The sequence below is a fragment of the Cannabis sativa genome, chromosome 3 (assembly GCF_029168945.1).
Source record: "Cannabis sativa cultivar Pink pepper isolate KNU-18-1 chromosome 3, ASM2916894v1, whole genome shotgun sequence".
Taxonomy (NCBI): Eukaryota; Viridiplantae; Streptophyta; class Magnoliopsida; order Rosales; family Cannabaceae; genus Cannabis; species Cannabis sativa.
Window position 1 is genome coordinate 10,317,956 of NC_083603.1, and position 72,089 is coordinate 10,390,044.

Genomic DNA, 72,089 nt, shown 5'->3' on the forward strand with positions numbered 1-72,089 from the left:
ACCAAACTTCCCAACCAACAAATAGGGTTGCTAGCAAATAAGATGCTCAAATAAACATATTTCATGCATCAATTCCAATAATAAATCCTCAATTTCAGATTACATAAACACATAAAATTCATAGATCTATCTCAACAAAGTTCAAGCTCAAACACATGAACTTCAACCTAAACATACTCATAATTCCAATTGCAAACACACCAATTAAAATATATTTTCCACTAGAAAAATACCCTATACTCTTACTCCAAGATCAACAACATAAATTCCCACAAAATCATGCAATTCCATAAACAATTCACCGAGATTAAAACCCAACACCATGAACATGCAACTTCACAAACTCAACAATTCAAAACATGTTTTTCAACAAATAAAACTAGCAAGGATTTCAACAACAATTTCCGAATAAGCTCAGCTAGAAAATACCTCAATTCCAAGCTTAAAATCCTTCCAATTCCAAGCTTTAAAATCAAGCAATTCACTCCAAAAATCACAATTACACTTGAAATTCAAGAAATGGTTAGAGAGGGAGAGAGGGTCGGTTAGAGAGAGAGAGAGGCAAACCCAGAATTTTTAACTTCATTTTCTCAAAATTTCATTTCACATCCAATATTCACATAAGGGTGAAATTACAAAAATGCCATTAGGGCCAACACACACCTATTCACCCTCACAAGGGTGTTTTAGTCATTCCACACTCATTTATTTCCAAATAAATTTCAAATTTCATATTATCAAATAAAATGCCAAATAATTCAATTCAATTTGCATTTCGGGCCCGAACCCCGTTCGACCCGAAATACCTTGTTGTGACTATACCGCATCAACCTATCAGAACACACCTGAAAAGACAACACATGTATACTATATAATAATATAGTTCCATTAAGCACGTAATTAAATTAATTTCATCATTTTACCCTTCACGGGTCATAATTACTAAAACTTTAATAAGTGAGACAATTTAATCTTATTAAAATAAGAATTGATTATGGTAATCAATATAGAATATAGGTGTATGAAATAATTCAGAAAGGATATCCATTAAGAATGCAATGACATGCATAGTCATTGAATTCAAGAGATAGATATATGAATTATTATATGAGGATTTAAATTATGAGATAATTAAATTCAAACAATTTAATAAATTTAAAATAGAATATTATATTGATTATATCAATGGACTACAAGTAAGAATTCTGCAAAGATAATTCTATATTGTGAAAGAGTGCAATTCCAATTTATAGTAGAGTAATAATAGAATTAGTAAACTAAATTATTCTATTAATGAGATCGATAATAATAAAGTCTTTATTGGAGCTTCGAACTATAGGTTCATGGTTCCAAAATGACCTCTATACAACATTGTGCATGAGAAGGTTTAATTTGGTGAAGAAATTGAGAAATAATTAATTTTTACGAGAAAATAATTATTTAGGGCAAAATAGTAATTTTGTGAAAATTATAATTTTAAATAATTATATCAAGTGTGAATTGTAAATTAGTATTTAATTATTTAGTTTTATTTGATGAAACTATATTAATTAGTTAAATATAATATTATTCTTAAACAATATTAAAGAGAAGTATATATTTTTATGAAAATAATATTTATTTTAATCCTACTGAAATAAGAGATTAATAAGAATTAATCAATTATTATTTATTGGCAAAATAAATAATAAATTTTATTTGTAAAAATTGAAAAATTAATTTTGAACCTTAAAATATTACTCACACGTGGTGTAGGGTGACATATAAAGGTCCATGAGAATTTTTCTTGATTATTAAAATAAATTGAATTAAATTAAGAACTATCTTTTAATTGATTATATTAAATATATTATTAGATAATGTATTTAAAATTAAAATGATAATATTAAATAAAAGATTATAACGAATTTCTCTTAATCAGTATATGATATTTATATTTTAAATTTGAAATTTGATTTTGAATTTAAAATAAATATTATCTTTTATTTTAGAATAATTAGCAATTTTACCATGTTGCCCTTGATTTTGCCCAACATACGTGGACCAACCAAACAAGGATACGTTAATACAAATGTCTTAAAACTCAAATTAATAGATAAGTCTTCATAAAGAAAGGCATTATCCGGGATCTGCCTCCCGGAGAAGGCATACGAAGTCCTCTATACTCCCGGAGGCCAAGGTGGCATCGAAGCATCTCCGGGAGATGTCAGGCTTCCTCTGAACAGTCAACTCGCATTTAATGCCGCATGGGAGGAGGCGTGTTGGAACTGCCACACGCAATAAAGTCTGACGATACAACTCCCGATCTGCACCTACAAGGCTATGATCATTTAAGTCTAATGACGTCTACACTGTGAAGAATCACATCAGTCAAAAGGCAATAAGGACAATCCACATAAAATCCCTACAACACCTAGGTATTTGACCATGCATTACCCATGGTATATTCATTGGGAATACCCAACGTTATTGATAGTTACAGAAATACACGTACTATAATTCTAAGAATCACCCCACAAAAACACTATAAATACCCCCTCAAAGCTCATTAATGGGGGTCGAGAATTTTGGGTTGCATAAGTGCAAGAAGAGTAAATACTCACCAAAGAACATTCTCTGTATTAAATACAATCATAAATATATAGACTCGTCGACTAAGGCTCATTAACGCCCCAATCACGTAAAAATCCTTCTCCTAATTTCTTACAGCTCTTTAATTTCTTATTATTTTATTGGTTGCCAAAAACCTCGGTCAACATTTTGGTGCTTTCATTGAGAGCTGAAGAAAGCTTCTGTAAACACACAATACGTTACAACAATGGTGGAGACTCGCAGCACTCGTCAACCTCGCTCTCTAGAAGATGCTCAAGACCCGAATGAGGAAGACGTAGCCTCACGAGCAGCTGAGGGCTCCGAGGAAGAAGAAGGAATTCTTGACGATGATTACGAGGGAAACCTCGATGAGTACGCCTACGATGACGGTAGCTACTCGGAATTGGTGCTTCTAAGACAAAAGGCTGTCGATCATGAAGTTGAGATCACAGCCCAAAAAGCACGAAACCAAAAGATGCAAGAGGTAATGCTGGCCATGCAAAAAGCCATGGAGGCAGCTGGCATCCACGTGCATCCCAAAGCCATGTCTGCTGGACTTGGAAAGGAACCAGAGGAATCCTCGCCAAGTACCCAACGGCAAAAATCTAGGGAGCCAAGCCCTATAAGGTTTCCCGCTGAAGAGAACCAAAAGAAAAACCCTACTTCTACCCCCGGGAGAAAGAAAAAGGCGCAGGATCCGTGAAAGGTCCGCTCAGATTTCCCGAAAGGGAAAGGTCCGCAGAGGGGCAAACTCTAAAAAGGGAGTCTTGGCCCTCAGGATTGAGAGGACCGAAAAAGCGTTTCCGTGCACCAGGAGCCCGGAGGTAGAGGAAGAAGAGGACAGAAATGTCCTCCCGTCGATTTGAGAAATCAAATCAATGGGAATCAAGGTGACCTCCGGGATCACCTTGACCAAAAGAAATACGGGCTTGCGGTCTCCACGGGAACGTTAAACGAAGGAATCATGGCCAAACTCGCCATACTCCGAAAAGATATCGCCTGAGTCTCCCGGAGACAGAAAGGCGACGACTCTGACTCAGACTGTGAGGACCGGGAGCCGTAAGCCAAGCATATCCTGGAAGCAGAGCTCCCCAAGAACTTTAAGATGCCTGAAATGGCAGCTTATACCGGGAACTCCGATCCAAGCGACCATCTGTCACAGTTCAACCGAGTCATGACGGTCATGAGAGTCAGCAATGACACAAAATGTCTGTGTTTCCCGCTTACTATAAGCGGGTCCGCGGAGGAATGGTTCAAGAAACTGGAGCCAGGATCCGTGGGCTGTTGGAATAAGTTACAGACCAACTTCTGGAGACAGTTTGTCGCCGCAAGAAAGGTTAACCTAGAGGTCAGTGCCTTGACTAACATCAAGCAGCTGCCTACAGAGACCTTAAAGAACTATATAAAGAGGTTCCGAGAGGAAGCTTTGAAGACCAAGAAAGTTGATGACGGACAACAGCTTGCCCTTCTCCAGGCAGGCATCCGTACAGGGACTCCATTCTCGAACGAACTACAATAGGAATGAGCTGCAAACCTTCAGGACTTCCAGAAGAGAGTCCAAAAATACATCAATCTTGAAGAGGCCCAAATAGTGGCCTAAGGAGGACATTATCCCACCGGGATAGCAGGGTAAATGCCTGGAGCCTAGCCGTCGGGTAATGTCCCGACCGCAGCTCCACCAATGAGCACAATTCTCCGCTACTCCCGGATACAGCCAGGGACAGGCCTTGGCGCCCGCGTCGTCCCATTTCGAGAATCCCTCGGGGATAAATGGACAAGCTCCCTCGCACTCCGCTCCAACTGCCAGCCTGGCCAGTCCTTCCCAAGGCTCGAGGAGTAAAAGGTCCTCCAAAGGCAGCACCCGGACGGAGGAAAAGCGACAAAAAAGGGGGTACACTCCCCAGTACACCCAGTACACGGAGTTGACGGACTCCCAAGAGCGTGTGTACTTTGCTACTAGGCAAAATACACACTACGGGAGACCACCTCCTCTGTACAAGGATAGTTCCCGGAGGGACCCCAACAAGAGATGCGAGTATCATAACGACATTGGGGACAACACCAATGAATGCAAAAATCTCAAAGATGAGATCGAAAACCTAATCTGATTGGGACACCTCTACGAGTGGATCAAGAATCGGTTGCGTCACCTCAACCCAGGTCAGGCGACTGGAGCTTTGCCACAGGGAACACCAGGGGGTGCAACAGGAGTATTGGCTCCAGTTGCTCCCACCGGAGATGCCCAGCATATCGGAGGAACTACCCGCAAAGAATTGAAGCGATATGCAAGGGCCGTGAAACACAATTAGGTTTGGGAAGTTACTCAACTCCCAGCTCGAAGGCCCCGGCTGATGGATCAACCCATTACATTCACGGAAGAGGACGCTAAGGCGGTGCATTTTCCCCACCATGACCCGTTGGTTATAGAGACCCCCATCGCCAATAAAGTGGTGGCCAGAGTCCTAATCGATAATGGAAGTTCCGTGAATTTACTTTTCAAAGAGGCCTTTACCGCAATAGGCCTGACGGACCGAGACCTCTCACCAAGTGGTTCCCAACTCACAGGGTTCAACGGAACGACACTTATCCCCATGGGGAAAGTGAGACTTCCAGTCACCTTGTGCTCGGACACCCCCTAGAGCACGTTCAAGTACTGCACTTTCGTGGTGGTAGACTGCCCGATAGCATAAAACGCAATCCTCGGCCGACTGGCCTTGGTAGATTTCGGCGCAGTCACGTCCATTCGGCACTTGTGCTTAAAGTTCCCAACCCAGGAAGCTAGGATAGGGACGGTGAGAGGAAATCAGGGGGAGGCGAGGCAATGCTACAACGTTGCGACCCACCTACCCGTACTGATGGTCCGGGACACCATTGAGCCAGAAATGGCTGAAGAAGACGAGTTGGATCCCCGCGTGGGGTCCGAGAAAATTGTAGAACCGATGGAGGACGTTGAGAAGGTATCAGTGTGTGACCTCGACTCTAGCAAGGTACTCCGGCTAGGAAAAAGCCTAGACCCAGAGGAAAAAGAAAAAATAATAAAGACACTGAAGGGCACCATCGACATTTTTGCATCGTGCCAAGAGGACATGACTGGCATAAGTCCCCACGTCATCACCCACGTCCTCAACGTCAACCTGGACATGCCACCAATCCAACAAAAGCGACGACCCCTCGATTTAGTGAAGGCCGAGGCCTTAGAGAAAGAGGTGGATAAGCTTTTAACAAACGACATGATCCGTGACGTTTACTACCCGGAATGGCTAGCCAATCCGGTCGTGGTGCCGAAGCCTAATGGAACCTGGCGAGTTTGTATAGACTTCACTGATCTAAACAAGGCTTGTCAAAAGGACTGTTTCCCTCTGCCCAGGATCGATCAGATGGTAGACGCCACTTCCGAATTCAAGCTACTGTCCTTCATGGACCCGTACGCCGGGTACAACCAAATAAAGATGCACACGGCGGACCAAGAGTGCACTAGCTTCAGGACCGATAAGGGGGTATACTGCTACCTGGTCATGCCTTTCGGACTGAAGAACGCCAGTGCGACCTATCAAAGAATGGTCAACCGAATGTTCAAAGGCCTCTTGGGGCGAAACATGGAGGTGTACGTAGACGACATGCTAGTCAAGTCTAAAGCGTGCAATAGCCATGCAGACGACTTAGAAGAATGTTTTGAGGTAGTCCGGAGATACGGAATGAAGCTCAACCCAAAGAAATGCACCTTTGGGGTCAAATCAGGAAAGTTCCTGGGCTTCATCGTCAGCCAGAGAGGAATTGAGGCAAACCCTGAAAAAATTCAAGCTCTCCTGAGCATGCCATCCCCCAAGAAGCACAAAGACGTGCAGAGCCTAACTGGAAAGGTTGCGGCCCTGAGCCGTTTTGTCTCTCGGCCTACAGACAAGTGCATTCCCTTCTTCAACATTTTGAAGAAGTGCCAGAAGTTTGAATGGTCTGACGAGTGCGAGGAGGCATTCAAAAAACTGAAAGAGCACATGGCCAAGCCTCCAATCCTGTCAAAACCCGTCCTCGGAGAGGACCTGTTCCTGTATTTGGCCGTCTCCGAGCACGCGGTCAGCGCGGCCTTAGTCCGGGAAGAAGAGAAAACTCAACATCCCGTGTACTACGTTAGCAAGCGCATGATAGGGGCAGAGACGCGGTACCCCGTCATCGAAAAACTAGTTTTCTACCTCCTAATAGCCTCAAGAAAATTAAGGCCGTATTTTCAAGAGCACCCAATCCAGGTGTTGACCAATCACCCACTCCGGAAAGTCCTGCAAAAGCCAGAGGCGTCCGGAAGGCTCCTCAAATGGGTGATGGAGTTAAGTCAATTCGACTTACACTACATACCCCGCAACTCCATAAAGGGACAAGCGTTGGCGAACTTCATCACCGAATGTAATGAAGCTAAGGCAACCACGAACGCCCCGGTACCATCGGTCCCCACATGGAGAGTATTCGTGGACGGAGCCTCCAATGAAAACGGATCCGGAGCGGGGGTTACGATGATATCCCCAAGCAGACTTCGATTCCAGGCAGCCCTACGGTTCGACTTCTCAGCTTCAAACAACGAAGCCGAATATGAAGCCTTGATAGCAGGACTGAGATTAGCAAAGGCCGTGGGGGACAAAAGAGTAGAAGTCTACGGCGACTCCCAACTGGTCGTAAACCAGATATCGGGAGAGTATCAAACACGCGGCGAACAAATGGCCGCATATGTAACAATAGTCCGGGAATTGCTCCACGAGTTCACGGACTATAAAGTAGAAAGAATTCCCAGGGAACAGAACGCTCACGCGGACTGCCTGGCTAAGTTAGCTTCAGACAGTGAAATTGAAGGACTGGGGGTAGTACCCGTGGAACGCTTGGCAGAGTCAAGCATCAAAATAAAAGAGGCCATAGTAACGGTTGGGCAAGAAACCAACTGGATGGTCCCCATCATAGAATACATAACAAAAGGTGAGTTGCCCCAAGAAAGGGCACTGTCCAGAAAGGTCCAGTATCAGGCTCATCGTTATGTAATGATGGATAAAATTCTCTACCGAAGAGGACTCAGCATGCCTTATTTAAGGTGTGTATCGGACCCTGAAGCTAGGCAAATTATGCTAGAGGTCCACGAAGGGTTCTGTGGAGATCATACAGGAGGACCAAGTCTCTCAAAGAAAATATTGAGACAGGGATACTTCTGGCCAACAATGAAAAAAGAATGCATAGACTACGTCCAAAAATGTGATTCGTGCCAAAGATTCGCGAACATACTGAGAGCTCCTCCCAATGAGATTACCCTGATGACTATCCCCTGGCCCTTCGCGGTCTGAGGGATAGATCTTATTGCGTCCCTGCCAACAGGAAAGGGAGGAGTAAAGTATGCAATAGTAGCAGTAGACTACTTCACCAAATGGACGGAGGCTGAGCCCATGAAGACTATAACTGTTAAAAAAGCACTAGACTTTGTTATCAAAAACATAGTGTGTCGATATGGCTTGCCTCACAAAATAGTCTCTGACAATGGAAAGCAATTTGATTGCGAAGAGTTCACTAACTTCTGCAACCAACACGGAGTCGTAAAAAGCTTCTCCACGGTGGCAAGGCCGCAAACAAACGGACAAGCAGAAGCAGTTAATAAAATTCTAAAGGTCACCCTGAAGAAAAAGTTGCTGGCCTGCAAAAATAACTGGCCCGAAGAGTTGCCAAGAGTGTTATGGGCCTACCGGACAACCCCCAGAACCACAACCGTCCACTCGCCTTTCTCCATGGCGTACGGTTGTGAAGCGATGGTCCCGGTAGAAACGTTATTCCCGTCCCACAGGAGAACGACTTACGATCCGACTACAAACCAAGCTTTATTACAAGAAGCGCTGGATCAAGTTGAAGAACTCCGGGACGAGTCACAAATACGAATGGTAGCTTATCAAAAGAAGGTGACCAAATATTTTAACTCAAAGGTTAAAAACAGAAAATTCACTATTGGGGATATGGTCCTAAGAAAAGTCTTCCCAACCACCCAAGAACCCGGAGTGGGGGTACTTGGGCCAAATTGGGAGGGGCCATATGAAATCGAGGACGAAATTGACTCCGGAACTTATAAGCTAAAAAGGATGGATGGAACCATTGTACCAAGGGCCTGGAACGCCGATCACCTCCGAAAATATTACCAATAGTCCAAATGTATAACGTAGGCTTTGTTTAAAAGGTTTGTACCGTCTAAGTGTATGCAACCTCTGTATTTTAAATAAAACTGAGTGCCTTCAAAACTATGTTTTCATGCCACTCAGGGGGGTACTAAGGCATACCACACGGACAGACGAAAAAACAAGCCAAAAGTAAAATATCCTGACCCAAAGGGCAGGTCTTCCAAAAAGAGAAATTATGCATCAAAAAAAGATCATATGTATAAATATCCTGACCCTAAGGGCATGTCCAAAAGAAAGAATATGCATAAAAAAAAAAGATCATATATATAAAAATTCTACCCCTGAGGACAGGTCAAAAAAGAATATATATATATACAAAGGGTCCGGGGACAGGCCTTGATCATTGTCTCCCCTTAAAAAATAAAACAGCTATTAAAATAATGATTGTCTTAAACAAAAGCAAAATAGCTGTAAATAATAATAATAATAAAAAAAAAAGATAAGAAAAATTTTGGTTGAAATGGACTGGATTCAGAACGGCCTAATCAATGCGAGGAGGAAGGTGAGGACCAATGCGCGCCTCAAGCATGGCGTCAAGCTTCTTCTTCTTCTCCCACAATTTGGCAATCATCTCCGCAGGTTTTGGGTAGAAGTCAAGCTTGATACTTTGGCCATTTGTCGACCAAGCCATGTAGACGCCGTCATCGAAACTCTTGATGCAACGGCTGCAGGAGACAGGGGAGAGGAGCTCATCTTTCTTAGCCTTCTTCAAGGCTTGGTCTTTAAAGTCCTTGAGCTCCTTTAACTCCACGGCCAAGTTAGCCCTGGACTCCAAGTCCGCCTGGTGCAATTCCTCTAAGGACCTCACCTTGGCGGCCATCTCGTCTAAGGCCTCCTTGGCCTCTCGAAGCTCGCGTTTGGCCTTGGCAGTGTCCTCGCCCTCCGCCCTCAACGCTTCCCAATGCTTCGCCTCCAGCCTATCCCTCCGAAGGACCTCCTCTCGGATCATCGCCTCTGCCTGAGCTTCCCTTTGCTTAGCCTCTTCCTCAAACTTGGCCTTAGCAAGAGCCTCCTTCCGCTCAGTCTCCTCTTGGAACGCCCGCCTTTCAGCAGACAAGTCCTGCAGGATCTTCACGACCTCGTCTATGTCCCCAAATTCAGACAAAACGAAGCCATGATTAATTATGGTTTTGGAAAGGCGGCCGGCCTCTGCAGTAATCTGGAAAAGGAAGCAAAAGTGAGTGAAGGCCTTAAGTAAAATAATGAGGAAAGAAGTAAATCACAAAGTACTTACCGCGGCCAAGGCGTGGCTGAGGTCCTAAACTTGGAAGACGGAATTCAAGGATGCACAAGCAGCGTATCGCTTAGGCGCGCACCGAGTCAGCTGGGAGACGTACTCACCGGTCATCTCGGAGGTAAAAGGGTTCAAGGTGGGCCCGAGGAAACGGTTGAACCAGTCCGTCAGGGGGTCCAGGTTCAGATCCCATGGATTTCGGAAGTTCTCCTCGTTAAGAGAGTTTTGCACCTCCTCATGCAAAATCCTCCTCAAGGCCTCCACCTCAGCGTGCCCCCGGTTGTACTCGTCATGGGCATAATTATATTTGGCAATCCGAAGCTCTTGCCTCGCCTCATCTCCGGGGACTGGAGTCAGCACAATGCCATGAGGCACTGTAAACTCCTCTGCCTCGGGAGGGATCCCGGAATCATGACTCGGGGCTGGAGTGTCCACCCTCCACGACCGTTTAGAAGACTCCTTTGCTACCATCTTGCCTTTGCGCTTGCGCACGAGAGCAACCTCTTGCTCTTCTTCACTTTCTTCAACTTCCCCAGGAAGAGCCCATTGCTCTTCTTGACCTTCTTCAGCTTCCTCAAGAAGTACCTCCTCCTCATCCACTAAGTCAATAGTGTTCGGAGGGGCACTGGAAGAAGCCTTCCCGGGGGTAACCATCTGGGAAGAAGTAGGGGGAAGGGAAGCATCAGGACTGTGGGCTCCAGCAAGAGTGGCCAAGATCGCCTCCATGGGATCAGCTGCTGCAACAAGAGAAAGGAGTCAAGTATTAGAACATCTGTGAAAGTAGTGAGCACTTAAAAAGCAATCAAGCTAGTCCTACCCTGACTCTCTAATTCGGCCCTAGCAAAGTCCTGAATCTTCACACTGGCTGCATCATCTCCGAGATAGTTGTCCGAGGGACGAAACCAGCTAGAAGAAAGATAGGCCGAAGGATCCAAGGGAACGGGCACCGGAGGTCCCGAACCCATCCGAGACCAGCCTAAATAATCACCTAAGTTGGAGAAGTAATACTCCTTTACGTGATCCCCCCAACGAGCAGAGGGCATCCTAAACCTAAGGAGACGTTCATCGAACCCTATAGGCCTAAGGCTAGCATATTCATGAGCAGGAGGGATGTAATGTATCGTTAAAGGGGACTTACCAGAACCAGAAGTGCTGGCATCAAGAGCCCCCGTATTCGGCACCTGGACAGTAGGCCTTGGTCTGGGGGCCCTCCTCTCCACCGGACTTCCAATACGGAGGGGCCTCCCGGCAGCCGCCTGGGCCCTCCTCTCAACCGGGCTCCCAATACGAAGGGGCCTCCCAACAGCCGCCTGGGCCTTAGTGTAAGCCTTCTCCTGGGCCTTCCAGAAGAGGTACTCTCGGTACTTGTCTTCTGCCGTGGCAATGATCTCCTCCCGAAATGTCTTCAACGCGGCCGGAATCCTTACGTTTGGGCAGATAACCTTGGAAAGGTTGGATACCTCCACCAACTGATGCCCCAGGATCAGCTTGGCCTTCCGGCAATTCTCCGTCGTGACCAACCCCCCGACGTCAAGGTCCTTCTTGTCATATGTGGCAAAGGTCTTGGCCCGTTGGAGGAAGAGCTGAGTAGGCGCAGTCCGCTCATAAGGAGGGATCCTAACCCACTCCGTGAGAAGCTCCGGGTGTTCCACAGCCAGGAACCCAGAGGAGAAGAAGAAGCGGTGACAATACTCCTTGACATGTTTTTGCTGGTTGAAGGTGACTGGACCCTCATTCAAAGGGTGGGCCCGGAAGCCATAAAATATGTCCTTAAGTTTGTCCCCCTTCTTGGGGACAGAAACGAGTTCATAAAAATACAATATCTCTACCGGACTGGGAGAGCCCCAGACCCGGGCAGAGTAAAAAATAAACAAGCCTGAAAGCAGATGGTAAGCTTGTGGAATAAGTTGGTATGGCGCAAGGCCGACAAATACAAGGAAATTAATAAAATAATCCTGAAAGGGAAGCATAGCCCCGGTCATCAAATGCGTTTGGCTCCAAGCTCCGAAGCCTCCGTAATTGTGATTGGGCGTCTCCGCGTCGCGGGGCGGCCGGTGGTACATCCCGGAAGTCGCAGGCTTGATGCCGGCCACCACCACAATGTGCTCCAGCTGATGAGGGCAAGTTAGGGTAGAGTGAAGCTCGGCCGCTTCCCACCCCGTGGCATGAGGCTTAAACCCCTCCTGGGCAACGGGACCTCTCATCACCTCTTACAGGGTGGCCAGGCGCTTTCCTCCTTTCTTGGAAGATTTGGAACCGGATGTAGACATTGTGGTTCTAAAAAAGATTTAAAATTCAAGCAGTCAGGCCCCATACCAAACCCTAAGTCAAAAAAGGGAATGGGGGTCCCCTAACCGCTGGAAAGAGGCCCCCTCCGGACGGTTATCAACAAGAAAGCCTTAGAAGGTTTTCCTGGACAAAAGTCGGGTGCAAGAGTCTTAAAGATAGTGACATTACACATGAGCAAAGAAAGGAAAAGAAAAAGAAAGGGTAAAAATCGAGAAAGACAAAGTCTTCTCTGTACCCTTGAAGGTCATCACGTAAAGAACAGATGGGCCTTTGGAAAAATATAATGCGCAAAATAAGAGTGACTCGAACACCAAAAAAGAGGAATCTAACGTGTTACATAGAAACTTCAAACATTAAACCCAGAAAAAGCAGATGAACAGTAAAGCATGCCATGAACACAAACAATAAAGTAAGTGATGCGAAAAACTTACATAAAGTTTTAGAACTGGGTGGTGTTGTTGATCGACGGTGAAACGTTGACTGGCAATAGCGAAGGAAGGTTAGTAAGAAACCTATGGTGTTTTCTGGTTTTCTGGTTTGAGGGTTTCTTTCTCTCTGAAAAATTCGAAGAAATTTCGTGAAAGGCTGAAAGTAACCAAATGAAGGAAGAATGGTGGCTTTTATAGGCCAAAGTGCATGTGGAACAGGCGTGATAACCTACCAATCGTGCGGTTGGGAAGACACACGATTCGAATTCCCAAGATCCAACGGCTAGATTGGTTTGTCATCAAGGCGGTGGAAACGCTTGAGTGTCCGTCTGACACCCATTAATGCGCTGTATTAATTAATGGACATGAAACGAATTGACGCCTGCAAAAAGTGAATTGCTGCAGTAATGGTGATCATTAAATACACCTTCACGCGCCCGAAGCACGTGTCAGGAAACTGAGGAGCCAACCGGAGGCATCTGAACAAGCCTTGTTCATTTTTCAATTAAACAAGGCTTGGGGGGTAAATGTTGCCCCTGATTTTGCCCAATATACGTGGACCAACCAGACAAGGATACGTGGATACAAAGGTCTTAACACTCAAATTAATAGCTAAGTCTTTATAAAGAAAGGCATTATCCGGGATCTGCCTCTCGGAGAAGACATACGAAGTCCTCTATACTCTCGGAGGCCAAGGTGGCATCGAAGCATCTCCGAGAGATGTCAGGCTTCCTCTGAACAGTCAACTCGCATTTAATGTCGCATGGGAGGAGGCGTGTTGGAACTGCCACACGCAATAAAGTCTGACGACACAACCCCCGATCTGCACCTACAAGGCTATGATCACTTAAGTCTAATGACGGCTACACTGTGAAGAATCACATCAGTCAAAAGGCAATAAGGACAATCCACATTAAATCCCTACAGCACCTAGGGATTTGACCATGCATTACCCATGGTATATTCATTGGGAATACTCAACTTTATTGATAGTTACAGAAATACACGTACTATAATTCTGGGAATCACCCCACAAAAACACTATAAATACCCCCTCAAAGCTCATTAATGGGGGTCGAGAATTTTGGATTGCATAAGTGCAAGAAGAGTAAATACTCACCAAGAACATTCTCTGTATTAAATACACTCATAAATATACAGACTCGTGGACTAAGGCTCATTAACGCCCCAACCACGTAAAAATCCTTCTCCTAATTTCTTACAGCTCTTTAATTTCTTATTATTTTATTGGTTACCAAAAACCTCGGTCAACATACCCCCTAAACTTTCGACAATATTGATTCTGCCCCCTAAAATATATTGTTTGTTAAGAATCCCCCTTGAACTTTTACATTTACAGAAATTTAGTCTTTTTATTAGGTTTTGTTCTATTATTCTGTTTAAATAATAATGTGCCTTTGTAAATTAACAATTTTACTCCCTAAACTTTCACAACTATTAACTCGTACTCCCTTTAAATAAAAATGAGAAAAATTCAATATGTTTTTAGTAAATCTTAAAAATATTAATTTAGATCTTAAAAAAAATTATTTTGAATGATTAAAAAAATTAAAACATAAATTAAAATTTTAAAATTAATTAAGTGATAAAAATAATTATTTATTTTTTATTAAAAAATATAAAAGAACATATATTAAAAATTTAATTTTTGTAAGAACTAAGCTTTACATAAACAAGTTTGAGTAAAAAAAAAATTCCAAAAATTTAGATTTGTTTAAGTAAACATTTTTTTTTAGTTTAATTTTTAACTTTTTTTCAATTAATTTATATTTTTATTAATTTTTTAATTATTTTTCTTTATTTTTTAAGATATGAGTTTATAAATATAAATAAAATTTCAAAAAAAAATTAGTTTATTTCAATTATTTATTGAATTTTCAATAATTTTGATGTTATTTTTTAAGATACGTGTTTATAAATAAAATAAAATTTGAAAATATTTTTTTAGGAATAATTTAAGTTTTTAAGTAAATTAAATATATTTTTTTATATATTTTAATATTTTTATTAAGTTTTTTAATAATTTTTTATTAATTTTTTCAGAATTAATAGAATATTATAATTTTTAAAATTATTTTTTTAATAAAAGGAGAAAAACTTTGTATTGGTCAAAGTTTAGGGGTAAAAATACAAATTTTTAACGGTAAATGAAACAAAAATTAACAGAAGGGGCATAATAATGAACTTTGTTTGAGGCTAATGACTTCTCATACATATTAGAGAGTACTGCCATAAGAGTAGTCGATCGTGGTCTTTTCCTTTGCTATATTGAAAGCAATATTTTGCAAGAAAACATCAATTAAATAGCTTTGAGGGGCCTATCTATCAAGAAGATCCCACTCTTCATCTTTCATACCGTCTCGCTTCTTTTTTGAGAGAGGTTGATAAAGCTTTTTCTGATATAAGTAGTCTTTGATCTACATTTTCCAAAACCCAAAATCTGTACCATTTAATTTATCGAATTCACTTTTCCTTCGTCCGCGGCCATCACTCTCACTTAAATCTAGCTTTCGAATAGAATTTCCAACTGAGAATATCAATCTAATACCGATTGTTGGGAAAATTACGTAAATTTTTCTATAAATTAGATTAGAGAGAATAAAATAATAGCAGTAATAACACACAAAAAAATTTGATAACAAATTTTGGTGGTGTCTAAGTCTTCTGCAAATCTTTTACTGAAACTAAAGAACAAAAATACACAAAATATTTACAACACTTCTCACAACCCACACCTTAATTATACCTAAGATTTTTTCTCACAAAAATTATCTCAAATTTTTTCTTTCTCTAAGCTTTTAACTAAAGCCCTTAAAAAAATTTGGGTATATATAAATTGAACCTATGTGAGTTTATATAGGTTTTGAAAGAAATAAAATGGGTGGTGAAAATTATTCAATGATTAAGTACCTTCTATTGAAATTTACTTAACTTATAGCATTCTTTATTTTTAACTAATAAACTTTTAGCTAAAACTAGTTTGTCTTGTTTCCTTAACATAGGTCTGGGTCTTGGGAAAAGTCCGGGATGGAGGTCGGGTTCGAGGTCCAAGACTTGGGTCTGGGTTTGATTCTAGGTTTCGGGTTCAGGGCTGAAGTTTGGGTTCAGGTTTGAGGTCAAGTTCGAGGTTTGGGATTCAGGTTCGGGTTCGGGTTTGAATCCGAGTTCGGTCTAGGGTCCAGGGTTCGGATTTTGGACTAAGTCTTGTTCCCGAACTCTAGACGATTTTCAAATATTATAATACATGCTAATTAATATATAGATCTTTTGTTATATATTAAAAAAATAATTCGTATTGTATTAATATTTATGGTTGTAATAATTAATAAAATAAAAAATTTTATTCAAACATAATTTATTCTTTATCATTTAATGCAATACACCCTTATATGTTTTACCAAATAAGCCATTCGATGTGCTTTTTTTCTTTGGGTGAATATATTATATATAGATACTTTGCATTACTTAAGACAAGAGGAACTTGGTAGCTAGATACAGTCGGAGGTGCCCTTATGAAATTTATAGCTCCATATTTCAAACCATGCTTCTCACGTATTCATTCATTACATATGTCAGTATGCTCTTCATCTCCATAATTAATATGGTCTACTACGGTTCAGAAGTATTAATAACAATTTACAGTTTAAAAAAGAAGAAGAAGAAAAACAATTACGTAATAACTTTTAATCATAGCTGTTACTTCTAATTTGCAAGAGTCAACAGTATATATAAAAATATTAAATATTTTATATATATATATATATACATACATGGGCCGAATATATATTTTGGTGAGATACAATTTTTATAATTAAAGATAATAATTATTATTAGCTAAATTATGTATAATAATTAAGCTAACTTGACATTACTTTTTTCTTAAATATATTTAATTTGAATAGGTGCAGATATTATATTATAAGTTAATTATGATTTTTTTCTTTTGAACTTTAACATATATTAAATCATATTTTCTAAACATTTTTAGCCGTTAAAAATTTCCTCTTGAACTATTTAGATTGTTGGATTTAAGGACATTTATCCAGTTTCATTCAATTTTATTAATTTTATGATTTTTTATGTATTAAATCATGCTGACTTTAAATATTTAACAAATTATATTTCTTGAACTTTGACATGTACTAAATTGAACTTCTTGAATTTTCATTCATGTTAAACTTCCTTTACTAAAATTGGAAAAAAAAATTCTTAAATCTAATAATTTTAATAGTTTAGTAAATTTTTAATGACTTTAAAAATTTAAGAACATGTGAAAATTTAGTCAGTAAAAATGTTAGTATACACATATAATTTTGTGAGAAAAGATATATAAATTTAAGGTTAAAAAAAATAGACTAAAAATGGAAACACTCTACAAGAGTATATTAGTTAATAAATTAATGATACTTAAATATGAGACAAATGTGTTATATATTAAGCACGAGAAATAATATAATAAATTTAAATAAATATGGTTGAAATTTTCACATGTCAAATCCACAACTAAGACCACTACTTGTCCTGTACCCTAATTTAATGCTACGTTGTCTTATTTATTGGTCATTTTCTGACTCATGCAATGCAATATATATAAATGTATATACATTTATATATGACATATCCAGAAGAATAGGTAGTCTCATCAGTAGTAGTAACAGGCATGGTCTATTAATTAATTAATTATTATGGCAGCACTTTCATCAGCCACCGGAGACGACGATGGCCGGCGAGTGGGGTCGACGAGCAGCAGGCGAAGCTGGCAGTCCGGAGGTAGTTTCCGAGAGGTTTGGACGGCGGCTCCCGACGTGTTCAGCCGCAACGAGGCGGCAGAAGAGGAGGAGGAGAAGTTACGGTGGGCCGCGATACAGAGGATACCAACGTTTGAGAGGATGAGGAAAGGTGTGATGAAACAGGTTCTCGAGGATGGAAATATTGTTCATAGCGAAATTGATTTCACCAAACTTGGTGGTTTGGAGAAGAAGCATATTCTCGACACTGTGCTTAAGATTGTTGAAGAAGATAATGAGAAATTTCTAAAGAGACTTAGAGAAAGAACTGACAGGTCTCTATTTACATTCTTTTTTTTTTTTTAATTTTTTGAAAGACCAATATATTTTTGTTTATTTTACTTTTAATTTTTTTTAATATTATTATTATTTTTATTTTTGTAGAGCTGGAATTGAGATTCCCAAAATCGAAATTCGGTATGAAAATTTGAATATTGAAGGAGATGTGTATATTGGAAGCAGAGCACTTCCTACTCTGCTTTATTCTACCTTAAACACTCTAGAGGTATATAGATATTTTATTTATGTATTAATTTTATGAAAATAGTTTTTATTTTTATTATTATTTTTAATTAGATATACTAATTTCTGTGATTTGTTTGATTATGTGTGTGCTTTTTTCTTTTTCTTTTTTTGTTTGAGAGTGCAGAGTATTCTTGGATCTATTGGCTTATTTCCATCAAAGAAGACAAAAATTCAGATACTTAAAAATGTCAGTGGAAGAGTCAAACCTTCCAGGTATGGGTGTAAACGTATGTTAATTAAATAATAATAACAAATATTATAACAATATGAAAAAAGTCATAATTTCTTTAATTTTATCATTGAGAACTTTGTAATTTTTTAGGATGACACTACTTCTAGGCCCTCCAGCATCAGGGAAAACGACCTTATTGTTGGCTCTAGCAGGAAAGCTTGATCTAGATTTAAGGGTATGTCTTGATCATTTTTAATTTTTGTTATAGTAATTTTAGTTAATAATAATGGTAATGAGCTGAGTTGTTATTATGTATTATATAATTATAATCAGGTATCTGGAAAAGTTACATACTGTGGCCATGAAATGAATGAGTTTATTCCTCAAAGAACATGTGCTTACATTAGTCAACATGATCTTCACTATGGAGAGATGACAGTAAGAGAGACCTTAGATTTCTCAGGAAGATGTTTAGGTGTTGGGACAAAGTATGAAACGTTAGTAGAACTCTCAAGAAGAGAGAAAGAAGCTGGAATTAAACCAGACCCTGAGATTGATGCATTCATGAAGGCCACTGCCATATCAGGCCAAGAAACTAGTTTGGTTACAGATTATGTTCTCAAGGTTAGCTATATATATAAATATATATATCAAATAGTTTATGCATATCCATATGCACCACTACCATTATGCACTATATTGATAATTTGTAAATTTTTACATACGCCTCCATAAATTATGACTCCAAATTTTAATGGGTTAATTTTACAAATACACAAAAACAATAAAAAAATAACAAAAATACGGTTTTACGGAATTTTAAATATTTTTACGATTTTTTTTTTATTTTATTTACATAAAATACGGTATTTTTATGTTGAAATGTTGTTCATTTTTTGTTAATTTTTTGTTATATATATGTTATTTTTTGTTGTCTTTTTGTTGTTATTTTCATGTTACTTTTATGTTGTTTTCTTGTTGATTTTATGTTGTTTTCGTGTTATTTTTTGGAAAACTGTAAAAATGTAAAAAAAACATTCTTTGAACGTGAAAGTATAAATATTGTACAAAAAATGGTGTCTTATGTAATTATTTCAATTTTAATTCCCTGTAATATTTTTATAAAATTTCAATTAACATACTAGCAGGGCCGGTCCTGAAACGTAGTGGGCTATAAAAAAAAAATTATTTTTAGACCCTTATTTAGAAAAAAAAAATAGTATTTTTCAAAATCAGTAAAAAAAAAGGAAATTTTTTTTTGGCTCTTGAACTAAGTGGGCCTTAGGCATAGGCCTAGTCCGCCTATGCCCAGGACTGGCCCTGCATACTAGTAATTAGATCGAAATAAATTAATAAATATATGTAATAGAATAAATGAAATGAAATCAATATTTATAATTGTTTTAGATAGTTGGTTATGTTATTCTATATATATATATATATTCTTACAATGGATGGCCCTGGCAGATTCTTGGTTTGGATATGTGTGCTGACACTCTGGTTGGTGATCATATGAGAAGAGGTATTTCTGGTGGGCAGAAGAAGCGTCTAACAATAGGTACGTGTCTATGGTCTATTACTTGATTCCAATACAAATCTAATTACAAATAAGTGGACTAACCTATGATCTTAATTATAAATTTATTATAGTTTTTCCACTTCTATTTGATGTATTTCTCTTATTATGATGGTGCTATTGTGTTCCACACTTTTCGGGTAGAATTCGAAAGCAAATCAGTTTAAGTCTAAAGTAAATAAAATCATACCAGCTATATTTATATATAGGAAAATTTGTAAATTTATATACTTTACATTATTTTTTTTTTTCTGAATAATACTTTATATTATTTAATTATATTATATTTACAATTTATTATAAATTTAATTAAAGGAAATTTATAAATTTATATACTTTATATTATTTAATTATATTATGTCTACATAAAAATTTATTTACAATTTATTATACATTTTATTAACAATGAATTAAAAACATATTTTTCATTTTATATACAAATTATATATAAAAATAAATAATAAATATACATGTTTTATTTATAAATTTGTATTCTAAATTTAATAAACACACAATATCATAACAAATATTTTTGTAATATATATATCAGGTTAATAATTAATAAAAATTATCAATAATAATATAAACACAGTATTTATACATAATGTCACATTTAATTATAATTTCTTTTATTTTCTAAATACATTTTTGAATAATTAATAAGCATAAGTAATTTATTTAAAAAAAAAATTATTATGACCTTTTAATAAAAGAAAAAGTATTTATTCAAAAAATAAAATAAACATGAGTGTTTTATTTTTAAAACGGTTATAATATTTTAGTAAACAAATTATATTTATTTTATTGAAATATTATCATAATAAACATACTTGATTAATAATAGTATTATAAACAATAATAATACTAATCAAATATTTGATAATAATATTTATACATAAATAAAATTTGTATATATATATTTTTTAATTTCGTATTAAATTTTAATAAACATATTATTTTCGTAATATATCAAAATATAAATATTAACTTTTATATTTATATATTTAGCTTTATGCGTTTTTTTTAAAGAAAAATTAATTAAAAAATAAGCAACATGTTAAAGTCCTAAACATATATATTTATTTGTAAATATTCGTAAAATTATATAAAATTATATAATTATATTTTTTTTAACATTTTTTTTCTGTAATATTGTACACTTATTTATATATAAGTAAAAATTGCCCTCAAGAATTAGTACAGTAACATCTAAAAAAATATTTTGTATTCTTTGGTATTCATTACTATGTTAGAGTAACACAACTAAAGAACTTGAGAAATAGTTCACCTCATTCATTACAAATTAATTTTAAGATAAAAACTACTACAGCTTGATCATCATAGCCTAATAGCTCATTGAATAACTTGCAGGGGAAATGTTGGTTGGTCCAGCCAAAGTTCTTTTAATGGATGAGATTTCAACGGGTTTAGATAGTGCAACCACTTTTCAAATCTGCAACTACATGAGACAAATGGTTCATATCTCAGATGTAACAATGGTTGTCTCTCTCTTACAGCCAGCACCTGAGACATTTGAGCTTTTTGATGACATTATCTTAATTTCAGAAGGTCAGATTGTATACCAAGGTCCTAAAGATAATGTCCTTGAGTTTTTTGAGTACATGGGATTTAAATGCCCAGAGAGGAAAGGAGTTGCTGACTTTCTACAGGAAGTAACTTCTATGAAAGACCAAGAACAATATTGGTTAAACAAGGACCAACCTTATACATTCATTCCAGTTAATGACTTTGTAAAAGGCTTCAAATCTTTCCACATTGGACAACAACTTCAAGCTGACTTAAATGTTCCTTATGACAAGTCAAGAGTCCACCCTGCAGCATTGGTGAAAGAGAAATATGGTATTTCGACTATGGAACTGTTAAAAGCATGTTTTTCAAGGGAGTGGTTGCTGATGAAGCGTAATTCTTTTGTCTATGTTTTCAAGGGTACTCAAATAACAATCATGTCACTAATTGCCATGACTGTGTTCCTTAAGACAAAAATGCATGTGGGTAGTTTAGAAGATGGAAACAAGTTTTATGGTGCACTCTTTTTTGGGTTGATTAATGTGATGTTCAATGGCATGGCAGAAATGGCTTTCACCATATTCAAACTTCCTGTTTACTTTAAACAAAGGGATTTCTTGTTTTATCCTGCATGGGCATTTAGCTTACCTGTTTGTGTATTGAAGATCCCATTGTCCTTTATAGAATCAGGAATATGGGTTGTTCTAACATATTACACAATTGGCTTTGCTCCAGCTGCTAGCAGGTAATATCTATTATGGAGCTAAAAATCATAACTTTTTAATTATTCTAAAACCTGTGCATATATGTCTTATCTTCTCTTTCTTTCTTTCTTTTAATACAGATTTTTCAAACAATTCTTGGCTTACTTTTGCTTGCATCAAATGGCTCTGTCGCTCTTTCGTTTTATGGCGGCTATAGGAAGGACCTTAGTTCTTGCCACTATGGAGGGTACATTTATCATGTTGATGATTCTTGTGCTAGGAGGATTTGTTATTTCCAAAAGTAAGTTTTATTGTTAACAATTCTTTAGAATCCTTATTTAAATTCAGATGTGGCATGTTATTATAAACAAAACACTTACTATAAAAATTTTATGTTGTGTTATAGATGACATTCAGCCATGGCTGTTATGGGCCTACTATATTTCTCCCTTGATGTATGCACAGAATGCAATTTGCATGAATGAATTTCTTGATGAAAGATGGAGTACGGTAATATTTCTTATTAGACTAATGGTCTTCATTCATTAATTAGTTTACTGCAGTGAATTTTTCGTTAGTTTGGAAAATATCTCCTCTCATCATTGGAGTTCTAATGAGTTGCTTACCTATTGTAGCCAATTTCATCTCTACAACATAAACAATCCACAGTGGGAAAATTTCTCCTAGATGCCAGAGGATTCTTTACAGATGAATATTGGTTTTGGATTTCTATTGGGGCACTTATTGGATTTTCTTTTCTATTCAACATTGTATTTGTTGCAGCATTGGCCTTTTTAAATCGTAAGTTATCTCTTCTTATTTTTACTCAAAGTGCTTTGGTTGTGAAAACAATATATTATTTAAAGCTAACAAAGGCATTTCGTGTGGGGAATAAACCAGCTATTGGAGATTCAAAAGCTGTCATTGCAGATGAAGAAAGTGTCAATAAGAAAAAGAAAAAAGCCTTAGGACAACAAACATTTGAAGGTTAACTCTTGAGACTGTTTTATGTCTTCCTTTCATTATTTGTGACTGTATTTTTCACTAATCTCTAACTATGTGAGATATTTATAGGTCTTGAGATGCCAGAGAAAGGTTGTTCAGAAACCATTAGAACCACTTCTGTTCGTGCACAAAAGAGAGGAATGGTGTTGCCCTTTCAACCCTTATCACTTGCTTTTAGCCATGTGAATTACTATGTTGACATGCCTGCTGTAAGTTTTTCACCTTTGATTTTACTATTGTTTCCTCTACAAAACTCTTTTATTTGAAGCAATGATTGAAGGAAAAGTTTGGTTTTAAATTACAGGAAATGAAGCAACATGGAGTTGAAGAAGACCGCCTTCAACTGTTAAGAGATGTCAGCGGTGCTTTTAGGCCGGGAATATTGACAGCATTGGTTGGTGTCACTGGAGCTGGAAAGACAACCCTTTTAGATGTGTTGGCAGGAAGAAAGACAGGCGGTTACATAGAAGGAAACATTAACATCTCAGGCTATCCGAAGAAACAATCAACATTTACTCGAATCAGTGGTTATTGTGAGCAGAATGACATACATTCACCCTATGTGACTGTCTATGAATCTCTTATCTATTCAGCATGGCTTCGTCTTCCTCCAGATGTAAAGGCGAAAATAAGACATGTATGTCAAAGTGTCCTCTTGTAAAATCTCTTTCTCAGTTGTTATAATACAATATGTCTATATGTCATATCTTTTGTATGAAATATTTTGCAGATGTTTGTTGAAGAAGTGATGGAATTGGTTGAATTAACTCCTATTAGAGATGCTATAGTGGGGCTTCCAGGTGTAGATGGTCTTTCAACAGAACAAAGGAAAAGATTAACAATAGCTGTGGAGTTAGTTGCTAATCCATCCATAATCTTTATGGATGAACCAACATCTGGTCTCGATGCTCGAGCAGCTGCGATTGTCATGCGAACTGTGAGAAATACAGTTAATACAGGTAGAACTGTTGTGTGCACAATTCATCAGCCAAGTATAGATATCTTTGAATCTTTTGATGAGGTGAGATTGTATTTCAATTTTTTATTTTTGAACTTTATTCACCTTTTTTGCATATAATAATAATAATTCATGTTGTTGCAGTTAACACTAATGAAACTAGGTGGACAAGTGATTTATGCTGGATCTCTTGGCCGCCATTCTCACAAGCTCATAGAATACTTTGAAGTGAGTAAATTAAGATTTTTGCCTTCCGAACTTTTACATGTACCAAATTATGCCTCTTGAACTTTTTTGGTCGTTAAAATTTCTCCTTGAACTATTGAAATTGTTGGATTTAAGGACTTTTGTCTAATTTTAGCAAGAAAAGTCTAACATAGATGAAAGTTCAGGGAGTATGATTTGGCACATGTCAAAATACGAGGGGCGTGATTTGATAGATATTAAAGTTTGATAAGCATGATTTAGTACATAAATAATCACTAAATTGGTAAAATTGAATGAAAGTGGACAAAAGTCCTTAAATTCATAATCTCAATAGTTCAGGGAGAATTTTAACGGTCAGAAAAATTCAAGGACATAATTTAGTACATGTCAAAGTTTAGGGAGCAAAAATCTTAATTAGCCTATTATTATTGTCCATATATTAACTGCTGAAATTATTGGCTTAAAAGGAATAATAGACTAACATGTTAAGCTCACTACAGGACATTCCAGGAGTTCCAAAGATTAAGGATGGTAGTAATCCTGCAACATGGATGCTTGAGGTCACAAATCAACTAGTTGAGGCTCAACTTGAAGTTGATTTTGCTGAAATTTATATCAAGTCTTCTCTTTACCAGTAAGTTTAAAAAATTATCCTAACATATGATCTCTTTCTTTATGTCAATGATTCTAATTCTCAAACTTGATATTATTTCAGGAACAATGAAAAGCTTATCAAAGAACTTAGTACCCCATCACCTGAATCTAAGGACCTTTACTTTCCTACCAAATACTCTCAATCATTCTTTGTCCAATGCAAAGCTATTTTATGGAAACAACATTGGTCTTATTGGAGAAATCCACAATACAACGGCGTTCGGTTCTTCATGACCATAATCATGGGTATTTTGTTTGGTCTTATTTTCTGGGACAGGGGACAAAAGACGTAAGTGTTTATTACAAAACAAAAAATATAAAAAAGCACATATTTGTTTGAGCTAAATCTAATAACAATTATTGTGTTGTGTAATGACAGAGGTACATACCAAGATCTAATGACTCTTTTGGGAGCCTTGTTTACTTCTGTATTTTTCCTTGGAGCAAGCAATGCTTCTTCAGTGCAGCCTGTTGTGGACATTGAGAGAACAGTCTTCTACCGTGAAAGAGCAGCTGGAATGTATTCAGCATTACCTTATGCAATTTCCCAGGTAATAATAAGAATGAAATAAATTCATTTTTTTTTTCATTATTAAGGAACAAAAGAGATCACTTTGTGAATCTTGTAATTGATCAATACATGATGATGTTTATTTACAGGTGACTATAGAGATAATCTATTCAGCAATTCAAGCTATAGTTTATATGTTTATCCTATACTCAATGATTGGATTTGAGTGGAGAGCATATAAAGTATGGTGGTTCTTCTACTACATATTCATGTGCTTAGTCTACTTCACACTGTATGGAATGATGGCTGTGGCATTGACACCTGGTCACCAAATTGGTGCAATTTTCTTGTACTTCTTTTACAGCTTCTGGGTTTTGTTCTGTGGATTTCTTATTCCTAGAAAGGTTAGTTTTAGTAGTAGTAATCTTTAGTATGGTATGATTTACATCAATATATAATAAAATGCATTCACTTTAACTTGTATGGTAATATTTGTGGTGCAGCAAATCCCAATCTGGTGGAGATGGTACTATTGGGCTTCTCCTGTGTCTTGGACCATACATGGACTAGTATCCTCTCAATTGGGGGACATTGATAGTAATATGAAGATACTTGAGTTAGGTTTTAGTGTTCCAGTGAATGTTTTCATCAAGGAAAGGCTGGATTTTGACTATGATTTTCTTCCATTTGTTGCCATAGCCCATGTTGGTTGGGCTCTACTCTTTCTCTTTGTATATGCTTATGGAATTAAGTTTATCAATTTCCAAAAAAGATAAACCTACACTCATGTTAATAATATTAATTATTGTTTTAATAATTTAAGTAATGCTAGTTGTAAACAATGTAAAGTATAATGCCTAAAGCATATATCAGTACTAGTACATGTCTATTTGTAACTGAAACATTATTAATAATAATAATAAATGATTATATGTATGTAACTTCTCCATCTCCCTCTCTATCTCTTATATATATATATAATACAATTGTATCCTGAGAGCGTATGGATCTCTTTCTGTAGTGGAGTTCTCTTATTTTGAGTGTATTTTCTGCTTAAGAACTTCTCACCCTTTCTTGTTTGTGAGTACTAATCTCCCTTTTGTGCTTTCCTTTTCTTTCTATTTATTGGTTTTTCCTAACTGCTCATTTTCTTCTGAATGGCTTTCTCGTCGGGTGCTCCTACTCTTCCCCCTTTGTTAGCTAGCTTCTTTGACCCGTCCCTTTGTCTTCAGCTGATTGAAGAAGGAAAGGAGCCTTCCATTAACAAGGAAAAGTTTATTAGAGTTAGTTTCACATTGTTAATGTGTGGAGATAAATTGTCATATATAAGATGAATGGGCTACTGCTCCCATTGCCAATTAATTTTGAGATGGAACCTCATTTACTTTATTCCCAAATTCTAACAAACTCTGGTAAGATATCTAGGAAGCAAGTTTTTCTCTAAAGGTCTCCTAAAGAATATTCTGAAGTACTTACCATTCTTGGTCTTTGAAGGAACTTTAGGATTGAGATTTAATTTTGATTCATCTTGTTAAAAAGTTTTTCAAGGGAGACCTTGGATAATCCATAGGAAATTGTTGATTAATCAAAAATGGCTGGAAGATGGAATTTAGGATGTTGAAGAGTTTGATTTCTGTCTATTTTGGATTCAAGCTCATGGGCTTCCTGTTGGAAATTATTTTACTAGGATCTAGATTTACTAACAAGTATGTTGGATTAACAACCTAATATGAATTCTAAAACAATGAAAATAAACACATATAAAGTTAGAAAACCTTACAGTGGGTGCAGCGGAATAATATGACTTCTTCCGTTCAGATCTCTAGCCCTTGATTCCTTTCTGTAGCAGAGCATCACCAAGATCTGAACCTGGATCTTCTTTTCTCCTTCTTTGATGCAGAAATTCCATAGTCTTCCATACTATGATTGAGATACCACTTGATGTGTGTGGGCACTACTCATTCACTCAAGGGAATTCGAAAAACAGAGAAGAAAGAAAGAAAGAGAGAGAGTGGCGGTTTCATAGTGTTTGAGAGAATAAACTGTAAAGTGTGTATATCAAACCTGAAGCCTTTACCTTCTATTTATAGAATACCACATAGGGTTAAAGTTGAATTATTTGGCATTTAAAAAATTGAAAAATAAAATGAGAAATAGGGGCAAAGGTGGCCGGCCATGTGTTAAGGAAACACAAATCATTCCACTTTTCCAACTTTCCTATTTCATCATTTCTAGTTTCCCATTTTCTCAAAATTGCCAATTCTCTCTTTCAACTTCATAAATGTCAAATCTAATTATTTAATAACTATAAATAATTATTAAATAATATATTGTCATTTATTTTATTTATTAATAAAAACTAATCAAAGTTTCCCAATCAATAAATATACCCTTTAAACTCTCTATTTACTGTTTTACCCTTGCTTAGTGAAAATTCATAAAGTAGACATAGTCTAACTTTTAGAATTATAATTGATTAATTAAAATCAATTAACTGAGTCTTACAAGCAGTATGGCCTCAACTAGTATGGGGACCATGGGTCTATATAACCGAGCTTCCAATAAGTCGAACCGAATTTACCGAGTAAATTCCCTAACTTATTAATTCCTCATTGAATCCACACTTAGAACTTGGAATTGCACTCTCAGTCATATAGAAACGCTCTATATGTTCCACGATATAGACACGTCATTAGTTATCCATTGTTATAACCCTAATGTGATCAATGATCCTCTATATAGATGATTTACACTGTACAGGGATTAAATTACCGCAACACCCTACAATGTATTTTATCCTTAAAACACTTAACCCTGTATAAATGATATTTCACCTAAGTGAAATGAGATCTCCACCATTTATCTTCGTTTGGTTAAGCTCGAAGGAAATCATCCTTTACTTCTATTTGCCAAATAGAAGCTATAGATTCCATATTTATGTTAGCGCTCCCCCACTCAATTGTATTACCGTGTTCCCAAAATGTACGTATTACCCTGATACAAAACTGGGTTTAACTAACAAATCAAAGAACACGAGTAACACTCTTGAAATTGAGCCTAACCATATCAGGATTTCGATCATGTGATCTAGGATCAACAGTTGATATTGAATTGAATAGATATTTACGGTAAGTTTCAAAATCTAATTCAAAGTTCAATATCGGTCCATTCCAATGCATACTCCATGCATCCGATACTGGTAAACTTTGCCAATGTCCTGGAAAGGACATAACACTTTTCCAAGGTGTAAGAATACCTATCGCTGATTATACCATGTCAGTCTAAATCCAGTGTTCTGACAAATCAGGGAATCTACTTTTGAACATATAATAAAGATTATATTCCACTGTGCTGACAACACTATAATCTTTAACCAACTCATATGTTCTGGACTTAAAAAGAATTCATACATTATATACATATAATCATGAAATAAATCATGTGAACCATGCAACATAAAATGTTATTTCTGATCTTTATTAATAAGTAAATCTGATTATATGAAATGGGTTTTATTTAGGGCATAAAACCCAACACTTCCCTCTTCCTCCCTTAATCACTCTAATTTCTCCTTGGTTGCTGCTAAAGTAGGTGTGCTCAGAGACACAGACTCAACAAGAAATGGCCAGATGCAACGATAAGGCTTTTATGAGATTTGTAGTGGAGATAATGATTGTGAAACCAGTGATAGCTGGTTTCTTCTTGGATCATAAGTGTTTACCGAGATTTTTAAAAACCAATAAAATATAATAGGCTAAATAAATATAAAAAGATAATGAGGGAGACAAGAGTTTTTATCTGGTTCAAGAATTAACGACCTCTAATCCACGAGTTAATTTTATTATGACAAAGCTGGAAAACCTCTATGAATTTACACAAGATTTTGTCAAGTGTTTGAACCCTAGGAATTGTGTGAGCACTCAAGTAATGAGATTCTAACCCTTTGCATGAATGGTTCTCCTTATATTTATAGTGCTAGGGTTCTTGTATGTAAACATTGGCTACTAATAGGGTACATACAAATAATACATTAACTTCAAGCTTGTCTCATTAAGCTTGATCCATGAGGTATCGATCTTCTGCTGATGAGGATGCCACGTCAAACTATGTCTTACTTTTGTGGATAATAAAGACACAAATGCTTTATTTATATTTACTTTTTTTCCTTATCAAAAGATACAAATCCTAGACATGATCATGGAAATAAAAGCCTTGGTATTATGGAATTTGGAGATAAATTGTTGTGATACAAAGTTAGATATTCGAATATCCATTAATCATTCATCTGGAAGATTTGTTCGATGCCATCTGAAGATACTATGTGTTGGAGGTTCATCTCAGCTAGATGAGCCATTTGTCCAATATCCAAAATACTTGACTTTGCTGATGGATCCAATCCATTATCTTGGATGGGCAAGCGATTAGGCCAAAAATAGCTGAGCTAAAACCATCTTAGAATTACACGTATCCTCCATCCAGAATCACGGATAACATTTTCCCCCAATCCTTCAGAGCTTAAGGTGTTTCAACAGTTTGCATTCAACCTTCCAGGTGGCTAAGGATGTGTGGACATTAAAAAGGTGAAACCCTTTTTGAATTCTAAACAAATTTGTTTATGGTTGAAAACTTATTGCTTTTTGAAATGAAGCGACATGTGGCACTATTTCTTTGGCTCATGGGGATTACTTTCATTAATGGAGCGCATGCAAAACAAATTTGCAAAATGATGGTTGATCATATCAGTGATTATCCCGAGGAGAACATCATCATTTGAATATCTCAATTCCAAAAAACGCATTTAATGCAAATCTAACATCTCTTTTGGACCGTTGGATGTATTCTATGTTTTCCTAGATATTATCTTGGCCCTTGATCCGAGTTCACGTAGATCACCATCTTCTTTGTACAAATACAGTAAAAATTTCTCATTTACTATTTTTTCCTAGATTTTATTTTAAGTTTGAATTTTTAGAGAGAAAAAGAGCAGAAATCGCTTCTGGTGGATCAACCATTACTTTTATGAGAGTTTTAATCTTCTTCTTCAAATTCGTGAGAGAGAATACCCATGAGCACCACCCTTAGTCTTAATTATTGATTCTTCTACACCATCGAAACCACTGATCTTCAAGCGGAGATCAAGCACCCATTAACAAAGCTTTCTCCCTTCATACCAGGCTTGTGCGCATTAACGAATCTTTTTCATCAAAAATATTTCGGAGGCCATCGCATGATGTTTGTATTCCCTCTCCAAATCCTTATCTTTCTCTAAGTTCTTCATCAAGTAAGTAATTTTTGTATTTTCTAAAATTCTGGGTAGTATTAAAGTTTTATTTTTCTTTCTTGATGATTGCATGCTTACCCTAGGTAGATCAATAGGATTTAGGCCATATGAGAGACTTTGAACTTTTTGTTCAAATACGAATATTTTTTGTGCTTATTTCTTGTAGACATTGTTAGTTTCTGCTATCTTCTGCCTTTACCAGTGAACTGAAATAGCTAAAGTTTAGCACTAAGCATTGCTAAACTTAATTCTCCTGTCTAGAATCCTTATGGTTCTAGATGGCACATCTTGTAGCTTTTTCTCTCATTTTAGTGTTCCCAATCTGACCTTCCTGGAACAACAATTTTCGAGAATTTAATTTTCAGATGTAGGGTCTAATGGGGACCTCTCCAAGCAGTGTTAGGGGAGGACTCTCCAAGCAGTGTTAGGGGAGGACTCTCCCATACCCTTGCTATCTTCTTTAGTGTGGGTATCTAACCACTTGGCCTTTTCTTTTTGCTCTTTTCTATTTTCCACCATGGCTGAAGCTATTCAAATTAATAAAGTAAAAGTTTTGAAGCAAGTAAAAGTTACAACTCTAGTAGTGGTGTATAATTCATCTCCTTGGGAGATGGATCACTATAGGAACAAATTCAAGAATTACGGAGCACTCTAGGTGTACAAAGATTGCCAGAGCCTCATGAATATTCTAGGTTTGTTTTAGAACAGACTCTCTAATTTGGGGGAATCCCCATGCAACTGTACGAACAACTTTGTCTTTTGAAACTGGGCCCATATTGAGATGGGAGCACAACTTCTGCTTAGGAGCTATTTTGCGCACTTCTGTGTGGAAGTGGGCATGGTTGTGTTCTAATTTATTCCCCAAGTGTACAAGTTGTTGGTAGGATGGTTCGTGCTCTCTCTCTCTCTCTCTCTCTCTCTCTCTCTCTCTCTCTCTCTCTCTCTCTCTCTCTCTCTCTCTCTCTCTCTCTCTCTCTCTTCAATCTTAGCCAATTCAGAGTATTTTAGCTTGGAAATACATAAAACTTGAAGGATTTAGCTCAAGGTAAGCTTGTTCTTATTTTTATCTTTGAAATTTCAAGTTTTTGAACTAGGTGTTCATGAAAGTTTAAGTTTCTATTGCTGTTAGTTTTGAGTTGTGTTGTGGTTAGATTTTGAGGTTATTTATGAGTTGTTTTAGCTGATTATAAGTTGGTTTTATGGTTGTTGTTGAGTTTGAACAAAGTTGGAGCTTTTAAGCTCAAACTTTGCTCATTAATGGTGGATTGTGATTCAGGGGATTTTTCTTACAATTTCAGGTTGGGTTTTGTTCTTTATGTCATAATTAGGTATTTTAGAGAATTTGGTATCATTTGGGGTAGTTTGGACTTAGTTTTCGAAATTGGGTCTTTTCTGCAAAGAAAAGTAGTTCACCATTTTTCTAAAAATGATGAACCAGTTTTTCTAGCAGGACCCTAGAATACGGTAAACCATTTTGGGGTTTTGGTGCACCAGAATTTTCAAATTCTAGGGCTTAGTTTTTCACATTTTATCGATATTTAGGGTAGTGCCACACTAACTATTGATAGAGAAACTTTTAGTTTTGAGTTTTAAGTCCTCAAAAAGTGATTTAGCGTATCACTTATCAGTTTTATGTATGTTGTGACTTAGGGGCCTGTAAATCGTCGAGCACTAGTTTCTACTCAGGTTGATCGGCACAGCTGAATTTGAAATCAAGGTAAGATTAGTATAATAATTGTATATATGAATACATGTTTAGTGTGCATGTTAATTACCAGAGCTGTAAATTCGTGCTTGCACGACCCGTTTTGGAAAAGCCCGAAAAATATGGGTCGTGCCGTGCTAGCCCGTATAGAATTATGGGTCGTGCCGTGCTGGCCCATATTTCCATATGTCAAGCCCAGCCCCGCCCATGGGCACGAAAAAATCGTGATGGGCCCGGGCCCAAATCGTGCTTTAAACGGGCTTTGTTAGACTGACCAATATATGTACTGTATATTTATAATATTACCATTTTTTTAAAAGTACACATATAAATAAACTTTAGTGAAAATTATTTTTTAAAATAAAAATATGCATATAATTATCAAAATATAAAATTATGAAGTACAAAATTAAAAATCATATTTATTTGTGTGTCGTATTTTTTGAGCTTTTATATTCGTGCTTGCTTGTCGTGCTTTCGAGCTTGTGGTGCCGTGTCGTGCTTAAGCCTATTTTTTTCGTGCCGTGTCGTGCTAATTTGTAGCATCGTGTCGTGTCGTGCTCAAGCCCATATTTTTTCGTGTCAGATCGTGCTCGTGCCTCTCAGACTCGTGTCGGTTTCGTGTCGTGTGAAAAAGTCCGGTCCATATTTACAGCACTATTAGTTACCATTAGAATAACATATCAGGATATCGGTGAGGTGTAGATAGAGTTGTACTGAAATACCAACAAATTAATGTCAGGCATATCAGTAGCCATTAGATTAGCATATTCGGATATTGGTGAAGTGTACATAGTGTTACACTAAGATATCAATAGATATATGCTAGGCTTTTTCATACAAACATTCCAGACTCAGTACGCATGGGACGTGAGATAGAATTGCAATTGGGTGTATGAGCACCTAGTTATAATCTTGTTTATGTTTATCACAACACCAATTTGATGGAAATGTTTATGCATTGCTCAACCATTTTTTCAACTCAGCAGTTGGAGCAATTTGCAACAATTCTTTGGTGCATTTGGAGTGAACAAAATAAAGAGAGGCATGGTACTAGACCAAAACCAGCTGATGCCCTCCTCTATTTTGCTTACTCATACCTGGAAGAGTTCCATTGTGCTAGAAAAGATTTAAAACAGAGTGTTGCGTGTAGGAGTCCAGCCAATACATCTGCTGCTGAAGAAGCATCATGGATGAATCCTCCTTCTGGTCATCTGAAGCTAAATACTGATGCAACAATTGACATAAGGAAACAAGTTTCTGGCTTTGGGGTAGTCGTTCGGAACAGTTTGGGGGATATTGTGGCAGCTACATCTATTCCCTTCAAAGGCTGCTTTAAACCAGAAATCATGGAAGCATTGGCTTTAATGCACAGCTTGCAATAATTACATGATCTTAAACTACCTGTTCACCTAATCGAGACAGATTCGCTTTTGGTAGTTAAAGGATTGCATTCATTACAACAACATGTTTCCGATTTCCATTGTCTTTTGAATAATATTTCACTTTTAGTATCCAAGTTCCCTGGAACACAAATCTCACATGTCTTTAGATCTGTTAATACTGCTGCCCATTTATTGGCGCACAGTTTGCTTTTCGGTGGAAACTAATTGTTCATGGCTAGAGAAAATGCCTCTACCGTTAATGCTTATTGTATTTTAACTTTCCAGTTAATTTAATATAATAGCATTTTATTATCTCAATAAAAAAAATATTATAATAATAAAATTAATGATAAAGTCATCTTTTTGTACTTTTAGGTACATAGTTGCTGCTGGATATAAAGCTCTGCATGACCAGCCAGTTAGAGTGCATTGGGACAAGATTGTTTGGAATCGGTTCAATATCCCTAAGCATAGTTTTATTGCGTGGTTGGTAATGCTTGGGAAGTTGAAAACGAAGGAAAGGCTAATGAGATTTGGAGTAATAGAAGAAGACTTATGCCTACTGTGCAAGGACAGCAGTGAAACCATTGAGCACATGTTCTATAGCTGCACTTTCTCGACAAACTGCCTGTTCAAAATTAAAGAATGGCTGTGTTGGGAGGTCACGGCTGTGTCACTGAAAAACCATTTGCAGGTGGTTGTCCAAGGCTAGGTGCAATGGCTTTAAAAAGAAGGTATATACTGCTGTTGTCATTGCTTTGATCTACTTGATTTGGTGCACCTGAAACAATATTTTGTGGAATGGAGAGATAGGAAATTGTGATAAAGTTGTGTGCAAAGTTAAAGATGTGATTAAGAATAGAATGACTTGTATTTGGCCTAAAATGTTAAATAAATTAACAATTAACCCAAGATCTATTTGTATATAACATAGAACACAATAGTAGTATATGATAATTGAGTATGTGTACCTGATTGATCCATAGCAATTATCTCTGATTGATCCACAGCAGTTACTCCAATTTGATAGTGCAATACTATCAACTAAGTCTTCCTCCCTAGATCTCTAAATCGAAGCGCTTATTTTCTCTGATTATCAAAAGGTATACAATTGTGATGAGACAATATGTATTTATAGAGTTAGGGAGGGGACTTAGCTACAAAACCCTAGTTGGGCTGGGCCTGCTCATCAAAGGCTTCAGTCAACTAGAAAAGCCCACACTTCTGCTTCACCTAGACTTTACACACAGATGCTAAGCCCATTAACAATTGATCACCAACAACATGGGCTAACACAGCAAAGAACTATCCAATCAACCCAAGTTTTAATAAAACCAATAAAATTTAATGTAAGCCCAAATAAAAGTCTAACATTCTCCCACTTGGGCTACATTGATTTTAATACATATATATTATATATCAAAATAATTTTGTTTGAAAACGACTCATGGGTTGAACAACAAGAAAACATTTGTGGCCACTTTAAAAACTGATAGTTCTCTGATAGCATCTCAACATACCGGTCCAATTTAACCTTTGATAATGAACTATGACAGTCATATTGTTTTTAGCTCAACAAAAGACATTCATAATCACAAATACCAAAGTATTAAATCGACATGGTCAATAAGTCTAGTAGTGTGGTAAGGAATTATTTTCAACATGTGATCAATTTAAAATAACATAATATCCTTATCAGTCCTCAATTTCACTGATACCGTGATGCTTAATAAATAAGCCAGTGAAATTAAACATACACCACTTAAAATAAGTAAGTGTCACTAAACTTGCTTAAAGAATTAAGCCAACAACATATCATTGTTATTTAGTAAATATACTTAAAATACAATGATCACAACAAGATATGAACTACATGCTTTCAATTCAATTATTCTCGAGAATATAACAAAGCCTAACTGAAAGCATAAACATCCAATAATCAAAAAATATTGGCCCACAAAGTAGTTCATAACATCAACAAGTAAATTACATATAAATGTAATCTCAAAAGATAAAGCAAGAAACTCCCACTAACCCAAAGGAGCAAAAGATTATAAAATGCCTATATCAAAAACATGTTTATCAAACAATATGGCACTTAATCCTTTGGTTAGAGGATCTGCAAACATCAACTTGGTCTTTCAATATTCTATCACAATGTCTCCTTTCTTAACCAAGTCTTTAATAGTGAGATACTTTATTTCCTTATATTTAGAAGCACTACTAATCTCATTATTCTTTGAAAAGAAAACAACAATACTATTATCACAATAGATTAGTATAGGAGAGGAAATAGAATCAACTAGCCGTATCTCTAAAATCAAATTCTTTAACCATAAAGCTTACAAAGATGCCCCATAACATGCAACAAATTTAACATACATAGTAGATGATACGATTAAAGTCTATTTAACACTTTTTCAAGAAATAGCAGCACCAACAAAAGTGAAAATATAGCCAGAAGTTGACTTTAAATCATCTACATAACCACCAAAATCTGAATCTGAATAACCAACAACTTAAAGATTGTTGACATGCTTATACACAAGCATAAAACTCTTCGTTCTATGCAAATATCTCAAAACTTTATTAGCTGCAACCCAATGATCATGGCCAGGATCAGATAAATATCTCCTAAGAACATCGACCATGAAAGCAATATCAGGTCTAGTGCAAACCTAAGCATACATCAAACTCCCTACTGCACTTGCATATGGGATATTCTTCATTGCTTCTCTTTTTAAGTCGTTCTTAGGACAATGTTGCTTAGTAAATTTGTCCCTTTCAAAATAGGAACGAAACCAGCTTTACACAAATCCATGTTGAACCTTTTGAGCACACGATTATTGTAAGCTTCTTGAGGTAAGCCAAGAAATTTTCAATTCTTATCATGATAAATCTCAATCTCCAAAACTAAAGATGCCTCTCCAAGATCTTTCATATCAAAATTGGTAGATAGAAAACTTTTGGTCTCATTTAGTAATGACAAATCACTGCTGGCAAGTAAAATATCATCTACATAAAGAACAAGAAAAAATATGATGACTCCCACTGATCTTCATATAAATACACTAGTCAAACTTGTTCTCGATGAAACCCAACAGTGACACAACCTTATCAAACTTCAAGTACCACTGGTGAGATGCCTGTTTGAGACCATAAATGGATCATTTCAATTTGCAAAATAAATTGTCATTTCCATTTTCCTCGAACCCTTCAGATTGAGACATAAAAAATTTGCTCACTCAATTCTCCATTCAGAACAATAGTTTTAACATCCATTTGATGCAACTCTAAATCAAAATGCGGAACTAAGGCCATAATAATTCTGAATGAATCTTTAGTAGAAACAAGTGAGAAAGTTTCAGTGTAATCAATACCTTCTCTTTGAGTAAAGCCTTTAGCCACTAAACGCGCTTTAAACCTTTCAATCTGTCCCTTTTTATCCCTTTTAGTTCTTAAAAAATCCATTTGCAACCTATTGGTTTGAAACCATCAGGTAATAAAACTAGCTCCCATACACCATTTTTCTTCATGGAGTCGATCTCATCATCCGTAGCTGCTAACCATTTTGAAGATTGTGGACTATTAAGTGCTTCACTAAAAGTGACAGGATCCACAAAATGATCAATATCATATTCTCCTTCTCCAAGATAAACAAAATTATCATGACACTTTGTTGACTTCTTTTGTCTCTGAGATCTTCTTAGAGGAGGTACTTCTGGAATAACTTCTCTTTGTTGATCATTGTTTTGAATAACATCTTCCACAACTGGAATTTCTTCAATAACAGGATTCTCATTAACAATAGGAGCTTCATCATTAATAGGCCCTTCATCAATAATAGGGCCTTCATCATCTTCGATATCGGGAGAATTGTATTCATCAACAATGGGAGCATTACCAACTGGAGTAGGATGAAGACTACTATTATCATCTCTTGAAAATGACATAGGAATAAAAATTCTTCTAGAGGACTCCCCCATTTCAAGAGATGTTGAAGGAATTTTCTCAGCAACATCAAATTCCAGAAATTTAGCAGTCTGAGATTCAACAATTCGCGTACCACGAGTAGGACAGTAAAAGCGATAGCCTTTTGAGCGCATTGGATAACCAATGAAATAACAGCGATTTGTTCTCGGATCTAACTTTTTCAAATTAGGATCATAAATCTTTACTTCAGCTGGACAACCCCATACACGAAGATGATTTAGACTAGGCTTCCGCCCAGTCCACAACTCAAAAGGGGTCTGGGAACAGATTTACTGGGAACATGATTTAAAATATAAGTTGCAGTCATAATTGCGTCACCCCATAAAAATTCTGGAAGATTTGTTCTACTCATCATGTTTCTCACCATATCCATGAGAGTGCGATTTCTCCTTTCAGCAACGCCATTTTTCTCAGTGAACTTGACATATTGTATTGAGAAACTACACAATTTTCTGGAAAATATTCAGCAAAAGGCCTCATGTGTTGTTTAGATTCTGTATAACGACCATAATATTCTCCTCCACGATCAGAATGAACAACTTTGATGACTCTTCTCATTTCAAAAAATTTTGAATTTATCAAGGGCGTCAGATTTTTCTTTAATTAAATAGGTGAATCCATAACGAGAAAAATCATTGATAAAAGTGATAAATACTTGTTTCTGCACAACGTGGTAGAATAAGGTCCACTAATGTCAGTGTGGATAATCTCTTATAAAGAGTGACTATAGATAGCAGTCTGCTTTCTTATTTTAGTCAATTTTTCACCAGTACAATCAGCACAAGTATCACAACCAGAAACATCAACAGGAGAAAGAATTTTAGCTAGAAGTAATCGATCAATTCTTTCTTTAGAAATATGACCCGATTTATGGTGCCAGAATAATAAGGATGTTATCTTAATATAAGATTTCTTACCCACAATATTCACAGCATTGAAAAAGGAAGCTAAGGAAGTCAATGATAATTTGAAAAGAATATCAGAGTAAAAACAGTTTCCAATTATTCGGAGTCAAACATAATGTTAACACTATAATTGGCAAAAGGAAAAGAAAATTATTGTTTAACTAAAAGCGGAAGCGAAACTGAATTACTTTAAAAGTAGGAATCAATAAAGTACTGTTCAAAACAATCTGAACACTAAACTGTAATTCAAGAATTAATGTGCTAACATAAATAACGTCAACTCCAATATAAGTGTCCACTGTAAGCATTGACTCCCTCTCACTTGACTTTCTGAGATCCCTTAGCCCCTGGTTGTGGTTGCTTCTTTTCATATTTTCTTTATCCTTTGTTGGGCTTGAGTTGAGAAACAAAGTGAGAAGATTCATTCTTCTCATTCTATTAGCTTGCTTGTTTCAGCTATATACTGAGAAATAAGGTTATTAACACTCCATATTTTACTATAAGTGTTTAGGTTGTCTTGGTAAAGCTAAAAGAAGTAAGAAGTTCATGAAGAACTTGAAGAATGGTGTAAAAGTCAGGAAGAAGAATATTATGATCTTTCAACTCGGACTGAAGAATAATAATTTTCAAAATAAAATCTAGCACTCCTTTGATTTATCAAACTGAATGGTTGTCATTTTATCCATAAGATGTCCAACTTCAGCGTTTTCACCAGTGTCATATAGTTTTTCTACAGCATTGAAAAACTCTTTGGCATTTGTGGTGTTTGGCAAACCACCAAAAGATGTTCAGGAATTGATCTTTTCATAGTAAGAAGACTAAGACGACTTGATTTTTCCCATAGTGCATGATGAGTTCTCTGGGCAGTTGTACTGGAGTCAGTAAGATCAGCAGGTTTTTCTTCTCGAAGGCATAAGTCCAAATCTATTATGCCTAAAGTAATTTTCACATCTCGTTTCCATGTCTTAAAGTTGGAAGCATTCAGAATTCAGATAAAAACGTTATTGTTGTTCGCAGAAAGGAGACCGAAAAATCCAAAAAAATTAAAACTTGAATAAGCAATATGAGCAATGTATTAGAAAATATTGTAGAATCAACTGGTCATTATAAACTCCCCTTTGGGGTGAGAATATAACACACACATGATTTACCTTCAAGAAGTTAACAACAAAGAAAAAATACATATCCTTTAAGAATTTTATTACCTTTGGACAAATAAATTTCTTAAAAATATGTATTAATTCAAGCAAAAAATAATAATAAATTTATATATTTAAATTATTACCTTTGGGCAAATAATTAAAATATATACATTTAATATTAACTCACTTCATGGAATGTGAACTAATATATGTAAATACTACCTTTGGGCAAGTAATTACACATATAGTCAACCAAAAATATAATATTTTCTTCAACATGTGAAATTTGGTGATAAAACAATCATTGAAAATTAATAATTTTCAACCAAATTTCCAAAAGAGATATATAATTGCTTTTATTATATTGATAATAAAAAAAAAAATAAAGTGTCCACCATAACACATTATTTTTATATCAAATAATCAAGTTTTATAACTTTAGAACAACAATTAATGGAAAAATGTGAAATAAAGAATATTGGTGGAGATTACATAGTCAAGACAAATTAAATAAGAGAGTGACTATGTTTTATGGAACGAGAAGAAACTCAAAAAATTTTCTATGATTGACAAATTTCGAAAAATTATCAAAAAATATTTTTAATAATTTTTAACTACATAATTATCATTAAAATAATAATAATTATTAAACGGAGTCAAAAAATTAATTAAAAATCATAGAAAAATCAGAAATTAAATTCTAATAACGCTGAAAAAAAAATCGTCGAAAACGGACCTCCCAGCCGGCCCCACGCGCCCCCACGCGCCGCCTGCGCGAGTGGGCTTCGCGGCTGGGAGTTGTCTTCTTCCTCCAGCCGGTTCTGGGAAACGGGTCACGCAACCCGGTTGTGCAGTTCGGGTCTGGTCGTGTTTTCCGGCCAAAAACTCGACGAAAACACCGGAATTTGGATGGGTTTTGCTCGGGATTGAATTTCTAATTGATCTATGCTACTAATTTCGGGTATTAAAGACTAAAAAACAATAGATCTAAAGAAAAACGATCCAAAAAATAAAGAGCATAAAAAAATTGATTTGGAATATCAATCTTAATTACCATACAAAATTAATCATTTAAGAACATTCATAAACAATTAATAATGAGATATCTATAATCAATTTTAGATTAAAAACCATAAAATCAAAATACACAATTATAATTTCACATTATAATCATATAAACCCTAAAACTTTAAAATTAAAATTCTCTTAATATAGACTATGAATTCAAACACATAATATATCAATTGAAAGAGAATTTAAAGATCAATAAAATCCCTAAAGTTTTAAGATTTATAAACAAAAAATTACACATAAAATAATAACGAAATTGATATGAAATTATGGATAATTAACATATACAAATTAATTATACTAATTATAGGTTCTAAATCATATACAATAGGCAATCTGATACCACATGTTAAATAAATTAACAATTAACCCAAGATCTATTTGTATATAACATAGAACACAATAGTAGTATATGATAATTGAGTATGTGTACCTGATTGATCCATAGCAATTATCTCTGATTGATCCACAGCAATTACTCCAATTTGATAGTGCAATACTATCAACTAAGTCTTCCTCCCTAGATCTCTAAATCAGAAGCAGTTTATTTTCTCTGATTATCAAAAGGTATACAATTGTGATGAGACAATATGTATTTATAGAGTTAGGGAGGGGACTTAGCTACAAAACCCTAGTTGGGCTGGGCCTGCTCATCAAAGGCTTCAGTCAACTAGAAAAGCCCACACTTCTGCTTCACCTAGACTTTACACACAGATGCTAAGCCCATTAACAATTGATCACCAACAACATGGGCTAACACAGCAAAGAACTATCCAATCAACCCAAGTTTTAATAAAACCAATAAAATTTAATGTAAGCCCAAATAAAAGTCTAACATAAAAATGTAACTAGAAGTGAAGAGGCTTGGTTCAATTCATTGTAAAGTTTATAGTTTTCTTTTGAGGCCTTTTTGAAGGTGCTCCTAGGTTGTATAAATTGTTTGTTGATCTAATACACTTGTTGATTTATCAAAAAAAAAAAAAAATATTAAATTTTGTATCAAGTTTTAGAATTGTGCATTAGAGCACAATAATAAAAACTGATATAAATATATCACAAAATTATTTTTTATGTCAAATATAGAACAATTTTTACGTCTTCTATTGTCAATTGATCTAACATAAAGATAATCAAATATGTATATGTAATTATTAAAAATACATATATTTGTAATAAAATTTGTATGTATACAATTGGACAAACTCAATAAATAATATATAAATATGTCAATTTAATTTAAACCATATTTTCTACGGAATCACGATTATTTGTAAAGACTCTAGAATAGTTAACAAGGTATAAATGATGCACACGAAAACGACACATAGGACATGTTCTCTTGACTCGGGTCCAGTCAGTGATACAAGACAAGTGAAACACATGTTTACATTTTTTCAACTCAACAACTGCTTGGTTTATCGTCGACTCATCATCGATTTCGAATAAACTTTCTAGACAAATAACACATTTTTCATTTTTAAGTTCCTCTCTTATAATAATTTGGTTCTCGATATCGTAATGATGTTTCTTAAAAAAACAATTTTTCAATAATTGAATAATACGAGAATGTTTCGCATTATTAACCACTACTACAGGAAGTACAACTTCTTCATCATCATAATCGTCGTTGTCATCGTCGTCATCATCCGTGCAGAAGTACGCCCAACAAATACAAAAGGTTGGTATAATCATGGATATAAATGCTAAAGCCGTAAGAGCTATGCTGAAAATCAAATCAAAATTCCATGAATATTCATACTCCATTAGTGTGTAATTAATTTGTTTGATAATATTATAAAATTAATTAGTATGTGCGTTTAGTAAACCTAATTGTGTTTATATAAATATATATACATTTATATTCCATTCCTAATGTTAATTGGATTAGTATAAATATGTAGATTCATTGGATTTTGAAAAGATGATATAATATCTTTTCAAAAAAAAGAAATTAATAAGACGACGGTTTCTTTTTGATTGGAATTTTTAGTAAAGATAGGAAAATAAAATTACGTAGCTCAAAAAAAAATAAGAGAAATAGAAAATTAAGAAATTAAAAAAAGAAAAAAAATATTGGTATATCCAAAAAAAAAAAAAAAAAAATTAGAAAGAAAGAAGGAGATGAGGAATAATAGTTGTTACAGATTTTTTTACAAATTTTATAGTTTATCAGAAAATACATATTTGAGGGAGGTTTGACTGGAATAGTTGACAAAATGGGTGAGAGATGAGCCTCCAAATTATGGATGTCGCTCAACACCTAATGGTCGTGACCGTAGGCGATGGTGACTATGGTGCGGTAAGTGATCTGGAATTGTGAATTTTATCATATCCTACGTACAAGCATATGTCCTCGTTCTCCGTGACGACAACGCCGATAGGATTTGAGATTTGGCTAAGGGATTTCTATAGATGAGTTACGATCGTTGTTGATTCGTGGTGGCCAGTGGAATGGGAATGGGAATCGGAAAGAGGAGATGTTGTTGTGGGTTTCTTGTTCTCCGACTGAATGGACGGAATCGGTTCGGGTTGCGATGGTGTCGTCTTGGCTGAAGTGGTTGTTGCATCGGTTCGGAAGTGGTAATTGCTTTTTTTTATTATTATTATTATTATTATTATTTAAATAAATGTCTTCGTAAATTTATATTAAATAAGTGTAATATAATTATTTTTATATTTTCTTCAAATTTTTCAAATTAAATATTTTTTTCCAAAATAAAATATTATTTATATACATTATTTTTGTAATGATTTCTTTTTAAAATTCTATTATTTCAATAGTATAAGAAATATTTTATTAATTTTTACTCATTTTAGTTTACTGATGTTTTGAACTGTTTTATTTTTCTTATAATATTACTTTTTAACAAAAAAAAAAAATTCAAAACTATATTTTTCAACATATTTTATTTTATTTTACTTTGTACACAAAGGAGAGTCCTATTATGTTCTCACATTTTTTTAGTTTGTTAGTGTATTTTTGTTGTGTTATGTTTTTTTGTGTTATTTATTTTTTAAGTGTGTAGATTTTTGGAGACATTAAAGATTATTGGAAGATTAGTAAATATTACAGATAAGTTTTTCTTCATATTTTAATTGCTATATAAGTATTTATATATTGAAATTTTAGTTTTTAAATTTGGTTTATTTTTTCTATGTTAATTCCTTACATCATTTATCTTTTTTTGGTATTTTGTAGATTGTTTATCTATACTTTAAAACACAAAAAGTTCACATATTGCAGAAGATCTGAATTCATTGGTTACTTCTTAGTCATTCAAGCAGAAGCTTCAGTCTTAATGATAGTGCTGGATTGGTTTTACACGTTGTTCTTTCTCTTTTGTTATGTGGAGTCTGATTATTTAATTTTGGTTTTTGTTTTTCAAAAGCGCTCTTTCTTTTGAAATGAGCTAGATTTTTTTAGATTTTTTTGCTACTTTGCTTTCCAATTTTACTAAGGCATTCTTAGTTCATGTTCGTTTTTCATGAATTAGTTGTGCATGCACTTAGGGTAAATAGTAAATTAGGTTAGATTGAGGATTATACATCTTTTCTTATTGATTTGTATTAAACTCTTGGTTGTTGTTAATAAGAGTTTAATTTCAAAAAGAAAAAAGAAATTAATAAACATTTAAATTAAATAATTTTTTAAAAGAAAAAATATTAATTAATCATTATTAATAATTTGTTTTGAGATAATTTGCAACATGCACTAATCGTACGGATAAAGCTACGACACATCTCTAATTAATGATGTAATTATTATTCAGTAAAAGATGTGATTAATTTTAACAGAAAGCACAATAAATTAAGACAATTGTTAAAAAGTATTATTGGTTGCTAGTACCCTTCTCGGTATTATATTGCTACGTACTAGTGTAATTATAGGTATTTTGTCTTATATAACTTAAGAAAATAACCTTTAAAAAATATCGCTAATTAATCGTGAAGTGTTAAGCACCATTAGTATCCAATAACAATAATACTTATAAATTAATTATAAAAAGAAAAATAAATAAATAAAAATATATGTTCTATTGTAATTACTAAGAAAATGGAACTCTAATTTGCCTTTAATTTGTTAGATCACTCACATCAAATGCTTTAAAATAGAGAATTTTTAAAATATTTAAATAATTAAACTAAAAACATGCTACATGAGATGCTCTAAACATATATTTTAGAGTTTTTTTTTTAAAAAAAAAAAAATTCACCATTCATGTTCTATATTTATAGAATATTATTCTAGATATATTTTATTAATTGTTTAGAGTTTTAATTTTACTTTTATATGGGAATATGTGTAAAAATATATTTATATTATATGTTTAAAATAAATAAAATATATTAAAATAATTAATGTATACATATAATATTTCTTCTTTTCATATAGGGCACACATTTTTAGATCATTGAGTCTAGACAGAAACATTTCTAAATTTTATTTTAATAAATTCAAAATGGAGTCTAACGAAAATTGAGAAAAGTTATAATTTTATACAATGAATACTTATGATGCTAAAAATAAATGTTAGATTTGTACTGCTTTCAAACTTAAAATTTTAAATATATATACTTATGATGTTATTTATCTTATTATTAATTGTAGTTTAGCAAAAGATCTATATATAAAGTTTAGGTATAAGACGACGACATAACATCATAAAATTGTTTTAAATACATTTATCTATTCTTTCTTCAATTCTCTCATGTTTAATTTTTTTTATTAAGTTTATAAATATTAATTAATTAAAAAAAATAAAAATAAATAATTAAAAACAAAAATATCACTGATAACAATAACTTAGCTACATAATTTTCACATTTACGTACATTCTATTCAGACACAAACAATTCTTGTTTATCGACTTTGTTGGTCACGACCTTTAAAATGTATACTATTTTTTTATATAAAATTATATGAAAAATTAATAAAATTAAAATTTGATACAATTTATTATTTAATATCATAAAATAAAAATTATAATTTATATCATTTATAATTTAAAATTGGTTAAACATGGTGGAAATCGGAGAAAACTATATTTAATATTTACCATAACCAATTTTAAAGAAACTACTTCTTAATTATTATTTTATTGAATTAGTAACAAGTGTTAAATAAACGATGTAGTGAATTATATATGACTTGTTTATCTTAAGCTCATGGTGGTATAGTAAGTACAATAAATTTCATAAAAATAAATAACAAAAATAAGAATTAATATTATTTTTGACGTGTTTGTCAAGAATATTTTGAAAGAATGTTTGAAGTACTATTCTTAATTTAATTATTTGAGAAAACATACTAATTAATAATAAAAAAAATGAAAACTAACTTCTATAGCAAAATTCAACTAAAACACAATACTATAATATATAAATATGCTAATTTTAAACCATATTTTCTACAGTATCACGATCTGACTTTGTAGAAACATCTGTACAAGTAACAATGTAGACAGTATTCACACGAAGACGGCAAACTGGACATATTTTATTGATTCCAGTCCAGTCATTAATGCAAGATAAGTGAAACACATGTTTAATCTTCTTCATCTCAACAACCACTTTATTATCTTCCAATAATGGTTCCAAACATATAACACATTCATCATCTTTGAGATTATCTCTTCTAACGTTATGTTTCCTAAAAAAACATAACAGATTGATAATGCAAGATTGTTTCGCATGATCAACGACTATTATTGGTGGTTCTTCATCATCGCGGCGATGATCAACCTTCATGCACATGCACACAAAAGCAAAACACACGGGTATTAGCATGCCTATAACTAATAAAAGCGTAAGTATTATGTTCGACGTAGTAATTATGTCCATATTAATTTTGTTGAACTCGATCGATGTTAAATAACAATAGTGTAAGATGATACTTAATTAAAAGAAACTCCAAAATTTTGTAAACTTAATTGTGTTGATGATGTAAATCTATAGCCGATGATATATTTATAGGTATATTTCATTCCTAATGTTAATAGTATTAGTATATTTCATTCCTAATCTTAATAGTATTAGTATAGAGTATCTTAAATTTCTATATATATATTATAAATTTGATAAAAAAAAAGATAAAAATAAATGATATACATTTAAATTGAAGATTTTTTAAAAAGATTATTAATTCATTAAGTACTGAATAATGCAGTTAGCACGTAATTTTTTTTAAAATTATTAACAGAAGTAATTAATTATATAAAAAAAAAAATGTAAGGAACATACAAAAAAACCAAAACTTAATACGATGTAGTTTTAATAAAAGCAATCAAAAATGGCAGAACCAACCAAACCAAGGTTGGTTTGTTGCATAGGCGATATCCATGGCTTCCCCACCAAGCTCCAAAATCTCTGGTCAAATCTCGAGTCCTCAATCGGCACAGCTGACTTTAACACAGCCCTTATCATCTTCTTGGGCGATTACTGCGACCGCGGCCCCAACACCCGCGAGGTCATTGATTTTCTCATCTCACTTCCTTCAAAGTACCCACATCAGACCCACGTCTTCCTCTCCGGAAACCACGATTTCGCCTTCGCTGCTTTCCTCGGCCTAGTCCCTCAGCCGCCGGACGGCTCGGAGTTCGCCGAGGCTTGGAAGGAGTACGAAGAAAATGAGGAGAGAGAAGGGTGGTACAAAGGAGAAGGGTATGAAAATATGCATTTGCAGGGAAGGAGATGGTCTGGGAAAATCAAGGCCAAGTTCAACGTAGCCAAAGGGATGGACTATAAAGGATCCATTTATGACGCTGCCCCAACTTTTGAATCTTATGGTGTTCCTCATGGCTCTGCTGGTAATCAAATTTCAACTTTTTTATTTATACACATACATATATTTTTGTATGTATTGCTCTGCTTTAGTTTTCTGGTTCTGAATCACTCCTTTTTTCTTTTTTTTGGTACTTTATTGGAAGTGGGAAATAGGGTTCGTTGCTTTTTGAATGGTTAATTCATGGTTATAGTCAATTCAAGAATCTTTGTTTTGGGGTTCCTTTCTTTCTATGACTTTTTATTTTAGATACAAAGGATTAAGCTTTCCAACTTTATATATGAGTTTTTGTCATTGGTGGTGAGGTGAGTTATTTGCGAATCTGTTTGTGAAATTTTTGATTGAAACGAATGTAATATTCGGTGGGCAGATTTGGTTCGGGCAGTTCCTGATGAGCACAAGAAATTTCTTGCTGACATGGTTTGGGTTCATGAAGAGGTAAAATGGATTCTTGAGTTTCTATTTTAACCTCTTAGACACTTTTTGATTGTCTTTTTTCTTTCTTTTTTGAAATCAGTTCATGTAGTGTTATCTGAAAAATTCAATACCGGTTAAAAAAAAGAGAACACACTTTAAAATCATAAAAAAAGTATAAAAGAAGCAATGCCATGTTTGATCGAGTGGAATAAGAATAAGATTGTTATAGTCATTCCATTACACCTTTTGGTTCAATAGTTGACCAATTAATTCTTTAGGAATACAATTGCTAGTTCAATTCCTCTGGTAATTATTGTAACCTTTCTTCTTTTTTCTTTTGCCTTTCATAATATTACATAAAAATATATAAAGAATTTAAAAGTAATGACATATTCCCATTCTAAAATGTGTACTTTAGCTAATTTTCCATGAACTGTGATATGAAAATTGTCCACTTATTTTCCCCATTCTTTTCTTTATAATGTGCATGTTTTTTCAGGATGATGTGTGTATTGAGACTGGAGATGGAATCAAACACTGTAAATTGATAGCAGTACATGCTGGTTTGGTGAGCAATCAAGATGTTAAAGAACAGTTGAAGTTTTTAAAAGCCAAAGATACCCGAGTACCTAAGGTTGATAGTCTGAGTGGGAGAAAAAATGTGTGGGATATGCCAAAGGTACTGACTTTTTTTATCATGATCCAATGATGTGTGAACAATTAGTTTAGCTATGAATTTATGATAATGATGCCTAATGGTAATAATATATAAATACCAGAATATTCTGAAATGTACACTATAATACAAAAAGAAGAATTGGATTACAATTTTCTCATGTGCCAAAAACAGAAAAAGTTTCGTACCGGTAACTCGAAAACAGGATTCCTACTACCATAGAAGCCTTCTGGCTGTTCTTTTGGCTTATAATTCCCATTCATATGATTTACATTAGCGTTCTTCTAAGTCATTCAACTGAAGTTTAGACTTTTGTGTCTATTTGTCTCTCTTTCATAGGAACTAAGTGAGACTCCGACCATTGTGGTAAGTGGTCACCATGGAAAGCTTCACATTGAAGGTCTGAGGCTGGTTATCGATGAAGGTGGCGGCTACGAGCATAAGCCAGTGGCTGCAATTGTTCTCCCCTCAATGAAAATAGTACGTGATACAGATGATTCTCTTGCAACATAAGCTCAAGTTTTATGGTCTGTTGTCATAATGATGTATCTGAAATGAATTACACATGCAATCTAGCCACAACTTCCTCTTTATCATTTGTGTAAACGACTCAGTTTGTGTTTATATATTATTTGGTTGTGCACATGATTATTATATATTATTTTAAAAAATTCAAATAAAATAATAATAATAATAATAATAAATTATTATATTTAATGTTAATTTTACATAAAATCAAAATAATTATTCGTGTAAAAAAATATATGTATTAAAAAAAGGCCAAATTGGTGTTTTGTCAATCAATATTGCACTAATACTTTTGATGCCCCTCATGTTCAACACATAGAGTACTCTCAGTCTGATCACCATGCCATTGCAGTCACCATCAAGCCAATAGCAGTACCTTTTCAACAAAATTGAAGACGTACAAGATTCAAATTTGAAAAGCTTTGGTTGTCTCACCCTTAAAGCAAGGGTATCATAGCTCAAAGTTGGCTCCCTATAACTTCTAATGATCATATTGGTGGTGTTGTTCAAAATATAAAATCTTGTGTTATGAATCTACAACAATGGCATATTAGCAAGTATGGATAGATGCAACGAAGAGTCTCAAAGGTGCAATCTTGAGTGGCAGATTTGAATAATGTCTCACAATACTCCATTGACCTCTCAGACTCAAAAATTCTGAAGCTATTCTTGATGATCTTTAAAGTAAGAAGAAGTATATTGGCAATAATGATTCAGAGTATATTGGTTGAATTTAGGAGATCAAAATTCGAAGGTTTTCCATGCTAAAGCTTCAGCACGCAAAGTAAACAATAAATAAAGTTTTTAATCAACAAAATTGGTGTAAGGGTCACTTCAACAAGAGAAATCACAACTGTTATTCAAGACTAGTTTGAGAATATTTTTTGATCTTCCATCATTGATGATCAAGCTCTGCAGGAGACACTTGATGTTATCCCTTCCACAGTCAAACCTGACTTGAATCTTGAACTTCTGAAGCCTTTCACTACAGCTGAAGTTGAAATAGCTTTAAAGGCTATGAGATCAGATAAAAGTCCTGGTATTGATGGAATGTCAGCAATGTTTATCATAATAATTAAAATATTTGTTGGTGATTTGGTCAACAGTACTTAGTGTCCTCGATAATTGTTCAGACCCGACTTCTATCAACAAAACAATTATTACCTTGATTTCAAAACTAAAGAAACCACAATCTATGGGTGATTACAGACCAATCAATCTTTGTAATGTGATCTCCAAGCTTATTACAAAAGTGCTCGTTTCAAGATTCAAACATGTGTTGCCTCTTGTAATCTCTGAAACACAGAGTGCCTTTCTGAGCATGCCCTTGAATTGATGGCTCATATTACATCCAAGAAACCACAAATCAAATCCAATAGTCCGGGAACATAATGGTCAGCATTAAATGCTGAGCATTGGATCGAGGTGGTTTCAATGATAATATATTCTCCTTAGTACGCACGCTAACATGATTCAGCAGTCGTTATGCTAATCTAGGTGTTGCACGCTTTATCAATATGCTTAAAATTCATGGACCAAGAAGCTAACGCCAAGTGTGATCCACTCGGTAGAACTAGAAAGCTCATAGCTATCCACAACTAAAAAGTAAAGAAGTCGAAAGGTCACCCCCTTTTTAAATTTCTTGAGAATGCCTTGATCAGTGGGAGTGATCAATCAAAGGACTTAGGTCATGAGAAAGATCCTTCAGAACCTTCCACTTCAAAAGCAAGATTGATAATGGTCAACACTCCTGTAGTTCAAACATCCATTACCAATCACTAAAGATCCACAAGTTGGTAATGATAATCCAGTAGATCAAGATGTTCAAGAGTTGCCTGCAACTGTTGAACAACCTGCTGAACCAGCTGCTGCTCCCCAAGAGCCTGTTGGTGAAGTCTTAAGAAGACCTACTAGACCTGTCAAACCAAAGATTTACAAAGGTTATGTTGTGTATTTATTAGAATTTGATATTGGAATTGGGATCCAGAAACGTTTTTACAAGCTATGAACAGTAGAGAATCAAAATTGTGGTACAATGCTATGGATGATGAAATGAATTCTATGAAGTGCAACAAAGTTTAGGAACTTGTAAAGTTGCCTAATGGGGCGAGAGCCATTGGTTGTAAATGGGTCTATAAAACTAAGAAATACTCATTAGGCAACACTGAGAGATACAAAGCGAGACTTGTTGCTAAAGGATTCACTCACGAAGAAGGAATTGACTATACGGAGACTTTTTCTCCTGTATCAAAGAAAGATTCCCTCAAAGTTATCTTGGTATTAGTTGCTCATTTTGATTTAGAGCTGGAGCAGATGGATGTAAAATCTGCTTTTCTAAATGATGATCTAGAGAAGGAGGTATACATGAAACAACCAGAAGGATTCTCCTCTAGTGAAGGTCAGGATTTGGTATGCAAGCTTAAGAAGTCCATCTATGGATTAAAACAAGCATCCTGCCAATGGTATTTAAAATTTCATGATGTCATCTCTTCCTTTGGATTTGAAGAGAATGTCATGGATCAATGCATAAACCTGAAGGAAAGTGGGAGTAGGATTTGTTTTCTTGTTTTATATGTGGACGATATTCTTCTTGCATCCAATGATAAAGGGTTGCTACGTGAAGTGAAACAATTTCTTTCAAAGAACTTTGAGATGAAAGACATGGGTGAAGCATCCTATGTCATAGCCATTAAGATTCATAGAGATAGATACCGAGGTATCTTAGGTTTATCTCAAGAAGCCTACATCAACAGAGTTTTAGAAAGATTTCATATGAGAGATTGTTCACCGAGCGTTGCTCCAATTGTGAAGGGTGATAAATTGAATTTGGGCCAGTGTCCAAAGAATGACTTTGAAAGAGAAGAAATGAAGAACATTCCTTATGCTTTTGCTGTCGGAAGCCTAATGTATGCTCAGGTGTGCACAAGACCCGACATTGCTTATTCTGTCGGAGTGTTAGGAAGATTTCAGAGTAACCCGTGGATAGACCACTGGAAAGCTGCAAAAAAGGTAATGAGGTATCTTCAGGGTAATAAGGATTACAAACTGATGTTTAAACGAACTGACAATCTAGAAGTAGTTGGCTACTCAGACTCAGATTTTGCTGGTTGTACTGATTCACGTAAATCTACATCTGGTTACGTGTTTATGTTTGCTGATGGAGCTGTGTCTTGGAGGAGTAACAAAAAAACTTTGACTGCTACTTCTACTATGGAGGCTGAGTTTATTTCTTATTTTGAGGCTACATCACATGGTGTATGGCTAAAGAGTTTCATTTCAGGCCTTAGAGTGGTTGATTCCATTGGAAGGCCGTTGAAGATGTTCTGTGACAATTCAGCTGCTATTTTCATGGCTAAGAAAAATAAAAGTGGAAGTCGAAGCAAGCACATCGACATTAAGTACTTAGCTATTAGAAAACGTGTTAAAGAAAATAAAGTGGTCATTCAACACATTAGCACTAAATTGATGATTGCTGACCCTATGACAGAAGGCTTGCCACCTCATAAATTCAAGGATCATGTAGAGAACATGGGACTTGGTTCCCTTATGTAATTTGTACAAATAAAGTTTGTAACGCCCTAATGCTAAGGCACGCTACAGTGTTTTTTCCAATTACAGCGCTGTCTTTGCTAATCAAAGAATTTTCTTGAAAAACGTGTCAAATTAAAACTTTTATATTAATTAATAAACTTTATAATATACAAAACTAGTTACAAGTTCTAGGATCCCGTTTTCAAACTTTTTAAACATAATACTCCAAAATACATAATATCTAGGTCACACAGCGACTACAAAACATAACCCTAGATGTCCCAAGACCGAAGACTCCGGATCGCACTGCCTCGACATGTATAATCCCATCCTAGCCAGGCTCACTCATGCTCAGCTTTCGCGTTTCCTTTACCTACACATGGAAGCAGAATTGTGAGTCAACAGACTCAGTAAGAAAATCATATAACATATCATATAATTCCGACTTCTATCTAGGCGCCCATACACCTATTTACAAGGCTCAACAGATGAGTAAGAACGTTCCATACTAGGGTACAGCCATTATACCACATACACTACGTACCACAGTGTATGAGTGTTGGTAGGGTTTGTTTCGTACCCTGAGTACCACTGAGTGATATACCACACACCCTTAGCACTTCCCCGTACTTGTGTTGGTATCACCGTACTGTACTCATAAACAATATTCACTATATCGATGCACTCTGTGTTGGGTTTTATGCCCTAAATAAAACTCATTTCAATATAATCAGATTTACTTATTAATATAGATCAGAAATAACATTTAATGTTGCATGGTTCACATGATTTATTTCATGATTATATTTACATAATGTATAAATTCATCTGAAACCCTTTTCACATACTTGATCCTGTTTATTGTGCCGTCAACACATTGGAAAGTAAACATGACTATGTGAATAAAGTTTCCTAGATTTATCAGACATAGGGTTTTACTGATATGATAATCTACAACAGAGTTTACTTGCATTTGGAGAAGTGCTATGTTCTTTCCAGAGCATTGGTTAAAGTAAAGCTCAGGTTGGATGCATGGAGTATGCATTGGAAGGGACCGATATTGAACTTTGACTTAGATTTAATTAAACTTACCGTAGAATCTATTCAAGTCAATATCACCTAGTTGATCCTAGATCAAATGATCTTAATCCTGTTATGATTAGGCTCAATCTTGAAAGGCTATTCGTGTTCTTTGATTTGTTAGTTAAGCCTACTTTTAGGTCAGGGTGATACGTACATTTTGGGAACACGGTAGTGCAATTGAGTGGGAGCGCTAGCATAAACATGGAATCTATAGCTTCTATCTGGCGAATAGTAAGCAAAGGATGATCTCCTTCGAGCTTGACCAAACGAACATAAATGGTGGAGTACTCATTTCACATAAGCTGAAATATCATTTATACGGGGTCAAGTGTTTTAAGGAATAAATACATTGTAGGGTGTAACGGTAATTTAATCCCTTTACAGTGTAGATCATTCATATAGAGGATCATTGATCACATTAGGATTATAACAATGGATAACTAATGATGTGTCTATATGGTGGAACATATAGAGCATTCTATATAACTGAGAGTGCAATTCTAAGTTCTATGCGTGGATTCAACGAAGAATTAATAAGTTAGTGAATTTTAGTGCTAAATTCTTGATCTACTTATTGGAAGCTCGGTTATATAGACCCATGGTCCCCCCACTAGTTGAGATAATATTGCTTGTAAGACTCATGTAATTGGTTTTGATTAATCAATTATAATTCTCAAATTAGACTATGTCTTTTTGTGAATTTTTCACTAAGTAAGGGCGAAATTGTAAAGAAAGAGTTTATAAGGGCATATTTGTTAATTATGATACTTTGTATGGTTCAATTAATAAATATGATAAATGACAATATTATTTAATAATTATTTATAGTTATTAAATAGTTAGAATTGGCATTTAAATGATTGAATTAGGAAATTGGCATTTTTGAGAAAATCAGATACAAAAGGTGGTAAAATTGCAAAATTGCAAAGCCCAAGGCCCAATCCATTAGTGTATGGCCGGCCACCTATTGTTGTGTTTTAAATTAATTTTTATATTATTTTAATGCCATATAATTCAAATCTAACCCTAGTGGAATGCTATAAATAGATAGTGAAGGCTTCAGAAAAATTACACTTTTCTTCTGACTTTTTCTATTCAGAAAAACTGAGCCTTCTCTCTCCCTATCTTTAGCTGACCACTCTCTCTCTTCTTACTTTAAATTTCGAAATTACTTTAGTGTATGAGTAGTGCCCACACACATCAAGTGATACCTCAATCATAGTGAGGAAGATCGTGAAGAAAGATCATCAGCAAAGGAGATTCAGCATCAAAGATTCAGAGAAAGAGATCCAGGTTCAGATATTGATAATGCTCTGCTACAGAAAGGAATCAAGGGCTAGATATCTGAACGGAAGGAGTCATATTATTCCGCTGCACCCAATGTAAGGTTTCTTAAACTTTATATGTGTTTATTTTATCGTTTTAGAAAGTTCATATTTAGGATGTTAATAAACATACTTGTGAGTAGATCTAAGATCCTGGTAAAATAAATTCCAACACTCTGTACCATAACTGTACAAGTGTTGGTAGTGTACTTAATATTTAAAGCATGCATAACACATAACATATACATACACTCAGATATTAATATCACACATTATATACAGTTCTTACCTTTTTTCCAGATTCAAGTGTGCTGGCCGACCTGAACGGAAAGTCTGGTGCGAAATGGATGCCCTAATCACATAATGAAATCGGGTAAATGACATGATCAAAACCCTAATCCTGGGAAACCCGAACCTACAACTCTAGGTTCTGCTATATTCTCTAGGGATTATACTAACTCAAGAAATACGGTAACACCCAACTACGAGACTGAAATGGACGAGAATTGAGAAAATGGAGTATTCAGGGATTTTGCTTTAAACCGACTAGCTGGTTCATACTATTACAAAAATTTATGAACAATACGCAAGTGCATGTAATCAAGTAGTAAACTCACACAGGTGAGGTCGAACCACAGGGAATTGGATTGAATACCACTAGACTATATTTATGATTCTATTTGGCAAACCAATATTTTTCAAGATTAGAACAGAATAAAAATTCAAGAAGCTTAAGTAGACAAATAGAAATTAATCAAAATGAGAAGATAGGGAAGAGAATCCTGTTGATATGTTTACCCAACTGTTAATGTCTAAATACTATCCCATTTCCTGTTGTGAATGACAGATTATACACATTAACCTAGCTCTTCTCAGATCTTCTAGGTTCTAAATCACATGCTCTCTAATTAATCTCTTAGTTAGAATCACATGAAATCAACATTAAGCAATAATCTAAATTGTCACATAAGTCATGCAAATACTTTCGTTTCACATAAACCTAGATTATCCAAATTTTAGCATTCTCATTTCTCACTTTTCAAATTTCGAATTGAGATCATAGAACATTGATTACGCCCAAACTTGTCTTCACAAAGCGGTTGTTGTAGTGTAGCATGGGCGGTCGTGTCCACAGAGAGATATCTTATCGAAAAGTGATTAGTAGAACTTTAAGCGCAAAAAGTAAATAAATCGTTGGTGGTTTTTGAGAAAATTTTGAAAATAAATTTAAAGCAAATAAAATTGGTAGAAAATTATAATAAAAAAATGATAAGGTTTCAAGAATCACCTATATGTTTGGCTCATTTATTTGGGTTTTGATTCACACATATAACACAATTAAATTATTCACTTCCCAATAATTTAATCGGAAGATAAAACTTGAAGAACATATAATAAAAAAAAAATGTATTTGAGTAATATAGAATTCTCACATTAAGATTGTAGAAAATAATCTTATGAAAAATCTAAGAATGACAATATACCTTTTGTTTGGTAATAATGCAATAAGAGATTAATCATAAAATTATAATATTAATGTATATTAATCCTAATCATATTCACATAGAAAAAGCATGACTATTTCTATATAATACTAAATAGATAAATATATTAATATAGAGATAAAAAAAAAGAAGAAAAATATACTACTCAAATGTATAAACTTTAAGCACTTGGTGAATCAAAACACAAGTAAATATTACCTCACATATAAGATCATCCTTTACCTTATCTAGGAAACTAGCCAAAAATGCTAGTCATTCTCACAATAATCTAAAAAGAAAATATGAGAAGAGATAGATAAAATAAAACTAAAATTTACTGTAGTTTTTGCCAATGAAAAATTACACACCAAATGTGTACAAGAGGTCTCCTTTATATAGTGTTTTTGGAGACACAAATGTGAAATAAAATCCATGCATAGAATTAAAAAGGAAAGCTGAATAAATTTAAATTGAAAATAGCTTAATTTTTGGGATTAGAAATTTAAAGTGCACAATTGAGGCATGCTTGAGACGTTCCTTGTCAGCAACAACTAATCAAATTGAAAATATACAATTTGATTAAGCCAAATCAGAAAGAAGATAATCTTGAACGTGGCCATTAAATTACAATCCCCAACTTTCTTGCCACATGTCGTACTCATAGGGAAATGGAACCAATCAAAATTGTTAATCCTCTTTGAATGTGATCCAATTTTACAACTGCTATTGAGTTGTACAAACTAGAGAGAATAAAATCAATCTTAGATTTTCTCATGGGTTTATGCTATTGGGCTTCTCCTTTTGTCAACTTTACCAAAAATCATTTTCTTTCCTGCAAAATGAACATAAACTAAATTTAAAATAATATTTTCAATTATATAATATATCATATTAATTTCATGAAAATATTAATCAAAACTTAATTTAATTTAAACTTTAACATCAATAAAATGATATTTTTGACCACTAATCACAACCCCCAACTAGCTTATTGCTAGTCTCTAGCAATTCAAGCGGAGAAGAAAATTATCAAGCTGAATAATCAAGTCACACCAATCAAAACCAGCCATGTATTTTAAAATATCATCAAGAAATCAGAAATTGCTAAGCAAACTACTTAGTTGTAACCCCAGAGTTGTGGGTCTATGTCCACCAAACCATTCTTACCACAAGCCATAACACAAATAGTATCAGAAAATCTCAAAAGCGTAAAGGTCTCAACTCCAATTTTCTCACAGGCATTGAAAGTATTTTTTAATGGGAGAGATGACACTCTTGGAGATAGAATTGTAACAATTAACGCTCAAATGAGAGAAGACAAACTTTTTAGGACAAACAATTTGAACAAATATTGATCATAAGATAGGAAAATCAAATAATTAGAATTTAAATGACAAACAACCTTTGGGATTTACAAGAGACTTGAAGAATAAAGAGCCAACTAAAAGAAAATTGTAAATATTAGAAAAGAACACTTTTTTTTTTTTTTAAGAAACACATGAAGTGATGTTTCTTTCATTCAATTTTTTATATGGAACAATTTTTTTTTTTTTTTTTTTTTTTTTTTTTGTAAAAAGAAAATACAATAACGAAATGTTGCTCTTGTTCTATTTTTTTTCTCTTTTTTTTTCTTTTTTTTTATTAATTTTTTTTTTTTGATTTTTTTTACAAGAGGCAACATAAAAATACATGAATAAAAAGAAATATGAAAAATAACATTACAACAAAGGCTCTTTTAACAAATGAAATTGTCCCTCCAGTATATGTCATGTGTTTAAATTCTAAAAATCTAAATTGACCAACTCAAATGATCAATAAAAGTGCAAAAAGTCGTTTTCTCAACTCTCACAACTCACCGAAAAAATGGAAAACTTTAAGCTTGAAAATTTTCTCAACTATTTGTGTTAACAACCATCTTACCACATGTTTGGAAAGTGCATTAAAGAACTCTGAAAATCACTCCTTAATAGCTAAACATAGCAAAATCCAAATCAAACAAAATATTTCAATCATGCTTAGAAAATTTTGAGAAAATTTGACTTAAAAGTTCAACACAACAATGTAATTCTCCAAATGAAAGCTCACCAGAACTTACCACCCCCAACCGAAAATCAGACAGGGTCCTCAATGTCAAAATAAATATGCAATAAAAAAGATAGGGGAAAGAGAACACCTGGAAGATGACAATATCCATGGGGCGGTAATTGAAACAACCTGATAACACAAAACAAACCCAAAACAAACGAAAACGAAAACGAAAACACACAAAACTAATAGAAAAGTAAAAAATATATATATATATAAAATAAAATAAAACATGTAAAAGAAATGAACAACTCAGAGTGTATAGATAGGGTCCTTAACAAGGACCTCTTCAACATGACTCACACTCTCGATGTAATGCTTCAATCTCTGGCCATTGACTCTAAAAATTCTCCCATCAGTTGGGTCCTCAACTTCAACAGAACCATTCGGAAAAACCTTTTTCACCACAAATGGGCCAGTCCACCGTGATCTCAACTTACCTGGGTGGAAATGCAACCGAGAATCATAAAGATACACCTTTTGATTCACCTCAAAATTCTTTCGCAGGATCTGTTTATCATGAGCAACTTTCATTTTTTCCTTGTAGATCCTGGAATTATCATATGCCTCATTTCTCAACTCCTCAATTTCGGAACATTTGGAGTTTGCGATTAATGCCTGCAGCATTAAGATCAAAATTAAAGGCTTTGACAGCCCAATATGCCTTATGCTCAAGTTCAACAGGCAAATGACAAGCTTTCCCATAAACAAGCCGATAGGGAGACATCCCAAGATGGGATTTGAAAGCAGTACGGTATGCCCAGAGAGCGTCAAGAAGACGAGAAGACCAATCTTTTCTGTCTGGATTTACCGTTTTTTCCAGAATTTGTTTTATCTCCCTATTGGCTAACTCCGCTTGCCCATTGGTCTGCGGATGGTAAGAATTAGCAACCTTATGGAGCACACCGTACTTCCGCATGAGACCCTCAAAAGACTTGTTGCAAAAGTGTGTGCCTTGATCACTAATGATAGCACGAGGCGTACCGAACCTTGACAAAATGTTTTCCTTCAAGAACTTGGTAACTGTTGCATTATCATTGGTTCGACAAGGTACAACCTCAACCCATTTAGAAACATAATCCACAGCAAGGAGAATGTAAAGGTAACCAGAAGATGATGGAAATGGTCCCATGAAATCTATACCCCAACAATCAAATATCTCAATCACAAGAATAGGGTTCAAGGGCATCATGTGATGAGAGAGAGAGAGCCTAACTTTTGGCACCTCACACATGAACGACAAAATTCGTTGGTGTCTTTGAACAAAGTGGGCCAATAAAGGCCACACTGTAAGATTTTTGCAGTAGTTTTCTTCACAGAGAAGTGACCACCACAAGCATCATTGTGACAAAAGTTCAAAACACTAGACACCTCATCATCAGGGATACATCCTCGTATGATCTGATCGGGGCAATACTTGAACAAGTATGGATCATCCCAATAGAAATTGCGCACCTCGACCAGAAACTTGCGTCTATCTTGTGAACTCCACTCAGAAGGAAGTTCACCTGTTACTAAGTAGTTAACTATGTGTGCATACCACGGTAACTTAGTAACAGCAAGCAGTTGTTCATCAGGGAAATCATCACGAATAGGTGGATCATCAACAGAATCACTAAATTCAAGTCGAGACAAGTGATCTGCGACGGCATTCTCAACACCTTTCTTGTCTTTGATTGTGATGTCAAATTCTTGCAATAGAAGGATCCACCGTATTAAGCGCGCCTTAGTATCCTTTTTGGAAAGGAGGTACTTAAGGGCAGAATGATCTGTGAAGATCGTAATAGGTGAACCAATCAAGTAAGCTCGAAATTTGTCAAGAGCAAAGACAACAGCAAGCAACTCTTTTTCAGTAGTGGAATAGTTCATTTGAGCACTATTAAGAGTTCGACTTGCATAATAGACAACAAAAGGTTTCCCCTCCCTTCGTTGTCCCAAAACAGCTCCAACAGCAAAATTACTTGCATCACACATGATTTCAAAAGGCAAATTCCAATCAGGTGACTGTATGATGGGAGCGGACGTTAATTTTGCAACAAGTGTTCGGAATGCATCCTCACACTTTTGTGTCCACTCAAAATTAGCATCTTTGGCGAGGAGGTTGCACAGTGGACGAGAAATCATTGAAAAGTTTTGGATGAACCTCCTATAAAAACCAGCATGCCCAAGAAAAGATCTAACATCTTTGACAGTCTTTGGAGTGGGCAAATTAGAAATGAGATCAATCTTAGACTGATCTACCTCAATCCCTCTTTCGGAGACAATGTGTCCCAAGACTATGCCTGAAGATACCATGAAATGGCATTTCTCCCAATTGAGTACAAGACCTTTCTCAATACATCGTGTTAAAACAACTTCTAAATTAAGAAGGCATGTTTCAAAAGAACTTCCAAAGACTGTTAGATCATCCATAAATACTTCCATACATTTTTCAATCATGTCACTGAAAATGCTCATCATGCACCTTTGGAAGGTGGCTGGTGCATTACACAGTCCAAATGGCATACGCCGAAAAGCATAAGTACCGAAAGGACATGTAAAAGTGGTCTTATCTTGATCCTCCAATGCAATCTCGATTTGGTAATAGCCTGAATAGCCATCAAGAAAGCAATAAAAAGGATGCCCAGCCACACGTTCAAGGATTTGGTCGATAAATGGAAGTGGGAAATGATCCTTACGGGTGGCAGCATTCAACTTTTGATAATCAATGCACATGCGCCAACCCGTCACAGTCCTTGTGGGAACAAGGGCCCCTTTATCATTTTCAATAACAGTTACACCCGATTTCTTAGGTACTACCTGAATTGGACTGACCCATTTGCTATCAGCCACTGGATAAGCGATGTTAGCATCTAAAAGTTTCAACACTTCAGTTTTCACAACTTCTTTCATGGTGGGGTTCAGTCTTCTTTGAGGATCTCTTCGAGGGATTGCTCCCTCCTCCAACTTGATTCTATGGGAGCAAATTAAAGGGCTAATACCTTTAATATCAGCAAACGTCCAACCTATTGCAGGTTTATGCTTCTTTAGTAGCTTGACTAATTGCATTTCCTGTGAAGGATCAAGTTTGGACGAGATGATAACAGAAAGGTATCACCATCTCCCAAGAAAACATGTTTTAAACCCTCGGTGTAGTTGGGCTAGCTTAACAGTGGGAACCTCTTCAGTAGAAGGTTTTGGCTTTTCCCTTTCACCAGGTAGCTCTTCAAATCGAGGCTGCCAAAACTTTGCTCTTCCGTTTTGTGAGTCTTTATAACAAGAAATTTCATTAATTGACTCATTAAAACCGAACTTTCGAAGCGAGAAGAGTTCATCAAGATCATCAGAATTTTTTTGCAATTGAATCTCCTCAGAAATGAGCGTGTCAATCAAAAATGTCTGATAACACTCATCATCGTCATGTGGTTGCTTTGCAACATGAAAAATATTGACCTCAAGAGTCATATTCCCAAAAGATATTTTCATTAGACCATTCCTACAGTTAATAAGTGGCATTAGCCGTAGCGAGGAAAGGTCTTCCAAGTATGATAGGGATTTTGGATTCCATGTTAACCACAGATTGAGTATCCAGGATAAGAAAGTCCACGGGGTAATAGAATTTGTCAACTTGAACAAGAACATCCTCAACAATTCCCGAGGCTTCTTGATAGAACGATCGACCAACCGTAAGACAACGAAGTAGGCTTGATTTCACCAAGACCAAGTTGCGAGTAGACGAATAAGGCATGAGATTAACACTCGCTCCTAAGTCTAGCAAAGCTTGACTAAATTCATGAGTCCCGATTTGACAAGAAATGGTGGGACGGCCGGGATCTTTGTATTTCGGCGGTGTCTTTTCTTCAATTACCCACTAACTTGCTCGATCGAAAGCGGTCTTTTTGACATGATGCTTCCTTTTTACAGTGCAAAGATCCTTGATGATTTTAGCATAGGTTGGCACTTGTTTGATGACGTGAAGCAAAGGAAGATTAATCTTCACTTGTGTCAAGTGCTCAAGGATTTCTCCTCGATTTTCAAGATTTTTCCCAACAGGTCTCAAAGCACAGGGAAATGGAACTTTTGCAGAAGCATTGGATGGCACACTTTTAGGGACAACATGTGGAGATTTTGAAGTGGTAGCTGTTATTGGTTGATCTTCCAAAGTTTTACCACTTCTAGTTGTGATGGCATTAGCCTCCTTAACTATTTGATCGTTAGAGCTGGAGGTTTGAGCCATATGTTGCCCTTGTGCATTGAATTGAGGCTGAGAAGGAAGTTTGCCTCTTTCGTAAATAGCCAAGGACCCGATCAATTTTGAAAATTGACTCTTCATTTCTTTGATTTCTTCCATCATTTGGCGATTTATTTTAGTTTGCTCCTCCATGAATGATTGAACGGTGTTCTTAAGAGAACTCCTTTGAGGTGGAGAATTGTATTGAGGAGGAGGCTGAGCTTTTGATGGTTGATTTTGGTGCTCATTTCTCCATTGCCCTCCAGAAGATTGTGCTTGGTTGGGATCTTTCCAGCTGAAATTTGGGTGGTTTCTCCAACCAGGGTTGTACGTATTAGAGAATGGCTTATTGTAGGTCCCTAAGGCATTGCATTGCTCTTCATAAACCCCCTTCATTTCTCTAAAGGCTAAACAATCCTTAGCTAAATGATCCGATTCTCCACACACAAAACATGGCTCATGTATTTCGCTTTGGCAACCATATTCGATCCTTGCCCACTTTTTTTTTTTAAAGGCCTCAAGTTGCTTTGTTAAGGACTCAACTTGGGCTTTGAGGCTGTCCTCCTCCCTTAGTTGGTAAATTCTGTGGTCGATTTCGTTAGTGCTTTCGGTAGCACTTGGACCGATCCAAGTATGAGATTTTTCTGCAAGCTCATTGAGATATTCAAAGGCTTCTTCAGGATCTTTTTGGAGGAATTCACCATTGCACATCATTTCTATAAACTGGCGTTCACGACTAGTGAGGCCTTCATAGAAATAACTAACTAGGCGCCATTTTTCATAACCATGGTGGGGACAAAGAGTTAACAGTTCTTTAAACCTTTCCCAGACTTGATAAAGAGTTTCATTGTCTTTTTGGGAAAAGGTAGAAATCTGCCTTTTTAAACCATTGGTCTTGTGGTTAGGGAAGTATTTGTGAAAGAATGATGATGTCATTTCTTCCCATGTTCCAATAGACCTTGGTCTCAGAGAGTATAACCAGCTTTTAGCTTTATCCTTCAAAGAGAAGGGAAAAAACTTTAATCGCACAGTATCCGCGATATTAGCTTGGTTATAAAAAGTGGCTACCACATCCTCAAATTCCCTAATATGCACATAAGGATTTTCATTTTCTAAACCATGGAAATTTGGCAAGAGTTGAATCATGCCAGGTTTGAATTCAAAATTGGGCATATTAGGTGGAAAGAGGATACAAGAAGGGGTAGGAGTGCGAGTAGGATGGAGATAGTCATTAAGACTTCTCTGCTGAATTTCATCATGATGGGCCATGGCGAATGGATTATGAGCAATTGTTGAGGTGGGAGAGGCAATGCTTGATGTATCGGAAGAGTTATCACTAGGGGTGTTGGGTCTCCTTACAAATCTCCCTAGTTCATCTCTATGACGATTCATTCACTTAATTTTTTTTTTTAATTTTTTTTTTTTGTTAAACTTGTTTCTTGGTAAATTTGGACAATTTGAAATGATCTTACATGCCTCACCAGACTCCCCGGGGTACTAAGTGAGTATGAAAAATCACAATTTAAATATTTCTAACCAAATGACCAATAAGTAAAATAAATTACTTATTTTAAGGGAACAAGCTTGGTTTTTTTTTTTTTTAAATAGTAATAAGTCCAAAAATGTAATAAGACAAGGGCATACACAAGAAATATTCCCAGGCCGATTGGGAAGGTTGCCAAGGTACCGCTTCGTCCCACACTTTCCTAGACAGAACCAAGGTTCCCAGGAAAGTGTAGAGGGTACTCTATCACAAGCCTTAAAAGCCAATCTTTCTAGACAGAATACTCTCAGTTTTTACCACTTGTTGCATTACACTTTGTTCCTAATACTATAAAGTTTTATGAATAATTTTATTTTAGAATTTTATGAATTTTTTTTTTAATAATAAAGAGGTGGAACCTAAATTAAAGCTAATCTAAAACCTAAGGTTACACAAATTAAGGGACTAAACCTAATAATTTGAAATCTATAAATTTAAAGCTAAAGAAAAAAAAATAATAAATGACAAATAATTACAAAATTAACAATGAATGATAATTTGAACACAATAAATATAGAAAAGAAAAGAAAAATATGTAAAAAAAAAATTAATGACTAACATATATATATATTATATATAACTAATACCACATATATAATTGAACGAAAAGAGAAAATAAAAATATATGTATATAAATATATAAGCGTATAATAAATATGACAATTTTTTTTTTAAGTTATTAGATACAAAGAGAAAAATTAATAATTAAAAAAAAAATACAAGTGTTATATATACACATTATAGAATGACTTACCTCTTGGCTGAAAAGTCCACTAAGTTTTGATTTCAATCTCCCCGGCAACGGCGCCAAAATTTGATTACGCCCAAACTTGTCTTCACAAAGCGGTTGTTGTAGTGTAGCATGGGCGGTCGTGTCCACAGAGAGATATCTTATCAAAAAGTGATTAGTAGAACTTTAAGCGCAAAAAGTAAATAAATCGTTGGTGGTTTTTGAGAAAATTTTGAAAATAAATTTAAAGCAAATAAAATTGGTAGAAAATTATAATAAAAAAATGATAAGGTTTCAAGAATCACCTATATGTTTGGCTCATTTATTTGGGTTTTGATTCACACATATAACACAATTAAATTATTCACTTCCCAATAATTTAATCGGAAGATAAAACTTGAAGAACATATAATAAAAAAAATGTATTTGAGTAATATAGAATTCTCACATTAAGATTGTAGAAAATAATCTTATGAAAAATCTAAGAATGACAATATACCTTTTGTTTGGTAATAATGCAATAAGAGATTAATCATAAAATTATAATATTAATGTATATTTATCCTAATCATATTCACATAGAAAAAGCATGACTATTTCTATATAATACTAAATAGATAAATATATTAATATAGAGATAAAAAAAAAAGAAGAAAAATATACTACTCAAATGTATAAACTTTAAGCACTTGGTGAATCAAAACACAAGTAAATATTACCTCACATATAAGATCATCCTTTACCTTATCTAGGAAACTAGCCAAAAATGCTAGTCATTCTCACAATAATCTAAAAAGAAAATATGAGAAGAGATAGATAAAATAAAACTAAAATTTACTATAGTTTTTGCCAATGAAAATTACACACCAAATGTGTACAAGAGGTCTCCTTTATATAGTGTTTTTGGAGACACAAATGTGAAATAAAATCCATGCATAGAATTAAAAAGGAAAGCTGAATAAATTTAAATTGAAAATAGCTTAATTTTTGGGATTAGAAATTTAAAGTGCACAATTGAGGCATGCTTGAGACGTTCCTTGTCAGTAACAACTAATCAAATTGAAAATATACAATTTGATTAAGCCAAATCAGAAAGAAGATAATCTTGAACGTGGCCATTAAATTACAATCCCCAACTTCCTTGCCACATGTCGTACTCATAGGGAAATGGAACCAATCAAAATTGTTAATCCTCTTTGAATGTGATCCAATTTTACAACTGCTATTGAGTTGTACAAACTAGAGAGAATAAAATCAATCTTAGATTTTCTCATGGGTTTATGCTATTGGGCTTCTCCTTTTGTCAACTTTACCAAAAATCATTTTCTTTCCTGCAAAATGAACATAAACTAAATTTAAAATAATATTTTCAATTATATAATATATCATATTAATTTCATGAAAATATTAATCAAAACTTAATTTAATTTAAACTTTAACATCAATAAAATGATATTTTTGACCACTAATCAAACATGCTAAAGGTGATCAATCTTAAACATGGAAATAACACAAATAAGGATAATTTCACAACCAACATGAACAAGAATGGAAAATGACATTAACTAGGGTAAACTTTAAACAACATTCATCATCTTCCCTAAATGGGAGTTTAACTCATATTCAAATCCATAACCATTCCAAAATAAAATTCAACATAAAGAAATTAGAAAGGAAGGAAGAAAGAAACTGTTGGTGGAATGAATTTGGGTCTCCACTTTGCTCCTCCAGCAACTCTTGATTGCTTTCTAGGTCTAAAATCGCTTCCCCCTGTCCTCTATTCGCAGTTTTCTTTTTATCTCTCGTTCCAAGATTCAAAAGACAAATTTACCCTCACTTGTACGGAATCTCACCGCGGCCATGGGTTCCCTTGCCGCGGCGAGTGCTGACTTGGTTGCGGCAGTGGAGTAGCTCGCCGCGGAAAACTTGTTACGAAATTTCTGTTTATTACGCAAGTGAACGTATCAAGTAGTATCTCACGCAAGTGAGGTCGAACCACAGGGAATTGGATTAAGTACTACTATATTATAATTATGATTCTATTTGGTAAAATAATAAGTTGCAATTTTAAAAGTAAATAACTCAGAAATTAAAGAGAAAATAAACGAAGATTAATCAAGATGAGAGATTAGGGAGGTGAATCCTGTTGATAAGTTACCTATGTTAATGCCTAATTGCTATCCTTATCTCAATGTGAAAGACAGATTATAAATTAACCTAACTCCTTTCAGATCTTTTAGGTTCTAAATAATATGTTCTCTAATTAACTTCTTAATTAGATCAACACAAAATCAGCATTAAGCAATAATCTATTAGTCACTAAGGCTATGTAAATACTTTCGTTTTACATCAAAACCTAGACTATCCAAATTTTAGCATTCCTAATTCTCACTTTTCAGATTTTGAATTAGGATCATAGAACATGTAAAAGGTGATCAAGCTTGCACATGAAATTAAACACAAATAAAGATAGTATTCACACATAAGATGAAGGAATGGCAATTATTTATTAACTAGGCATAAACTTAAAAACCAATCATCATCCTCCCTTATTGGGAAATTTAGTTCATAATAACTCTAAAAACATCCATGATTAATTCAGAAATAAAAACAAACATAAAGATGAATAAAAGGGTAAAAGAAAGAAACTAGAAGGTGATATCGCTCCGGGTCTTCAAGATAGCTTCCTCTCCACTTTGCCTCCACTATTAGGTCTGTTTTTGCTTCCCTTTGACCTTCAATGTCGTATTCCTTATATAGGGGTGAGTGGTGAGCCTCCAATTGAGTGAAAAATCAAAATTAGGTCAAATCTGCGATTTCCGTACCTAGTCGCGACTAGCATTTAAGCAAGTCGCGACTACAGGCAAAACTCGAAAAACCGAGTTTCTGCCTATCTTACGAAGTCGCGACCATGGTCGCGACCAGGAAAAAGGGTCGCGACCAGGCTCATCAGAGGTCGCGACTACTGATGCATCTGGAGCCGAATTTTCCAATTTTTTCCAAGTTTGTCCCAGTTTTTTGCCATTTGACTGAATTCGAACTTTAACACCCCGGGAACCTGAAATAATGAAAATCAAGCGTAAAACTGCTCCAAAAGACACCAATAGACGAGATAATGCTAACTTTTAAAGACCCGAAATATAGGTTAATTATAACCTAACAAATTCCCCCAAACTAGATTCTTACTCGCCCCCGAGTAAGATAAAAAAAAAACTAACTACGCTATCAGATAATCACTACACTGCTGACTCATGCTCTGTTTTCTTCCTTGCATAAACTAGAATTTTGACCTTACTAACTCTAACAATTAACTCGGATGCTCAATTATAATCACTATGTACAACTGCAACAATCTACTCAAATGTGAAACATTGTTATAAGAGTTTTACTCTTTCCATTAATTCCACAATCCGATAACTCATAAGCTTGCATGTTTACCTTTCTCCACTAATGTTGACAGTATTCTTTGGAATCATTAGGTCTTTTCAAGGCTTAGGTAATATGGCTCAGATATTCAGGGATAGGCAAGAGACAATTTTGGCTCAAAATATCATAAGCACACAAACAGAACCCCCAAGCTTTTTACTTTTCTTTTTCTACAACCCCATACTGTTCCCAAGTTTACCAAGATTGAGAGAAGATATATTTCTTTATTTTCCAACATCACTGAAATCATATTCTTTATTTTTTTTTTCAGTGCTTTTTTTTTTTCAGTGACATTGAATTACACAATTTGTTCTTCTTCTTCCTTTTTTTTCCTCTTCTCAATCTTACAAATTTTTTCTCCCTCTCACTATTTCGTCACACTAAATGTTTCTTTTCCCCCAAACTAATCATATAGCTTATGATATCATGGATAATCATGGTGAGAATAAAAATTAATAGTGTGGTTGCAAAATTTCAAATCAGTGGGTGAAAACACAACAGGTTAAGACTCAAAAGGGTAACTAGGGATATACATTATGGTAGGCTTGAAAGGCTCAAACTATCCAACAAATGTCTAAGTCATATTCCAATTGAACACTATCAAGGATTTCGCTTCAAAAGAATAAACATGCAAGTTCTAAGCTATCCTGTCAATCTTACCACAAACCATAGTAAAACAGTTATAACAATTTTCACAAATTGAGTATTTGCAGAAAAACACAGGTTTCTAAGCATCCAAACTAATCCAAAGAGTTAACAAAATCAAGCACACAGTTATTTTACAGTTTCAGATCACATCACACTAATCAGCAGTATACAACTATCATCAAGCTTATTGCCATTCCTTAACTAAAGCAAAAACTAAAACATAAAATTAAAATGCAGAAATTAAAGTGCAGAATTTAAAATTTTTAAGCCTCTCCCCCCAAACTAAATATTACATTGTCCCCAATGTATACAGGAATATGCAGAGAAAAGAGACTTACCTGAGACCCTCTCAAAAAGGGTTGGGTGGACCCTTTTCATCCAAAAGAGCCCTCGTACTAAATGAAGAAAATTGACCACCAATAGTGTTGATTTCAGATTTTTGCACAAGAGTAAGCTCACCTTAAGAACTACCACACATCAATCTTTTCCAACGACGCTGAATCGTTCGAAGTCGCTCTTTAGGCTTTGCTTTCTTCTTATCAGCTTTAACAAAAGAACCCTTCACCATCTCAATCTTACAACAGGTAGGAATGTCAGTTGGGGCAAAAACATTAAAATTGACCTCTTCATCTTGCACTCTCAACTTTAACTCTCCCTTTTGAACATCTATTACTGCTCGGCCCGTGGCTAAGAATGGTCTTCCCAAAATAATGGGAATAGTTGAATCTTCCTCCATATCAAGAATTAGGAAATCAGCAGGGAAGATAAACTTACCAACCTTCACCAGTACATCTTCAATTATCCCACGAGGATGAGTCAAAGAACGATCTGCCAGTTGTAAAGTCACTGTTGTAGGCTTTGCTTTTCCCAATCCTAGCCTCTTGAAGACAGACAATGGCATTACATTAATGCTTGCTCCCAAATCACACAGAGCTTTGGTTTCCACCGAACCCCCTATAGAGCATGGAATATTGAAACTACCCGGATCATTAAGCTTGGGCGGTAGTTTCTTTTGCAAAATGGCGCTACACTCCTCAGTTAATGCCACTGTTTCATAGTCCTCCAATTTTCTCTTCTTAGACAATATCTCCTTCATGAACTTCACATAACGGGGCATTTGTTCCAAGGCTTCAGCAAAAGGAATGTTGATGTGTAGTCTTTTGAAGACCTCTAGAAATTTTGTGAACTGCTTGTCTAGATTGGTCTTACGGAGTCTCTGAGGATAAGGTATCTTTTCATGATGATCAATACTGATTGGTGGGGACTGTTGTGGTTGTGTTGAGCTATCAGTAGCCTTCTCTACTGTTGGTGTTGGGGTTGGCACTGGTTGAACTTTAATCTCCTTATTTACCTCAATTGGTTGTGTCAATTCAGGCCCATCATACTTCTTACCGCTCCTCAGGGTAATTGAATTGCAGTTTTCCTTAGGATTAATTTCAGTTGTACTAGGCAAATTTCCTTGAGGACGGGTTGCTACCTGAGTTGCTAATTGGCCCATCTGAGTCTGCAGGTCTTTAATGGAAGATCTAGTTTCAGTCATGAATTGTAGCAATAAATCTGTCTGCAAACCAGAATTTCCACCAGAGGTTTGTTGCTGATTAAACTGTTGATTCTGATTCTGGTTCTGATTTCGTTGCTGATAGAACCCACTGTTTCTTCGGTTATTACCCTGGTTGAACCCATAGTTGTTGTTGTTGTTGTTGTTGTTCTGTGAATAGTTTCCAATGGCTTTAGCTTCATCCATTGGCAAATCATCCACATCAGCTTGGCATTCTGAAAAGTGATGGCTTCCCCCACATAACTCACACACAACTTGGGCTTGTTTAGCTTGCCCTGCAATTATCTTTGTCAATGCCTCAACCTGTGCTGTCAACTTGGTGATGGCATCGACCTCCAACACACCAGCTATCTTCTTTGATTGACTCCTCTCAGTTGGCCACTGTTGATTGTTTAGAGCCATCTCGTCTAATAGATCATAAGCCTCATTAGCACTCTTCCTCATAAAGGCTCCTCCAGCTGCAGCATCTATTAAAGTTCTTGTATTTCCTACCAATCCATTATAGAAGTTGTGGACCAGCATCCACTTCTCTATACCATGGTGAGGGCACTTTCTGATCAGATCTTTAAACCTCTCCCAAGCCTCATGGAGAGATTCATTATCTTGTTGGCAGAAGTTATTAATTTCTCCTCTCAGCTTTGCAGACTTGGCTGGAGGAAAGAACTTTGACAAGAATTTCGTTGCAAGATCATTCTAGGTGGCAATAGAGTTGGGTGGCAAGGAGTTTAGCCAACTCTTGGCTCGCTCTCTAAGAGAGAATGGGAAAAGTCTCAGTCGAATAGCATCATCACTAACTCCATTAACTTTAAAGGTTTCACAAAGTTCCATGAAGTTAGAAAGATGCAGATTAGGATCTTCAGAAGGGAGGCCACCAAACTGAACTGAAGACTGCACCACCTGAAGTATGGCAGGTTTGATCTCAAAGTTATTTGCATCCACTGCCGGTGGCCTGATACATGACTGCACTCCCGTCAGAGTAGGGAGAATGTAATCTCTCAAGCTGCGGCCATTAGCTTGATCTTCTACTGCGCCACCATTGTTACCGTTATTGCCTCCATTGTTTGCAGCATTGGTAGCCATGATGTCTGAGGTTTCAGCAGTTGCTGAAACTCCCTCTTGCCTCTTGTTCTTTCTGTTTCTCCTACAAGTTTTCTCGATTTCGGGATCAACTGGTAATATCACTGCTTGTCCTTGACAGCGC

The 72,089-nt window shown here is 35.1% G+C and overlaps 3 protein-coding genes, 1 long non-coding RNA gene and 2 other non-coding genes across 6 annotated transcripts; 5 read left to right on the top strand and 1 right to left on the bottom strand.

Annotated features, from left to right (window-relative positions):
* The first annotated feature begins 17,336 nt into the window (after positions 1–17,336).
* LOC115702271 (pleiotropic drug resistance protein 2) lies at positions 17,337–26,315 on the top strand. Its single transcript, XM_030629716.2, has 20 exons — positions 17,337–17,817; positions 17,927–18,047; positions 18,192–18,280; positions 18,390–18,474; positions 18,573–18,863; positions 19,707–19,797; positions 21,187–22,087; positions 22,187–22,347; positions 22,453–22,556; positions 22,682–22,847; positions 22,947–23,033; positions 23,121–23,260; positions 23,356–23,688; positions 23,782–24,072; positions 24,154–24,237; positions 24,717–24,850; positions 24,932–25,159; positions 25,250–25,421; positions 25,531–25,785; positions 25,885–26,315. The coding sequence occupies exons 1-20, from the start codon at positions 17,441–17,443 to the stop codon at positions 26,155–26,157; spliced, it is 4,383 nt and encodes a 1,460-aa protein (XP_030485576.2). The 5' UTR covers positions 17,337–17,440; the 3' UTR covers positions 26,158–26,315.
* A 16,275-nt stretch (positions 26,316–42,590) lies between these two features.
* On the top strand, positions 42,591–44,507 carry LOC133035422 (uncharacterized). The gene is made up of 2 exons (XR_009686642.1): positions 42,591–43,443; positions 44,063–44,507. It is a non-coding gene; the product is annotated as an uncharacterized LOC133035422 (long non-coding RNA).
* Positions 44,508–46,999: 2,492 nt separating this feature from the next.
* LOC115702283 (tyrosine-protein phosphatase RLPH2-like) lies at positions 47,000–49,380 on the top strand. Its single transcript, XM_030629732.2, has 4 exons — positions 47,000–47,669; positions 48,015–48,082; positions 48,561–48,740; positions 49,077–49,380. Exons 1-4 carry the CDS (start codon positions 47,153–47,155, stop codon positions 49,248–49,250), a joined length of 939 nt encoding a protein of 312 aa, XP_030485592.1. The 5' UTR covers positions 47,000–47,152; the 3' UTR covers positions 49,251–49,380.
* A 13,243-nt stretch (positions 49,381–62,623) lies between these two features.
* On the bottom strand, positions 62,624–64,375 carry LOC115720448 (uncharacterized). Its single transcript, XM_061112350.1, has one exon. The coding sequence runs from the start codon at positions 64,373–64,375 to the stop codon at positions 62,624–62,626; it is 1,752 nt and encodes a 583-aa protein (XP_060968333.1).
* Positions 63,765–63,872, top strand: LOC133036393 (small nucleolar RNA R71). The gene has a single exon (XR_009687051.1). It is a non-coding gene; the product is annotated as a small nucleolar RNA R71 (small nucleolar RNA).
* A 7,045-nt stretch (positions 64,376–71,420) lies between the features above and the next one.
* Positions 71,421–71,527, top strand: LOC133036348 (small nucleolar RNA R71). Its single transcript, XR_009687005.1, has one exon. It is a non-coding gene; the product is annotated as a small nucleolar RNA R71 (small nucleolar RNA).
* The last annotated feature ends 562 nt before the right edge of the window (positions 71,528–72,089 follow it).

Coding starts and splice junctions, on each gene's coding strand:
- LOC115702283 (XM_030629732.2), top strand. CDS start 47,153: ATGGCAGAACCAACCAAACCAAGGTTGGTTTGTTGCATAGGCGATATC. Junction 47,670..48,014: donor TGTTCCTCATGGCTCTGCTG/GTAATCAAATTT, acceptor TTCGGTGGGCAG/ATTTGGTTCGGGCAGTTCCT. Junction 48,083..48,560: donor TGGTTTGGGTTCATGAAGAG/GTAAAATGGATT, acceptor ATGTTTTTTCAG/GATGATGTGTGTATTGAGAC.
- LOC115720448 (XM_061112350.1), bottom strand. CDS start 64,375: ATGAATCGTCATAGAGATGAACTAGGGAGATTTGTAAGGAGACCCAAC.
- LOC115702271 (XM_030629716.2), top strand. CDS start 17,441: ATGGCAGCACTTTCATCAGCCACCGGAGACGACGATGGCCGGCGAGTG. Junction 22,088..22,186: donor TTTGCTCCAGCTGCTAGCAG/GTAATATCTATT, acceptor CTTTTAATACAG/ATTTTTCAAACAATTCTTGG. Junction 22,557..22,681: donor TTGATGAAAGATGGAGTACG/GTAATATTTCTT, acceptor TACCTATTGTAG/CCAATTTCATCTCTACAACA.